Below are 72,089 nucleotides of genomic sequence, written 5' to 3'. Positions count from 1 at the left end.
TGCCTATTGCTTTATTTAAAGACTTTTACTCTGTTTATTGGGCTGAGCAAATCAATATAACAGTAGCATTTTCTGTTTCAGGATCTTAGTAAAAGACCCCCATACATCAGCAAACCATTGTGGCAATTCTGCATTATAACAAATACAGTGGTTCTCAGTGTGCTGGAACCGGGAGCAGCAAAGGAAAACAAACCGGGTGTTATCATACCCGGAAACAACGACACAATAAAACACACAAATGAAAATTCAGCGCTCCTCTTCTGAGATAATCCTGATTACAGATGGTATCAGGAAACAATTTCAGTGCTTTTTCTGATCCTCCTAAATTCTCCAGAATTTTATCTGGAAGTAGATATAAATAGGGAAACACAACATTAATGTGTGTCAGTGACAACAGTATATGGTGTAAATGTTTCTAATCACAAATACACACCTCTAAAGGTGAAATGGGTGGAAGTAATAGTTATGACTCACATGTATGCTTACTTGAGCAACATTGGGTTAAAACTAGGGATGTGCAGGCTCGGTTCTACTCGGTTCCGTTCGTTTTTTTTTACCGAATCTTATTGGCTATCCAAAACTCGTGACAGCTGAAACCCAATAAGATTCAGGAGAAAAAAACGAACGGAACCGAGTAGAACCGAGCCTGCACATCCCTAGTTAAAACCCATAAAGGTGTCTTTGATAGGATCTATAGGTGAAACCCCCTCCAATTTGGGAAACCTTCCATCTGTTATTATCCTACAAATCACTGCGTGTGTGGTTAAGCCAAAAGCAAATGCTTACATGTGAAAAGGGTGTTTGTAGACATGTCAAGGTATCTTTGTTGCTGGCAAAAATCCACACATACCCCAACAACGATATTCATATAATGGTCATAGAATAATTTATTACAAAAAAACAATAAATCAAAATTAAAAAAAAGGGACATACAGCTGTCTCAGGAAACAAGATGGTAAAGTACAGACAGCTAACTTCCACTAGTAAAAGTTCTGGATATTTTCACTCCCCAGTGATGTAACACGTCTCTAGGAGTCGAATTTAAAAAAATCCCTTCTTAGTGGGTACCTACGTCATGGAAGGAATATACTCCCCGATTTTTATGTTACTAGGTCTAGGGGTTGGACTGGGTGTTGAGTCAGTCAGTCAGGACCAGGGGCGTATCTATAATGGGTGCAGGGTGGGTGGGGCACATGGGCCCCCCGGGTCAGGGGGGCCCATACTGCACACTCTGCACCCATAGGCAATTATACTTACCTCTCCGCGGCCATTTTCCCCTGACCTGCACATGTGCTATAGGCGGATAGAAGGGGGCCCGTGACGGAGCCTGCACACGGGCCTCCTCCTCTCTAGAAATCCATATATATTATATACTACCTCAAGTACCTGGCATTGCCAGGGTTTAAATCTTCAAGTTATTATATTTTATTAGGTGATATCATCCAAATCCATCCAGTGGAAGGTCCAGAACAGGTTCCCTGGGTCAAAGTTCTGCCCAGCATACACAAAGGGAGTTCTAAACGAAACCTCAACCCTTTAGTATGTCTTCTGGGATGTTACCACTCTTGAGTTTTCATCCAAATCCATCCAGTGGATGGATCAGAACAGGCTCCCCGGGTCAAAGTTCTGCCCAGCGTATACCAATGGGAGGTCTGACCGGGACACTAACTCCCCTAACTCCTGGCTAGGATACAACTGGAGCGCCTCCCATTAGTTTCATCCCAATTGGTGCAAGGTTGTATCTTCAAGTTATTAGGTTTTATTCTGTGATATTGTCCAAATCCATCCAGTGGAAGGCCCAGAACAGGCTCCCTGGGCCACCGGGAGGTCCGACTGGGACCCCAAACACTCCATTAGGCATCCCAGACCAATTGCCACCCCTCTATGAAGTTTTCATCCAAATCCATCCAGTGGAAGGCCCAGAATATGCTCCCCAGGTCAAAATTCTGCCCAGCGTACACCAACGGGAGGTCCAACCAGGACCCTGAGCCTCCTAAAACCTGGCCACAATCCAACTGGACCATCTCTTGTTGGATTCATCCCAATTGGTGCAGGGGTGTTCGAATGCATAACCAGACAGACAAACAAAAATACAGACCAATGAATTTTATATATAAGATTTGTCACTTTGTTGCATTGTTGTGTTGTCGCTATGTGGTCTAATAGCTTTCTTTTTCAACATTAAACATTTGCACCTTTACCTGCTTTGGAAGATTTTCACCAGCAAACAAACTCTATTATATATATATACACAGTCGAGTCACATTATTATGACCACCAGCTAATATCCGGAATAACCGCTGCGTGCAGCATGGACAGCAGCTAGATGGGCTGGGAGTGACACAATAAGGTGCTGGTAGGTTGGCACAGGTATCTGGAGCCATGCTGACTGCAGTGCATCCCACAGCTACTGGAGGGTGCGTGGTGGAGTGTCCATAGAGCGAATACAACAATCGAGGTGGTCCCACAAATGCTCAATTGTGTTAAAGTTCGGGGAATTAGGGGGCCAGGGAAGTGCATGGAAGTCTTGGTCGTGCTCGCCCAGCCACTGTCAGACATTTCTAGCCATGTGACATGTCGCATTGTCTTGCTGGAAGATTCCATCCGCCTCAGGGAAGACAATCAGCATGTATGGGTGTACGTGCTCTGCAAGGATGGATTCAGTCTACGCAGGCGCCTGACCCGTCGTGTTCACAGAGTGGCAGCAGAGTGGCAGCAGACTGTTAGTGAAAAGTGTGTTGCCGCCGTTGGGTGGGAGGGAAGAGGCCAGGATCTCTGTCTGCTAACAGAGATTTCCTCTTTTTCTCATCTGCGGCGGCCAGCTTGCGTGACCCCATGGGTCACTTAGCCGTCCGATGTTCTCACAGATTATACGATGTTACGTTGTGCAATGCACCTCGGATAAGTAAGTGATGCCTCCTGCTGCATTACCATAATTGCAAGGACGGAATTGCAAAGCTGATTGCATGCAGCTATGCAATTCTGTCCTAAGCTGAATCAGGCCCTCTCTGCTTACAAAAAACCCAGTGCAGCACTCATGAAACTTTAAACAGACTCAGACAGCAGGTAAGTCCATTGGATGTTTCAATATTTATTCATATTTTCATTAGGATATAAATATATATATATATATATATATATACATACTATGTAGACAAAAGTGATTGGACAATGACAGCAAATAGATCAACAACATTTTACTGATGTCAGTACTTTGTAGGTCAACCACTTGCAGAGATTACTGCGGACATCTTTCTTGGAAAACTGTCCACAAGTTCCTGGACAACAGCAGGCGGTATGTGTTGCCATTTTGTCTTATGTACAGTGACCACCTGTGACACTGAAGAAGGTCGAGTCGGCCTAGAATGCACCCAATGCTCCAGTTCGTCCAACAGGTTCTCAATGGGGTTAAGATCTGAACTCTGAGCTGGCCAGTCCATCCGGGTTACCAAATTTCCTGTATACCAGCCCATCGTCGCCCTGGAAACATGACATTGTCATCCTGTTAAAACATTGTTTCCATAGCACTGTAAGTGCATGGACCTTCCTACATAGTGTTATTGTTGAAACCGCCACATTAGTGGCCATTTGGAACCTGTGTGCAATAGTCTGCATGGTATGCATTTCGCCTGTGTGGGGGTGTCCTATCACTTTTTTCAGACTCCGGGGTCTGGCACCGCCATGGCGGTGGGGGTCCCCAGCCTCTTGATTTGACCACCCACAGGCCACTTCAGCCAGAGGTGGAACAGCGGGACAGTACTGAAATCAGGATGTTGGGGAGGGGTGCGCCCTCTATGGGTGGTGCCCCTGTTCGACCCCACTGGTCGAACACCCCTAGAGTCGGCCCTGTCTGCTGGACACCAATGGATGCAAGGAGCAACTGCAGCTCCCTGTTGCCCATCTGCTGAATGCCAGGAAGGAAGCAGCTACAACCAATCGAGACTCTGCCAAACAGTAATTGGTCCCTGGACATGACCCCATTGCCAATCTACTGAATGTCAGGAACAGAGAGCTGAGCTCACTGTCTAATAAGCTGCCAAATTGCGGCAGCTGAACGCGGGCAGCCTGGTAATAGGGTCTATTGGCTATGGCATTACAACCCGGTCGGTATGGGTCCAGTGCTGGTTTTAAATATAGGGGGACTCCTACGCATTTTTTTTCCCCCCTATATTTAAAACCAGCACTGGGCCTGCAGCCAGGTGCTGGTTGCTAACTCCCGGTTGGCGATATGTGCAGACATATCTGTCCATCGGCAAGTGTGTACGGGCAATCAGCTGATCGCCCGTACACACACAGCAGCAGGCGCAGGGAGGGGGTGGCCCCACCCCCCAACGAACCTCCTGGCCAGCGGGACCCGTGGCTCCCGCATAGATGATGGTTGTTCAGTGTGTATGAACAACCATCATCTAAAGATATATCTGCAGATATCTTTCAGGTATGTACTCACCTTAAGTGCAATTGACTTCAGGATCACTTCTAACAAAAATACACAAGAGCCTGTTTGGACTGGATTGCAGGTGCTATAAACAAACACACAATGACTGTGACAGTAGCCTGTTTGCATTCAGATTGCATTTGCAGCTAGCTAGTGCCTGATAAACATACACAGTGACAAAAGATGCCTGCAGTCTGTTACACCCTCCCACCCACTTCATCTATATACAACTCTCTCTAATGGCATCCTTGTAGCATCTATCTGAAGAAAAACTACAGCCCACACCCTCTCCATACACTATCCTGTATGAAATGGCACCTGATCACGAGGGCAGAATTAATATGCAATCGGAAACCCCAAGTTTGAATATTTTTTTAATTTCTGCAAAAGTGAACTGCTCATTTCTATTTTTAATACAATTATTTGGACAACTCATACAAAAAAACAAGCAATGTATTTTTAAGAAAAAAAAAACTTATTTTTTACCTACACTTTTCAAGATTGCCACCAACATAGCACCCTAATGTTGGGGTCCCGATACTCTCGATGACATGCACCTGATTCAGCAAGGAACGCACGGATGCAGACGCACGCAATCGGTCGATGTTTTTGCTCTGCGTATGCATCGCAGTGTGCGTGTGCGAATTGGCCAGTGCGATGGAGTCCACAGCCCCAGGGACAAGTGATTGACAGGAAGTGCCATTTGTGGGTGGTGACGGGGGAAGTGGTTGGGGAAATGCAGGCGTGCCTGTGCGCTTGGACGGCATTTCAGGGGCGTGCATAATTAAGCCCTTGTGGCTGGAGATGCAGGCCGAGGTCTAGTTGCACACAGGAAGTCTCGCTATGTCTGCAGGAGGGTCAGGTCAACCACTATTGTGCGTATGGATCCAATGGTTATTGCCATAATGCGTCATTCTGGAAAGGAATATAGGGCCCAATTCAAACCCGGATGCTAAGCCGCGGAAGCATGCTATGGACGATTGTTGCCCATCTGCGCCTGCGTATGCATCGCAGTGTGCGTGCGTGAACCAGTCATTGTGATCGGGAATTGTGCGCTCTTAGCACAAAGACTGAGCGCTACATTGAGTGACAGAATGCGCCGTTTGTGGGTGGTAACAGGGGAAGGTGCTTGTGAACGGGGGAGTGGTGCTGCGAACGCTGGCATGTCTGGGCGTCAAAACGGCGTTTTATCGGTGTGCATAATTAGCATGGAAGCGTCATTGTACACGTCACTTGGTTGTATTTCAGCCTGCAGTGATCGCAGTGCTAGTGGTGGGGTAGGGTCTACCTCAAGGGCTGCGTGCAGCTCCGATGGCTCTCGATGGTTCTGATTAATCATATACTTCCTGGAGATGACGTGTGCTAAGAAAGAAAAGTGGGCGTCTTTAGACTGGTGTGCGCTCACGCTCTCTAAGAAATAGAGGGCGACCTTACACCAGACAGTGCGATCGTGGAACTTGCATACCCAGCTCGCTTTTGGAGCGAGATAGCGCAGCTTAGCGTCCGGGTCTGAATCGACCCCATAGTCTCCATTTAATTGACACATCCCCTTAGATTGATACAATAAGAGAAAATTAAGAAAACATCCAGATAATGTCCTATGAACAAATGTCCCATTATTCAAGTTAATATGTTCATTGTTTACAAAAACAGGAAATTTGAATCCAAGATATCAATATTTTATTGCTGGACTCAGGAAAATATAGAACAATGTGTAGAGTAATTTAAAAAATTCTATATAAAAGGCAAAAAAACCCAGTATGTGCCACCAGTGTATATAGCCGGATTCACTATGGATCGCAACGCTGCATACACGCGCAGTTCAACTGCGATAGCAAGACAGTGCACTACGATTGCAATGCAAACTCAGCACTACATAAGGATGCTCACATTACCATATGCACATCCGTAATACGTAGCACAATAGCGAAACCATTGGTACAATCGAGTACCATCGGACCCATACGCACACTTGCACAAGCCCTGACCTTACTCAGAGATTGCTAACAGCCACGCACGCTATGAGTCCCCACACTGTGTATGGCGGCACAGTCGATAATTTATGCACGCCCCTGAAACGGCGTTATGACGCACTGGCACACCTGCGTTCACCCGTCCACCCCCCATTATCACCCACAAAAGCCACTTCCTGCCAATCACTCTACGATGGGTCCGCATAGCCTCTGTGATCGCAGTCCTGATCGCAGTGGCTGGTTCTCGCTCGTGCACTGCAATGCACAGAACGCAACAATCGGTCAATTGCGTTAGTCTTAGCAACTGCGATCCTTGCTGAATCAGGCCCATAGTCCCTTACATGATTATAAATTACAGACAAGAGAATAGGTGCATAATATAAAGGAATATGTTCAGTAGTGTCTGTAAAAGTTTTCGATAGATAGATAGATAGATAGATAGATAGATAGATAGATAGATAGATAGATAGATAGATAATAGATTGCACATCAATATGGCAAAACTGTATGCAAAGTGTATTTGTAAAGTGCCCTAGCTGAACTACAAAAGCACATAAAGATAGCACCGAAAATAGTAATAAGACAGAGCTGCTTATATATAGATGCTACAGAGAGGAGTTACCAGGGTTTCGAGAAGCAGTAAGTCTACGCTACCTACTAAAGGCCTCATTCAACATAAACTGTTCATGATACAATTCATCTGCACTCTACACAGACTCTAGATTATCATAATATGTTTCTATTACACTGTAGTCTCTATACAGACATAAATAGACAATATAATAATGTAATGAAGTGTCATTTACATAAGATAAAATAGCATCTGTAGATTGCTATGAATACGTTTGAATGTCCAATTTATCATAAAAGTATAATAAATACAAAATTTGTTGTTTTCCCCTTTAAAAATCAATCTGGAATCTTATTTCATATTGCAGTCTAAATAGAGGTATACATTAAGAAATGTAAATAGACAACATCAACATAATATAACATATTAGCCAATTGAGTAAATGAAGCTCTATCAGTGGGCAACCAGCCAATCAGAAGTGGTTAGAGAGTGCTGCATACAGTCATTCTCATCATTGCACATACTTGTACCAGCCCTCCAGCACCTGCAAGAGATATGTCTCCTGACAGGCATATCTGCATAAGTGTCCCATGTAATTAAGTCATTTTAACATGGACATGGCCTTACTATACTCTGCTTATTCCTGCCTGCACCTTCCCTCCCCAGGTGTAAGGAATCACAAGCCTATGATACACAGAAAATAAAATGTATTGCCTGTTTATGTTTCACATCCATGCTACTCTAAAAGGGGTTGGGTACTGGATGCCGGCACTCAGGATTCCAGTGGTCAGAATACCGATGCCAGCATCCCGACAGGGCTAGGATATCGACACCTGTCGGCCAGTATCCTAACTCTCCCCCTCTCCCTAACCCTTCCTTCCCGCTGCCTAACTCTCTCCCTAGTGCCTAACCCCAACCCTATCCCTCTCACTAACCACAGTACTTACTGTCGAGATGCCTTCGGTTGGGATGCCTGCACCAGGATACTGACAGTTGTTGGGATTCCAGCACTGGCAATCTAAGCACCGTTATCCCGTCTGTCGGGATTATAACTACATCCCCTCTAAAAGAGCCCAACAGAGGGCCTCATTCAGAGATGTATGCAAACCTATTGGTTTGCAGTGGCTTAACTAGGGGGTGTCGAGCAGGGGTCATGCCCTGGGCACCATTGGATCGGCGGCGCAGTGGGGGGGAGCCGCTAGCCGTGGTCCAGAGCACCTGTCACTGTAGCGCACTACACAGTAACAAACAAAGCCGCCGGGTAGTACACTTGTTTGTGTTTGTTTTGGTAGCCAATGAGAGTCAGACAGACTCTCATTGACTGCTGTGCCCACTGCCGGAGCCGGGCTGGAGCTCACTCATGAGCTCCATTTTCAGGTTCCCACAGTGGTTGATGGGGGAGACGTCATGATGGGCGCAGGAGCAAGGATTAAGGTAATTTTTTTATTTTTTATTTTGTGTGTGTGTCTTTGGCACTGCTGGGGGGAGGAGGGGGGCACTGCATAGTGGGGACTACTACTAGGGACAATATTTAAGGGGCACTGCATAGGGGGGACTACTACTGGGGTCATTATATAAGGGGCAGTGCATAGAGGGGATCACTCCTGGGGGACTGCATAGGGGGATCATTACAGGGGGCACTGCATAGGGGGGACTACTACTGGAGTGGGGGCACTATATAAGGGGCACTGCATAGGGGACCACTATTGGGGGCACTGCAAAGGGTGGACCACTATTGGGGCACTGCATAGAGGGGACTATTACTGGGGCACTGTATAGGGGGCACTGCTTAGAGGGGACCACTACTGGGGGCACTGCATAAGAGGGACCACTACTGAGGGCACTGTAGAAGAGGCACTACTGGGCACACTGCATAAGAGGGACTACTGGGAGCACTGCATAGGGAGGACCATTACTGGGGGATCTGTATAAAGGTCACTGCATAGGGGGGGCCACTAATGGGGGCACTGTATAAGGGGCATTACTGAGAGCACTGCATAGGGGGAACCACTACTGGGGGCACTGCATAGGGGGACCACTACTAGCGGCACTGTATAAGGGGCATTACTGGGGGCACTGTATAAGGGGCACTGGATAAGTGGCATTACAGGGGCACTGCATAAGGGGCACTGTATAAGGGTGCATTACTGGGTTCACTGTATAAGGTGCACTACTGGGAGTACTGTATAGGGGCACTACTACAGGGGGCACTACATAAGGGGCACATGCTGTTTTCTGGGAGTGCAGTGGCCAGGGACTGCATCTGGGAGTGCAGTGGCCAGAGACTGCGTCTGGGAGTGCAGTGGCCAGGGACTGCGTGTGGGAGTCCAGAGGCCAGGGACTGCGTCTGGGAGTGCAGAGGCCAGGGACTGCTTCTGGGAGTGCAGAGGCCAGGGCCAATCTATGTACTCATATGACTGATGGTTTCACAGATGATCCAATGCTGTATCTTAGGATGCAGCACTCGGATCTGCAATTCTTTCAGAAGGCGTCTTTTCTCCTCAAACGCCTCCTGCTGCATTAGCATATTTTTACTGCTTACAGTGACTGGAATCACTGCTGCATCAAAAGGCACAATAGTGTTGTGAACTGCATCCATCTCTTCATTAGGCCCTCAGTATGATACAAAATGTCGAAATTCGGCATGTCAACATAACATTTTTCTATTGTTAGAGCCCTAACCCTAAACCTAAACCTAATCCTAAATTTACTGTAAACTTGTAATGTTGACATTGTGACTGTCAACAAAATGATCAGGTCGAAGTTATGTCCATGTTGACATTTAGGGGTAAATTTACTAAAGTGAGAATTTTTAGAAGTGAGTTTTAAAAGTGATGTTGCACATAGCACCCAATTAGATTCTACTTAACATTTAATTAGCACCTTCTAGAAGATAATAGCAAGAATTTGATTGGTTGCTACGGTCAACATCACTTTTTAAACTCACTTCTAAAAACTCTCACTTTAGTTAATTTACCCCTTAGAATCTCGACATGGTCATTGTTGACATTTCAGCCATGTCGACATTCTGGTGTCAACATTCTGAATGTCAAAATATTGACTTCATACCTTCCCAACATGGCTTGGCTAATAGATATTATCATAATATAATTCTATTAGACTCTGCACAAACATAGGTCAGGACATGCTAACAACATGACTTAGGAACTGCATCTGATCATAAGACAATTCTATTGCACTCTATTACTACTGGATACAATATAATAATATTATATTATGACATATACAGAAACATAACAATGTACATGCCCATAGGATTACTTATTATGGGAATATTCAATTGGGCACGTTCATTTTTTGCCATACGGCATGTGAAATTGTGGCCAGTCACAATGTTTTTCCTATTTAACTGACTGCAAGAATTTTAGCCGTGGCAATTTAATTTGTATTTAACACATCTTTTTTCTCACAGTCCCAGCGCAGGTGCAAGGTCAGGATTTTTTTTTATTTTAAAGTACAAATGCAGGGACTTGCTTCAAAACCCCAGAGACACTCCCCTTCCCCCTAATGATCAATTAGCCATTTAGAAGTTAAAAATTAGCTTCTTTGGGACAATAATTACTTGTCATTTTTGGGGGAGATATTCTGTAAAGTGCAGAATAATAGTTAAAGGATGTGGAACAGGAATATGAGGTGTTTTTAAGATTTCAGGTGGGAGTTACAGGTTTTTTTAAAGATTTTTTTTTTTTTTTTAAATGGCTTCAAATGACACAAAAACCAGTTTACAGGTATTCTTATGTACCTCAAATTTAACTACAGCATTGACTTTAACAGAAAAAAAATTATTTCTATCATTTTAAAAGCACCAACTACTTTTAGTCAGTAAAATATATATATAATGTGATTATTCAATATTAATTTGCTTGTTTTTTAGGGTACAGACTGATTTCCCCATTGTTTTTTATATTTCCCATTGCTTTTAGCAGGAAAAATTAATGCACCCAATTTTTTTCAATTGGATAGCGCAAGAACCAGGAGTGTGCATAGTGACGTTAATCCGAAAATGGTCACGATAGCAAAATATTGTAACAAAAATCGTAGCCAATTGATATGTCTGTAAATGTGATTATAATAATATTCTACTACACTACCCCCTATCCAACATTAGCTGACGACTAAACATGTTCATAATACAACAATTTTATTACACTGTTTACAATCGTAGGACACTACACACACAACATGACATGTCCACCAACGGTTATGCAATGCCCTTGCATTTAAAGTACCCATTCAATAATTGTTTCCCTACCTGACATAAAGACAGATAATACCGTAGTGTTAGTTGCAAGCAAAAATATATCTTATCTTTAAATACTGTATAATTCTATTTTCCATTATTGTTGCTGATAAAATCTCTAAACTTGGCACGAACTTACTGCAAGCTGTCAAATGTACCCATTCATTGGTGACATTTTCATTTAATGTAATCTTTTATTTCTTATAATAAAGCTCAATGCATGACCTAGGTGTTAAAGATTGAAATTTAAATCTAGTTATCTAGTTTTAAAGGCATTCAATGGAAATTCATGTTTTAAACACAATCTAATCCTCTTAATTTCATCAAAATGCCCCCTTCTTCCCTGCTTTCCTTCAAAAACCACTTGCAGTGCAAAGACAACAAACTGATGAGGCTGATTGAGGTGCTACATCAAATACAAAATTACAGAGGTCTGTGTCGTGTTTCAAAAGGAGAGGAGCAAAGAATGGGATGAGCTGTATCAAAAGCTGACATCCCATTAACAGATGCTTAGAATCAGCAGGCGGATAAGCTTAAACTGGAGTGATAAGAAAACTGGGAACTACTGACAAAGAAATTACTAAGAACTTCAGTTAACATCACATTAACACAAGCGACACAAAGGGACGATTTGTTGTTCCAACCTTAAGCAAATACAGTTTCTCAAAGATTCATTAGAAAATGAATGATAATGATCACCTAATCTGAGCCAGGTGTAGCTCTGTAACAAACTCATCAGCACAAATCAAAGGCTGACCATGTTCTGAGGCTCTTGTTCCATAAAAATGTAATTAGATGTGTTCTTGGTGTGGAAAGGTCAAGACCTGTGGTTTTCTTAATGGCTGTGTCACCTTGCAGTGGGTGTCTTAAGGGGCCTATCCATTACTCGACTTTTTGAACGGTCGCATCGTACAGAAAGTCGTGTAATGGATAGCCGGAAAGGACCAGCGATGCGCGTGCATGCTGGGTCTTTGCTGACCCCGACTATATATTAAACATGCCCATCAACCTGACGACGATCATTCGGCATGTTCAGAGATAGGAGGTTTGTCTCCTGCACTGATTGGCGTTCAGTGAACGCCGTTCAGTGCTTGGTGACCTGAAGGTCTGAATGCTAGTCGTTCAGTCTTTCAGGTTGCCTAGCGGATAGGCCCCTTAACTGTATGTGTGTGCAAACGTACCACAGGGACTAAATAGACATAGAAACATAGAATTTGATTGCAGATAAGAACCTACTGGTCCATCTAGTCTGCCCTAGTGCAGAGGTTCCTGACTGCCGATATTTCAGACCACATTTTAAGGATAGCCATTCTTGAGCATAGGTGACTTAATTAGTACCTCAGTCAATTTGATTTAATCATCTGGGCTCAAGCATGGATATCCCTAAAAGCTGGACTGTAATGGCGGATTTGGGAACCTCTACCCTAGTGTGCGTGCATGCATGTGTGTGGTAGGGAATTTAGATTGTAAGCTCCAATGATGCAGAGACTGATTTGAAGGAATACCTATTCTCTGTATAGCGCTGCACAATATGATTGACGCTATAACAATAAACAATTATGGTGATAATTAGTATGTACTAATACAGTACATAAAACAAACCACACCCTTTAACATCATCCCAGTGACTGTGGGTCTCTTTTGTGTTATTTTGATGCAATTGTTGATGAGGTTTCAATGACAAGATGGCTAATTATTTAGGAAGCCAACACTCCCTCCCATTCTAATTGAAAGTCTGTTGACGCCTTTTTCGCCCAAGGGAACAATGCTAATGTGAGAACCAGACAACACTTTTAAGGATTGCAATGTCAAAACAGGAAATTGACATTTAATTAGTTATATACACCAAATTTGCCTACTCTTTTGGAAGACCAGAAAAAAATAGATATATACTGTACTTTACATGACGATTATCATTTGTTTTTACAATGCATAGGTTCTTAACGATTAAGGTTCCTTGGCACTGAATCTTTGCCCCATAAAAATATCAGTATCAGTAAATATAGGACTTGTAGCTGGTACACCAATTAGAGATGGGCTACACTTCAGAGCAAAACTGCAGCCAGGTTATTTATCTGTTCTATTAAATAGGTACAATATAAACTGTTTGTAGGGAACTGATCCCATAGAAAACTGCTGTCACTATTTGCCTGCAGTGTGATTGACAGTAAGGGAGCGTTTGGGGGAGGTAAGGGGGGAGTGGCAGCTCAAACGCAAGCGTGTCACAACTGTTTCCAGGTCATGTCTCAGCCGGCGACTGCGATAATGTATGCAGTAAAATGGCTCTGGCGTCTCTGTTTCCGCTGTCAGTTTGCGCAACCAGAGGGTTACTCAGAACTAGAGCTGTGCTCTGACCCCCCGTGTTTTGGTTTTGGATTAATATTCGCGTTTTCTTTTTAGTTTTGCAATACCACCCTCATGTGTTTTAGTTTTGAATCTGAGTTGTTTTTTTGTTTTTTTATTGATAAACAGTTTTTAAAACAGCTATAATCATGTAATTTTTGCCATCCAAAACCAGAAATTCGGATTTAAAATCCGAATTCCAAACCGCGGGAAGATCAGAAACGTGACCCGGATCTGTCTGGATTCACGAAATTCAGGTGGATTCAGATTTCTGGAGAACTGAACCGCGCAACTAAGAACTGATAATGGACTGATCTGCGACCAATGCTGGGTCTTTGTAAGCAGTGGTTTGGATCTGTGAAGCTGCCAGTGGGCGTCTCAATACAAATCCGGGCAGCTGTGACATTTACAGATTGCACAGCCTCTGCGTACCAATTCACAACAGCGGTGGCATTAGCGTAATCTCTGAATCAGATCCATTGAAATGAATTTGGTCACAGGTTCATGTGTCAATTTCTATTAATATACTGCTGCAGGTGAAATGCTTTCTATAAATTATATTTCCCTATTTGCAAATTGTCTCCACAGTCTTTAATAACACATAGCTGTATGGGCAGAAATTGTGGTCTTTAAACTACTATGGGGTCTATTTACTAAGTAGTGTTAGGAGACAGAGTGAAAAGTGATAAGGTGCCAGCCAATCAGCTCGCCACTGCCATTTTTCAAACACAGCCTGTGAGATGGCAGTTGGGAGCTGATTGGCTGGCACCTTATCACATTTCACTCTGTCTCCTAACACTGCTTAGTAAATAGACGCCTATGTGTCCTATTTAATTTACAGTATATATCCCATACTACCTGCAACCATGTCACTTATCAACCAGGATTTTTGTGTGAATGTAAACGATCTGGGTCGAAGTCCCAGGTCCATGACCATGCTCTGTAGGAGGGTCGGGGACTGAGACCCGGGAACTATATGGATATTTCCCAATTCGACGATCTGAAAGGGGTATTATAGAAAGTTGTATATAATAGGATAGAAGATGAAAGTTGCAGCAGTGGAACCGCAGTATACTCACACCTGTCCTAACAATTTACAGCTCTGTTTTAACCACAGAATTATAAAGTGTGAACTAAACACAGAGGCCCTGGGTTATGTGCTAAACACAGAATACAGATGAGGTATAAAAACTGACTCCAGTTTGCTCACCCAGTTTATAACCATCACATGAAATTTCACAGTTTAACAATAATATCAAAAGTCTTGTGTGAGTTTTATACTGCACACGATTGGTTTAGCATTGGTTGTCTTTGTTTTGATTTTATTATTTAATTGCCACAAATGTTATCTTTCTGAAAGCTGAATCACATTGGATCCAAAGGCTCAGGGATTTTCTATAAATGTTCTTTTGGCAATGAGCTTATACATATACGCAGACCTTTTTCTTATGGTACTTAGAATTACGCAATATAGGCACCTTTTTTGTGTGTCATTTTTGTTCCTTATATATAGTTCCAGAAACAGGGAGAAATCAGTGAAATAATTTCAGAAATTATTAAAATACACGTCTGAAGACTTGTCTGAAGTATGAAAGCTACTACAGATCGTATATATCAATATCATCTCAATTCTTACAGCCGTTCCACGGGACTATAGGCTCACTCCGGAATGCAATAATCGATTGATCTGCCACTGATGCTGTGTCTTACTAAACAGATGCTGCAACATTGTACGCAGGTGCTTGGATTTGCAAAGCCGCAGGTAGGCATCTCAGCACATCTCCCGGCGGCTGCAACATTTGAATATTTTCGCATCGCAACTAATACAGCTTTAGTAGCCTTCTTTATAATTGTGTTTACGATTTTGTTGGCTAATTTGACCTCTCTGTAAATTTGGCTTTTTAAAATAAGTTATAATAAATAACAGTGACTGTACCTGATTGTGTATCTGCACACTCAGGTCACATGAGGAATGGATGACCAATAGGGAAAGCAATACATGAATGGATGTGACGATCACCTTATCAGCTATGTAGTTAAGGGGTTTATCAGACTTTATTATCAGTCCTGACATCAGAGTTCACTGATTATTACGTTATATTGCCCATAAGATGATATTTATGTTACTGTGTAATATATATTATTAAGGCTATTAAACACCGAGAGGTTCTATAACCATATAAAGGAACAAGGTTCTCACATACTGTAGACAACATCTCATATCCTTACATGGTACAGCAGGACATAGGGATTAGTTTACTTTTTACTTTTAAAGTGCAGGTTTTCTTTAGTCCTCAGGTAGATTCACAGTAGCACTAGCTGAAGAATGACATTTGGATGGAGAGTAAAACTGACCATACATACATACATACATACATACATACATACATACATACATACATATTACTCCAAGTAGTGCCAGGAATACTGTATTACTGTGCTCTTCTGATCTCAATGATACAATGTAATGCAAAGAGATATTAACTAAACTTAACTTACAAATATAAATATATTCTGTATTTGTGTATTATGTAAACCCCAGGGATTGTTAGACATTGTGCACTTCCAGTGTGGGATGTTTACACTGTTACTGTTACACTTTATGCTTCTTTTTTGTAGCATTTACATTAGTCCCTTTATAACAATGAATTTATTAAAGTGCCAACAGACACAGCAACAATAGTAAACATCGTCTTGTGTAGTTTGAGTCCAATGAAGTAAACAATGTTTACATGAAAATTCAAGCGATGTGGTGCAATCAATGAACTATGCATGTGTTATCATTACCCACAACATACTGCACCTGTTTTAGTATGAGAATTCTAAGTTACATTGTTGGTATGCTAAATACATAATGCATGTTTTAGCAACACCCAGCTGTGCACTACATATTAGAATGATGAACTTACCAGCTTCAATTTGTCACCTGAAATGAGAAATCCAGCTTCAGAAGGTTCTGCTCTCAATATAGATCTGTTTATTTTAATTGCGCTTGGATGTTCAACAGATAATTTCAAATGTTTGCATTGGATACAGTTGTAATAATAATATTTTTCTTTACAGGTGGACTACTAGTCCCAGGAAAGGCTGCTAGGGCCTTCTGGCACTTGGAGAATCACAGGTCCAAGCATGCTCAGGCATCAAGGGCCTGCTGGCACCTGTAAAAAAAAAATGAAACAAAAGACAGTACATCCAAACTGAAAAATGTAACATTTTATTTTAAAATGATGGTACTGGTTCTGCAGGAGCCCCATCCTGAATGAGAGGTCACTCAGGGACACTCTCCATAGGAATTAATGGGACCCTGATGATTGGTGAGAGTGAGCTCCCAAAAAAGCAGTAGTGTCATTTATTTTGTTTTGCCAAGATTGTGGATACTACACGCACCGAAAAGGGCTGTGGGGTGTCATTTTTTTAATTAAATTTTAATATTTTGTGTGTGTACTGTCTTTTGTTCATTTTTGTTTTTTACATCTGCCAGTGGGTATAGTGGCACTTGTGATTCTCCATGGGTACCCTTAGGGAGAGGGTCCACAATTCCCTAAGGATTCCAGCCCATGGCTGGTTGCAATTATGGCAGTGGGACCCCACACTGTGTGTCTCCCTGCTACAGTGCCTTGGGTGGCTCAGCCTAGTGCTGGTTTTTGAAAAATAGCGGGAACCCCATGCCAGTCTTCCCACTTATTTTTGAATACCAGCCCAGGCTAAAAGGCCTAGGGATGGTTATCATTTTAAGGGGCAACATACATAGTTTTTTTTATTTAATTTCTTCATTTTAGTTTATTTTTTTTACATCAAAGCTTGCTGTTGATATAAACTTGGCTCTCAGTAGTTAGCCTATTATTTGGTTGAGTTTGCCTTCAGTTTTGCTCTAGGTCTGAAAGCCATCTCTTACTTGGCTTGAATGAAAATGTCCCTTTCTCATCCTGTTCTGATCATCCAGGTTCAGGCAAGCATAAGTGGCAGAATCATGCACTACTGCACTACTGTTCTTGGCATGCACAGTGCGATACACTATGCCAGCTGTAATCCCATGGAAAACATAAGATGAGACCTCAAATGTGATTGATGAAGCAAGTTCTCTCCTGGAGCGAAAAGGCTGTATGCCACCATGCAAAGCAGGGATTGCCACTATTATTGTGTTTTCTCCATTAATTTATCTAATTTAAGTGTCCTTGTCCAGCAAAAAGGTTTTTTACTTGATTATTGGTGACTTGCAAGTACAGATAAGTTAACACACTCGACAGGAACACAAAACTGCTTTTATTGGCTGTGAACACATTCTCACCCACACGTACAGTGCCATGTGGCCCTTACATCTATAAGTATTCCTGCAAACTCTGGTAAAAAAAAAGTGCATTATCAAAAAGCTCATAAAGGCCCTTTTCTCTTTAGGGCAGACATGGCTAGGTGTCTTATTATGAAAGTCCACAAGAGGGAGTCAAAAGTTTATATTTCACAGTTGTAAAAATGAAAATGCTGTCAGCAGTATTCCCACCAGAACATAATATTTTCCTGAAAGTCAAACTATACAATAGTCAATCGCCCACCCCCATGATTTCTCCAACTCAACTTAATTACGTTAGAAGTGTTCTAATTTGCTCATTAAATTACATTTCAAGAAAACATCAGCCATTGTACTATGAATGGATTTAGGACCGGCAGTAGTCACAGTGTGGATTACCTGACATTTAACCAGATGAATTTGCTGAGCACAATGTCTGAACGAAAAACCTGCAGAAAACCCAAGCAAACTAGCGTAGATTGCATTTTCACAAACAGATAAAGTCTGATTAGGACTTGGGGTCCACAGACTGTTTGATCTTAGCTCATCAAAGAGAATTCTTAAACAAGCTTCATTTTAAACTGCAGTGTGCTGGGATGTACTGTGAAAACAAAGGCTGGGCAGCACAGGAGAAGAATGGCTTCACAGTTTAGTTCAATGGAGTGCAAGAGGCACTGGCTTATTAGAATTGTCAGCTAAAGACATCTCTATTCTAAGACTACTCTATGTTAGTTTTAACAAAGTGGAGTGTTAGTTTCACTCTTTGGAAGCGTCAGCTAATTAGGAAAAAATAGCAAAAACAAATATACAGGGTTCCTTCTATTAAGAGGAAATGATTTAAGTAAGCACCATCATATTCTACACTGGAGGTAAACAAATATTTGCAGCTATGGTTTATTATATAAGAAATTATAGAATAGTTTGTGTGTGCGTCTCACTGTTTATTATACTCTAATTAAAAAATAGTACTCACAGAATGTAAACAGAAATCAGTTGAAGCACCATTATCTTCAGTATTATTGTGACCATGTACCCCAATTAGATCATTAATGCACAGAAAATAAGAGAATATAATTGATCATGGAAACTGCTATACTAGAGAGGGTCTTAATAAATATTTTTTAGATTAGAGATCGCCAATATTTAGGGCAGTTAGAGGCATTCACTGGCTGAGACTCTTTGTGACGATTCAGTTCTGCTCACGGCTCCATCAGTATCTCGTGTGATCTGCAGCAGCGCAGATTCCAGCCCATTACAGTAGGGAAATCTCTATTGTTTTTACTTGCACCTCTTTGGGGTACAAGATAACTACCGCCACTGATCGCATGCATAGCAGCGTTTAGTTACGCCGTGTGCATGAAGATTTAAGCAAAGGACAGCTCTTCCCACAAGACCTAAATTCCGGGGTGAGGACGTCCTGTTGGATCCCTCTTGGGAAAGTCTATGGTAAGAAGCCAATAGACTATAGATGGCGTTGCCTATCAGGAACAAGCTCCAGAAAGTTACGGTTTCCGGAGCTTGATGCATAAGGGGATGCAGTCAATCCTCCGAAAATATAATTTTTAGGAGGTTTCACTGCATTTTTTAAGATAATGCATTCCATTCAAAATGAGTGAGATTTCTCTGTTTGGATATCCCACAATATAATAGCCTGCCCTAACTGTATTGCCACCCACTTTTGCAAATAGCAGTCAGTAACTATTGCAGCGAAAAAATTAATTTTTGGCTTAATTACTTAATTAGTGGCTCTGACTCAAAACTACCTTGTTACTAACATCCCCTCTATTCCTGAAAATGGCATGGAACCCTCCAGCACTGACCAACTAACCTGGCAGCTTCTTCTCCCCATAAACAAAATGCATTTAGCCTCTGCTGGCCTAAAATACTACATTATCGCACATTAGGCGTGATTATCATTGTACTGTATGTGCAGTCCCAAAATTTATTCAATGTTTGATAATAACCCTAATGATATTGAAAACATTGTATTAGACATGTTGGTAAATGTGGTCAGAAGATGAAGATAATTTCCAAATACACCAACGGTCCCAGAGAAGCTGGACGTGATCAGGATGCGTGACTTTAGCGTACAATGGCCAGCTCTTGTCTACTTACAAGTGTGGCCAAATTGAACACTATCCAGCTGTTATTCTCTCATACTGAATGCCAGGATCACAGCATGGAGAATCTGACACAGCGTTGTAGGGATTTGTTCTTGGTTATCGACTCAAGACAGAAGCCGTTACAGCACTGGCCGGGGATCATTCTCTTATACTGGGAAGGTTCCTGAAATGGACAACTGCATATCTGCCAGTATATAGAAGGAAAATGTAAGACGAAACTTTATGTGTTGAAGTCTTTATCAGCAGACTATGAAGATCCTTTTTGCTGCAGTTTCTGCATGATTTTAAGTATCAGGTATATTTAACAAGAGCCTAACACAGCAGATATCACAGATATCTCCTGCAGAAGATTCATTAGCACTGCAGACCACAGTGGCCATTATTCTCAATAGGCATTATAGTCTGTCATCTATTTACTAATCTCCAAAAATATGAGCTTTTTGGAACTTGGGGCCTGATTCAGAGCCTGACGCTATTTGCGGTCGTTCGTCCAGAAAATAGGGGTGGCTATTCAAATAAACCGTTCGCTCTTTGCGGTCTGTTCACGCCTCTATGTATGTCTGAACGAGCGAGCAAAACTTGCGGTCGATTTTTGAAAAAATATGCCCCCTGGCCGCTCGCATCCTACGTCATGTCCGCTATTTATTAGATTAATTGAGTACATCGACCAGCGTATGAACTGCTCGCTATTCTTGTGGTTGGTTTTTGCTACCACAATCTTGCGAGCAGTTCTGGCTATAAAATAACCCAGTGACGTGGTCAATGACGCTGCTGTATTAATTATGCACACCCATAAAACGCCCGTTTTGACCTTTAAGCACGCCTGCGTTCTGATCTCCACTCCTCGTTTTCAAGCACCTTCCCCTGTTACCACCCACATACGCCTCCTCCTGTCACTCAAAATAGCAGGCATACGAACAAACGATTTTCGGCCGCAGTGACTGGTTCGCGCATGCGTATTACGATCCGTACGCATGCGCAGTTGGGCAAACATCGCTCGGAGCGAACCAGAGGCCGCTTACGAGCGGCTCTGAATCAGGCCCTTGGTCCCATTGGATTATGCCATCTTCAGATAGCATTATGAGCTTTGGGCTGATTCTGAATCGCACACATCAGCATCTATTGGCAGTCACCCAAATGCCACTACACACTCCTTCCTTAGTGTTCACCCATTTGGCCGAATGTGCAAGGCATGAGACGCCCACTTTTAGCTTCCATGCATGCTGTAATATCGATTGATGTATCCTTATATGCCACCATCAGTCACACCATTGAAACTTGCTATGGCCTCTTATGTCTGTGACTTTACGTCTTGAAATACAGCCTCTTGCATTGACAGACCCACAACACTCCCATAATACGCCCTGTCAATAGACTATTTCTGCGTGCTCTACTAGCCAACTCCCAGTCACCGCCCAGGAACTTCCATCACTTTTCCTCCACTGATGCTGGCTGAACTGATCACAACAGCATCTTTGCATAACACATGCACCGTAGGGGTTTTCAGAAATGTTTACACATGCGCAGTTGCAAAAAAATCGCTTGTGGATTCCCTGCAAATCAGAATCAGGCCCTTTGTGCCTATGGTGACATTCTTCCTGTAGAAGCATCATCTGTTCCCTCTCCCACAGCCTCTGGCCTCCTTATATTACTGCCAAGATCTTCCCTCGGACAGCCTTTTATCAGCAAGAGATCTTTGTTGCATAGCCCATAAAAAAAAACTTTGGTTATAGCTGTGATATGTTAATTTCTGGGGCTGAATCTCTGTGTTTGTTACATTGGGCCCATATGTACAAGTAAATAATAGCTCTAATTATAAATATGACAGTCCTCACACTTTTACACTGACAATCCAATATTTGTTATGCCAAGACGTCTTCTCTTCCTAATCTACAATGCAATATGCAAATAAGAATCTCCACTGCAGTTTACTGATTTGCACGTTGGTTACTGAAAACGTGACATACAGCACAATGGGCCTGATTCAGCACGGATCCCAATTGCAAATACATACACAGATCGGCTGATTATTGCATACTGCGTAAGCACTGCACGGCGCCTGCGTGACGATCGCACTGCTATTACGCACGCAGACAGGAATCCATCGCAGGGTGAGTGATAGGCCATGAGCATTTTGGGGGTGAAATGAGGGAGTGGTTTCAGAAATGCAGGCATGCCTGTCCGTTGGAACGCCCTTGATTGGCGATTGCTTGCAGCTTGAGTATTCACTGCGTGCGATGTGACTTGCAATTTCTGCAATGCATCAGACCTACTGTAATTGTGAGTGAAAGGCTGATGTACTTCGATGTTACTGATGTATACACAGGACTGCGCGGTATTACAGATGTGAGAAAGTGGCAGTGGGCGTCTCTATACTGGCTGAGTTATGGCAGGCATTAGCAAATTATCGCAGCTGCATTGCGTGCGATTATGCAGCTGCAATCGCAATTGCTATCCTTGCTGAATCAGACCCATTGTTCAGTTACACAGTCTTGTCATACCCCTTTTACACCAGAACTAAAACCCGGGTTATTGCAGGGTTAACCCGGAGAGCTCTTTGGTGTAAAAGGGGACAGGGTTGGATTCTTGGGTCGAGTGACCCAGCAATCCAACCCAGGTAACTTGCAGGGTTTAACTTGGGAATGACCCATGAAACCCTGCAGTGTAAACGGTGCGATCCAGGTCACGATGACCTGGAGCGCGCCGCATGCTGGCTGATTGGCCGGCTTCAGTGGCGCTTGGAGATGATTGGAGATGATGTCATTTCCAAGCATCCACTTCCACGCCGGAAGTACCGGGTCACTGCAGACCCGGCTCTGGTGTGAACAGCGCTGACTCGGGAATATCCTGGGTCAGCGCCAGCTAAATTCTGCGTCTGATCCGTTTGGAACCCTGTTCCAACCGCCAGTCAGACCCGGAATTTAGGTATAAAAGCAGTATCAGAAAGCCAAGCAGGAGTTGATTTAACAGATTAATTTTGGTGTAAAAATTATTTGCATTATTATTATTACAAAAAAAAAATTTTATGCCACATTTCCATAAGGTTTGTGTCCTTTCTTTTCAATGTCAGCAGAAGCACCTAGCATATAAAGTACTATTATTATTATTATTTATTTATTTATTTATTTATTTATTTATTTACAAGATACCACATAAGTCCACAGCACCATGCAAAGCATATGAATGAATAATTACTTACATAAGACAGAGAAGAAAAGGGCTAGTAACAGGCAGGCGTGCTGCCCCTTACCCTGACGCCTTTGGTGGAGACACCGGTTGCACCCCCTTAACTATACCTGCTGCTTACCACCAACTTCATAAGCCATAAGCATTTGAGTTGGGATGGGAGAAGAACCTCAATTAAATATATTAAGCATGCTCAAATAAAGCATAAATTTATTCTACACAAGTAAATTAAACTTTGAATGTCCCTTTAAATAACTGCAGATATTTTTTGCATGACAAGGGATTTTTAATTCTATTATATTTTCTTTGTTTTTTTTTTAAGTTCAGCAATGTTATACTAATTCCCTTTAAGAGAGCTTCATAATTGGTGCAGACGAAAATCTTCCTCATTATAACTAATAATAAATGCCAGTAATGTATTTTGCTTTGACACAAACAGTGCACACTTACATGTCTCAGGGAGTCTTTCAATTAGTTTCCACATACACGCTATGGTCTTGTATTACATATTCTGTAACATTAAAGAATGAAACAGCTACTGGAATTCAATAGCTTTTGATGTGTAGCATCCTGCACTTTGGAACGCAGGTAACACTTTACTCTATTGTTTGAAAAAAAGACTAATAGTTAAAAGACTGCAACAGTTATCTGGGGCTAAGATCATGAAACTTGGTGCCTGGGTAATGACTCAAATTTGAGGTTATAGACCGAGAATGCAAAAAATTCATCGGGACAGCTTTTTGAAGTGTTGAAATAAATGCTGTCTTGTTCCAAAAGTAATAATCTGTGAGGCATCCTCTGAATCTATCCAAGCATCTGATACACAGAAGCTGTTTTGTGTGTGTTTGTTTGTATGTTACTCACATTAAATGGAGACATGTGTCTTTACCAATTTCTTTTCAAGCCAAATGAACAATTACTGGTGATGTCCTAGAGCCACCTTGATGTGAAAGGACTTAGCACTACACAAGACATGTTATTCCAACTTCAATTAAACATGATGTACTATCCTGTGAGCAAAAAAAGTCATGTAGCTGTATCACACATTTCCTCAATTTATAACTATCAACAAAGTTTTAATATAAAATTATCTATTTTCTCCACCTGGCTTTCAGCCTCTAGCTGTCAGGGAATGCTGGGACTTGCAGTTCTAATACAAGAACCACAAGTCACTTGCCTATCTAGTGCTACAAAAACAAATATACCTTTTCCATCAAAATTTCGAGTGTGCATATTTTTTATTTTCTTATCCCGATAGATGATGCAGATTATGAGTGCATATGGGTGTTTGTATTTATGTTGTTATTAAGATTAAAAATAGGAGAATAAACAGCCAAAGGAAGAGTTTAGCATCAAGGATCATTACTACAAATACACCACTAGTCAGCGATAGATCCCTAGTTATAGAATGCAACATTGAAACTCTCACAGGTAACTGGGTTGTACGAGTGTTTTTTCTACTTCGATGCATCTCATAGTTGTGTGTTCTAATAGTCTGCAATGCATGTGATATGTGGTTTCTTGCTAGAATAACTAAAAGTCCCAGCTGGCACAATACTACAAATGGAATATAAGTAATTCAAACAAGCTAAAATAAGTAAATAAATAAATATAGATAAAAAACGGGTTTTGATTGGAAATCTCAAAAGCACAAAAGAAAGTTTTCTGATCTCCAGCTTTATGTTAACAGTGGCATTAACCCTCACACTCATCCCAACAATGATAGAGAATAGAAAAATTGGCAAGTCACAGCTCACTTATTATTACAAATTCCTCAGAAGCATAAAATACACTCCGATACCTGTGGGATGTTTGTAATCTATTTTTATTGCTTGTGAATTGCGTGTATTATCTCCAATTTCATTTGGAAATGACTGCTATATATTCCAGTTATCTCAAGTAACAGTAATGTACAGTAAGTAGAAGCTCACTGCAATATATGACAAGACATATACACTGTTTAGAAGAGCTTACAGTCTACGGTGAGAAGAGATGTCTGCACTCTGCTGAAGGAGGCAAAAGAGCATTAACAGCATTATTCAACTTTCTTGCATTAATTCCATACATAGTACTTACTGAGATAGATAGATAGATAGATAGATAGATAGATAGATAGATAGATAGATAGATAGATAGATAGATGTAAGAGAGAGAAAGAGAAATAAATTAAGGGATATATAAGGGAGATAGATAGATAGATAGATAGATAGATAGATAGATAGATAGATAGATAGATAGATAGATGTAAGAAAGAGAAAGAAATTAAGGGATAGATAGATAGATAGATAGATAGATAGATAGATAGATAGATAGATAGATGTAAGAGAGAGAATGAAATAAATTAATGGATATATAAGGGAGATAGATAGATAGATAGATAGATAGATAGATAGATAGATAGATAGATAGATAGATAGATAGATAGATAGATGTAAGAGAGAGAAAGAGAAATAAATTAAGGGATATATAAGGGAGATAGATAGATAGATAGATAGATAGATAGATAGATAGATAGATAGATAGATAGATAGATAGATAGATGTAAGAAAGAGAAAGAAATTAAGGGATAGATAGATAGATAGATAGATAGATAGATAGATAGATAGATAGATAGATGTAAGAGAGAGAATGAAATAAATTAATGGATATATAAGGGAGATAGATAGATAGATAGATAGATAGATAGATAGATAGATAGATAGATAGATAGATAGATAGATAGATAGATAAACATATAGTTAAAATCAATTATGTCAGCCATTTCCTCTTGTCTTGTTTTGCAATTCCTCCTGCAGGCTGACCTGTGTGATCTTCAAAAAAAAAAAAAATTAATTGCTAATTACAATGATTGTGAAATCCCTGGCTGGCAGTCTCCTCTGTGATTTAGACATGGCTGGAGCGTCATAAATCCCAGGGCTTTGAAATCCCATCCCTTGCCTTTGTTGTCCTGTGTTAGGGGCGGGTGTACAAACAGGCTGAGCAGTATAAATAGGGCACCAGCTTCCGAGCATCTTCACAAAGTAGCACTGACTGAGGATCATCTGCGGGCTACATCCCCCCTAGGAATTATCACCACTCTCCCTGTGAGACACTGCCGTGACTCCTAAGCTGCTCGTCTGACCATGTACCGTACAGCGCTGAGGATGCTGATGTCCCTTCTCGCCCTGTGTGCTTACACTCTAATACCAGGAGCATCTGCCTATGTCATGATGACTAACTCCAATTCCAACTCCATCAAGAATGTACCTGCAGCACCAGCTGGGCAACCTGTGGGCTTCTACCCAGTCAGTGTCAGTCCGGACTCTTTCTATGAAATGGCCAACAAATATCAGCCCTTTGACACCTACCCGGTAAGTAGACAGATTTTACATTCAATGACTGTGTTACTGTAAATCCAATGTTCTTATATAGTAGATTTAAACCTATGGAAGACATATAAGAATAATAACTCATATTGCAAAATGCAGCACACAAAAAGGCATTATTATTTTTTATTTGGGGGGGGTTAAAAATATTTATTGTAGGTAATTATGTATTCATTATATTTGAGTCAGGTACAATTGAGTGATGCACGGTACATGGCTGCAGAATAAGCTGCTCTGATTGGCTGTTTGCAATAGTTTTCAGTTTGCAATATATCCAATAGTTTTCATTTATCTGGAGAGTGTTAGAACATACATGACATAGGTGATATGGTCACAGCTATACTGACATTACATGTATATATCTATCTATCAGATGTACACTTGCACAGAGGACGATGACTGTGCCCTGGATGAATTCTGCCATAGCTCTAGGAATGGAAACAATATGGTCTGCCTGGCATGCAGGAAACGTAGGAAGCGCTGTCTCCGGGATGCTATGTGCTGCATTGGAAACTACTGTAGCAACGGTAAGCAATGGGCCAATCATCTTGCATGCATGCTACTTAGTAGAGTCAGAGCTGCATAGACTATACAGGTTGTTATATGACATGAAGTGCAGCAGAATCCCAATGTCTCCTTATAATAACAGGTAAAGTCATATAACCACCTGTGTCAGATGCCTGTACATAACAATCTTCTGCTGTAAGATGCATAGAGGTGTTTGCAAAATACATACAGCCCCCCTCCCAAATTGTGATGTTACACTCAGGGACTGGAAGAGACACAGCTCACTTATTTGGGATGAAAGTGGCCCGTTTGAAATGTAGACAAGCTCCTTAGGGCCAGTGGATGCTTCATTGTCTGCAGCTGTAAAACTAAGTGGATACTTTGCCTGACAATAACATATTGTTCTGAGGATTTGTACAAACTCTCTAATAGTAAAAGTCACACGAAAGCTGGAATAGGGGGAGTTCCTAACTTTTAGCATAAGCAGTAAAGGGTCACTTACCATGACAATTGCTAATGGTCCTGCCCAGCACACAACTTGAAGCCAGCTTTGCTTCTCCTGGTGACCATGTGGCCCCCCTGTGGTGACTGTGCTCCTTAGTGCACCATTATGTGCGCACATAAAACGCATTGTTTTGCATAGTATAAAGTCTACAGGTGATTGCTTTGTGATGCCCAAGCGCTGTTTACAGGTGTCCTGTGTAATAATCTCCTTATTGATTGCTTTGTCTGTCTGCTAATGGGCACACTTCCCTGCCTGTGCTAATTTGTGCGTTGTCCCATTACAGGAATCTGTGTGCCAGTGGAGCAAGATCGTTTCCCATATCATGGGTACATGGAAGATTCCGTATTGTCCACCTACAATACGGACCAGGCCACAGCGGATACAAACACCAAATTCACAACATCACCCTCTGGGGTGCAGCCATTTAAAGGTAAATCCTTGCACCTTCCAAAAAATTAAATTGTCATATGCTGCCTATGTGTTCTTTTTGTACAGCTCACAAAATAACTGGCAGTGTGCGAAAGGGGCAAATTATGGCACACCTGTACCCATAGCAGCCGGCACCCCCAATATTTGCGCTGCCTGTCTCTTCAGAACATTGTCAGTAATGTGGTGGATTTCTTGTGAGCATTACCAATAATATTAAAATGTTAGCTCCCATGTCTGTACCCAAGGTTGCCACATTTTTAAAATGATTGGGAGTGCACAAATACCCCATCATAGGACTGAAAAATGGACATGAATAGTGGCAGCATGAATATTGAGGCTACTCAAACCCCAGATCTGGCTCATATTCTCATCCCATACAGTAATTTGACTATAAGTACCGATGAGGGGGTATTTGGGGTACAACGTTTACTCTAGTGAGATTTGGGTCAATTCTGTCATATTAAATGTGGACTCTCTCTCTCTCTCCCCAGGCCGTGATGGTGATGTGTGTCTCAGGTCCTCAGACTGTGGACCAGGTCTTTGCTGTGCTCGCCACTTCTGGTCAAAGATCTGCAAGCCTGTCCTTGAGGAAGGTCAAGTATGCACCAAGCACAGGAGGAAGGGCACCCATGGGCTGGAGATCTTCCAGCGCTGCCACTGTGGAGCAGGACTGTCTTGCAAGTTACAGAAAGGAGAGTTCACCACTGTGCCTAAAACCTCCAGACTTCACACTTGCCAAAGGCACTGATAGACCCCCATGGACTTTGCGCTGCGTTAAGCTCGGACTATGCTTGCAGCTGGTGCGCCCAGTGGATGTACCCACCTGTACCCAGCGCAATGATGCGTACTCTGGCAGTATCTCCCATCCAGGGTCACAAGAATTGTTTCTTTTTACGGAACTGCACTTTATTCAGTGTTTGCAGTAAATTACTGTGTTGTAAATAGATTGCAACTCTCGGTTGTACATATTTATGAAAGGAGCTACTAAACTTGTTTCCCACCCTGTACATTTGTACACCCCACCCATCTCCCCCACTCCAAGCATTTTCTATGGTACCTATGATGTATGTTTTAGGATCTCTGCATTTTTATTTTAAATAAAATATGATGAAAAATGAAGTTTTCTCTTGTTGTAATTATTTATAACTAGTTTAACATCCTTGATGGAACAATAACGACTTTATTACCGACAACCTAAACCAGCCAAATCGTCCTCGGTAAAGTTATTGTACTCCATAAGTCTACCAGATTTAAAAAAAAAAATACAATTATTTGATGTTAATGTCAATGTACTAATCCTTCCATAACCCAAAAATAATAATATGCCAAAACAACAAATAATATAAATCACATATTTTGGTCATGTATGTTTTTATTATTGAGTTATATTTTTTATTCTATATTAATTATACCAGTTTATTCCAATTGAGTAGATAGCTTTTCAAGAACAAGCTTTAAATTCAATTACCTCTATTCCTCATAAGTACATGCATTAGTCTATGGAGAAGACATGGTGAATTATTTGATACAATAGGAAAATTACATAGCAACTAACACTTTTGTTGCAGTTTTAGAATGACCAGACCTCCCTTTGCAGGGTATGCTGAGATTTTTAGTTCCACAAATTAGGAGTGACGTAGGTTATGACAGATCAGAGACTCTCCACCAAACAAATATTGCTGGGATTTGTAGTTCCACAAAAGCTGGAGCCATATATTAGCTGGGATACAGAGTCTAAACGCCCCAAAGGCACAAAGCAAAACGTGGCCACAATTCAAAGCAGTGTGACTTTCAAAGGACAGGATGTAAATTGATGTGCCACTCTGTATTCTTATACAGGCCATATACACCCCCCCCCCCTTCCCCTCCTTTTGTCATTGTCAGGAATGGCCTTTGCACTTGCTGCAGTCCCTCAGATTATCTCAGGCTCCTGCAGTCCCGGGGAATACAATGGGGAAAGGAGAAACAGAAAACTAGCTCTTGCACTAAGACTAAGAAGATACTTCCGCTGGAAGGATAGATAGGATGCAGATCATTTGATCTAAGGGGAAGGCTGACATGCTAGACCCCGGTGAGTGCTCTATACCTGCAGGACTGGGAAGAGGGTTTCCTAAACACATAGACGTCCTCAGTACCCCAAGGCCAACAAGTTGATCAAAAGCTACAAATTACAGGAAGTGACAAGGCACAAATAGGCAGTGTTGTGACCTGTAGCTAATATGGCACTACAATTCCCAGCATGACTCGTACTGTTAATCTAGCCTTATTAAACTCATGTTTCAGCTGCTCAATCAACTTTACAGCTATAGAAACGGCCATGAGATGCACATGGACTAAATGGAGCTAAATAACTGGCTACATTTCATCACTTGTATAAACGCTGCGATTTATGGGCTACTTTGTTGCATTTTGAGTGTTCGATTTGTTACTATTTGTATGTATCTTCAGTGGCTGTAACACTACTGAACATTGCATGTGCTGGAAAACAGTGTATTTACCACATGTAGTCAAGGTTTCTTGCTCTGTAGAAGTCTGATATAATTGTTTAGGTATAGTAGGTGCTTTTATATCCAAATGAATAGGGTTCTTTATAGTATAGGCACATAAACATTGGTTTTGCAGTAGATGAACAACTACAAGTTCCAGCATGCCTTCTTGATCTGTAACATGCTACCTAAGCTTATTATAGAACAAAAAGGTCACGATATATTAAACACTATCTTGGGCTCACACTGCTGGGACTTATAATATCACTCTGTATGCTTGTTATTGCTGACACAACAAATTATTAACTAAGACCAAAAAATATTTACTTATTCTGCATTGTTATTAACCTGCTTATACAACCTGCTAGCTGGCTGCTTTATACTAACAGTATGAACATGGATTTTCTTGGTGTGATGTAACACTAATCCAGACAGAAGGAGTTTAGTCTCAGTTCTCTAACTACATTTATATAATAGAGTTTTTGTTTGTTTATTAATTAGTGTTATATTTTGAAACGGAATCAGTTAATTTGTTATACAGTAACAACATGTATTCCAGTCTATTTAATATACAAATAACTGCATTGCACCCTCTTTTTTCCCTTCATGCTTAATGCAATAGAAAAAAATTATAGTTGCCAAAAATTGCTGGTTTTACCTTCTGCATATAACAAGCCTGCATATGTTCATTTCTGCTAGCTGTGACAAATGTATTTCAGTGAATACAATGAATTCTGACTTCTTTTTCTTAGTACAGTAAACATGTCTTCTCTACTACTATACAGTACCTAAACAAATAAGTCAGGCAGACACTAAGTGGGAGATGTATCAATGGAGAGAAATAAAGTGGAGAGAGAATAAAAACAACCAATCAGCTACAAACTGTTATTTTTCAAACACATCCTGTAACATCCTGTAACATGACAGTTTAGTAGCTGATTGGTTGGTACTTTATCTCTCTCCAAGCCTTGATACATCTAGCTCTGTATGTTGCAGCTTTATGTAATCAAAGAAACTGGTATGTTGTGAAGGAAATTGATCCTAATGGCCACACTTTCTTTAAATCATTAAGTGGAGATGTAGTTCCCAAAACAAATATACTTTAATACAGGGTTTCCCAAACTTGGTCCTCAAGGCACCCTTACAGTCCAGGTTTTAAGGATATCCATTGTTGTGCACAGATTGTATAATCATACTGACTGAGGTACTAATTAAGTCACCTGCGCTTAAGCATGGATATCCTTACAACCTGGACAGTTAAGGTGCGTACACACGGTACGATTTAAATGGATGATATGAATGATAACGATATAGATCATATCATTATCGTTCATATGGTGCATTTTTAGCTGGCTCAATATTGAACATCCAGCACACCCGGGAGATCATAAAACGATATCGTTATCTTTGTCGATGGTTCCGTGTGTATGCACCATTGGGATGCCTTGAGGGACGAGTTTGAGAACCTCTGCCTTAATATACTGCAAATTCATACTGCAAAGTGGAAGAAAGTATGTGGATATTATGCTATAGAAATTCTTGCATGTACACCTGGATTTTTACATGGGAATAACAGTGCCATATGCTGAATGATAGTATGTCCCTGGCTAGCCATACCACTGTTCTGTCTAGTCTAGGGTATCACATGCTATGGTTAGTATAAAACTGCTCAGGAATTTACAGTAGGTAACCATGGGTTATGCATTCAGCTGTACCAGTACTGTGAAACAAGAAAGATGTGTCCACATAGTAATGTTGTGCTCTAAGTGAAGTTTTAATGAAGAATCCTCACATATCACAAGCAGGTACTCATCTCAGCCTCTATGATACATAAGGAGATCAGGACAAAGAAAAATAGTGAAATAGTTTCATCCCCATTGTTTTGTATATAACACTCGAACACTATGGCCCATATTCAACTAGAGGCGAAAAGTCAAAAAAGTTTCGCCTGTCCGACTTTCCGCCTTTTTCGCAAGTTTCAGAGGCGGAAACTTTACGTGCGCATCCCTGCTTTTCTCCATATTCAATTCCTAAACAGGCGAAAATGGAAAGCGGCGAATGTGGAACAGGCGGAAAGTACTGTCAGAATTGGGGAAATCAGTCTGTACCCCAAAAAAAGATGCACTAACATAGGCAATCAATGTAGATGTGTACTAATAGCCCTAATAAAAGTGTTTGGAGTACTTAATTAGTTTAAATTGCTTCTTATTAGAATCTTTGCAAAAGTGGTGAAGAATGGCATCAAGCATGACTTTTTGTTGAAAATAAATAGTTCAGTCAAATTTGGGGTACTTGAAAATGGGTGGTAGTATATTTTTACGTCTTTAAGATGTGGAAAACCACCCTCATACATGCACCTGCAATCTCAAAAACACTTGGCCCCTCCTTACAGCAGACCAAGAAGTCTATATTGCTAGTTTTTATAGTTGTCCCCCCACTTTTTACTTTTTTGCCCCCAAAATGAAAGTACTTTTTTGGGATGTTCTGAGGTAATTTTTTTTTTTTGGTTGATTTGTCCTTTAGGGGGTTGTCCCAACGGTTCTGAGTTGTTTCCCCATGTTTGCACCCCAAAATAATAATTTTTCACTTTTTTTCACCTGCTATTCATAGGAGATACTTTTCCACCTATTACAATGCATTGACTTTCCGCTTAGGCGAAATCATCCTGGAATTGAATATGGAGATACTTTGAAAACAGGCAGAAAGTCCGAATCCACGGAAACTTATCTCCAAATGGCACTTTTCACCTCTAATTGAATCTGGCCCCATATGTCAAACCCTGAAACTAAGTTAATTTTGCTTGTCCAATGTCCACACAACAAAAGTCTGCAGTGCTGGATATATGAAAGAGCACACTGACAGCCTCTGATGTTTTGCATTAATTCTGATTAGACTCCCTCTAATATGGGGTAAGTGTGACAAAAAGTTTGGATATTTAGTGTAAAAGTTGGGCTGGTAGCAATTCAAATTGGATTTATGTGCTTTACTTGTCTATTTAAATATCATTAGGAAAATGAGTAGTCTGTTTTTTAATAATGTCTTTATAGATGTGATGACATGGGCTTACTCTGCCAACCCACTCTACAAGGCTTTATGGCAGGGGTCTTCAAACTTGGCCCTCCAGATGCTGTGGAACTACATATCCCAGCATGCACTGCACATAGTTTTAGCATGCTGTTATATCAAAAAGGTGGCAGTGCATGCAGGGATGTGTAGTTCCACAGCAGCTGGAGGGCCAAGTTTGAAGACCCCTGCTTTATGGGGCTTCAAGAGCCATCTTTGGCTACTCCTACAAGTACAGCAGCAGCAAGCCAGCAACTCACTGATGGTGTCAGCAGCACATCAACAGGGTGGCCCTAGTTATAGAAGGGTATTGCTGATACAACTAGGTTCCATCCTTGGCACCTGGAACTGCTTACACTTCTTGGGCAATGTGTGATTCAACACTTATTTGCTGGTTAGCTGTTGGTCTAGTGGCAGAGTGATGACACCACAGGAAATAATACGTTCAACACAGGACAATCAGGATGGTTTAAAGTGCGAGCTTTAACTTGATGGTCACAGAAAAAAGCAGAATCATAGTAGTCATTATTTGTATTTGTTCATATGACTCCTATAGGGCTGTTCTTTTAAGTGCATACACATATCACTAGCAGATAGTCATAATAGACAACTTATGTAGGTTGTAGGCTTCCAGTTCTTGCTTTAACCTTTTTTAAGACATACTCTAGGTCTGAGGATGGGAAAACTAGACCTAGCCCCTTTATGCAATCCAGGCTGATCACTTCATTTGAATGAGGATTAGCCTGGCCAGTGACATCACCTGAAATTGTGAGTGACTCCCTGTAAATGTACTGACAAGTTTGGCCATCTCTTTGCACTGCAATAGAGGAACCTGTGCTGATTAAAATCATGTTTTTGAGCTGAGAGAACACCTGTCCCTGAAATCCCTGGAACAAAAGGTGATGCAGTTTAATACCATCTGGTATCATTTCTGTCAGGGGCTTGGCCACTTAGCTAAAGTTAGGTTAAACTATCTGTACTACCCTGCAGTTTCTAGAAATGTTTGTACTTGTGTCTCAGTGATGGGTAGGTGCCTCTATCTTTTCTGTTTCTGGCCTAACTGTCTTTCATGGCACAATGACCTATGTACTATGGTTCTGTCACTCCTATCTGACCTTTGTCTGATTTGAACCCCTCTAATAGGTGATTCACGTGGCACTGGAAGGTGGCCAGTGCATTCTTCCTTCAAAATTACAGGATTTTACACTTATACAGGAAAAATGGAGAGATGGGCACTGACTGTTCTTAAGTCTTCACTATTTACTCAAGTCAAAGGACTTTAAGTTCAAAAGCTGTTGGTATATATTGAGCATATTTATATTGTAGGAGCATTGTCATCTACCATTTCTATCAAATTATGCCATATAGATGTGTCACTCAGGCAACATCCTGGAGCTTGTACATACTCATGGGAATCACAACCAACACCTTCTGCCCTTCCTTAAAGACTCTAGATTAGATGTACTGGTCCTCGGCTTGTGTTGCGTTCATTAAGAGTTTAGCCTGTGATCCAGTCTAGGCCTCACTAAAGATTACACAACAAAAGTATCCTGCTTAATAGCTCTCCCTGCCAAAACTTCTGGATCAGGTCGAGGTGTACTTGGACTGCAGCCAAATAGAATCTCAAACAGCAAGAAACCAGCGGACTCATGTGATACTTTGCTATGAGTAAACAGGAGGTATAGTACGTAGTGCTACCAATCTTGGTTGGCTTCAAAGTTCCACTGCCTGCACATTGTGTTCATTAGTGATGGCAGTGTTCTGTCAAGCATGCTGAAATAGCTTGGTTATGTGAGAGTGATAGATTGAAAATCTAAAGGGTTTCAGTATGTTTTGATAAGTGTTCTGTCCAGAGCTACCTCATTCAACACTTTGCGTAGAGGCAATGAGTTATTAGTATCTCAAATTAGGAAATAAAGAGAAAAAGGCTACCTTTTTTGGGGCACTTAAACCTACTGAATTATAAAACCTAACGTTCTTTGGTAATAATTAAAATTTTGCGTGTGTCCAAAGGAGACCTAACACAGTAAATCACACAAAAAACAAACAGCAAAATGGAAATTGCTTGTGAAAATGGTAATTGGTCACACATGGATGAACCCGGAAACATTTACAAATCTGTGGTGAAATAACACCAAAATCATGTATGTTATGGTGGCACCAATTAGTGGTAATTATCCAAAGATTACGTTTAAAAGGTAATATACCAAGGGTGAACATCTGTTATAATCCAGATATCAATAATTTAAACTACCGTGCCCTAGTACAAATGCTCACCATAACTCCACACAATTTTTGCTGTTTGTTTGTTTTTTTGTGTGATTTACTGTGTTAGGTCTCCTTTGGACACATACAGTATAAATTTTAGTTATTACCAATAAATGTTAAGTTTTATAATTTAGTAGGTTTAAGTGCCCCCAAAAAAGAAAGTCCTTCTCTCTTTTCCTAATTTGACTAGTTCCCTACTCTCCTGGGTACAACTCCACTTTACTACATTAACTCCTTTTGGGATCATATTAAATAAATATATGTGGAGAAAACCTACTCAACCTGAGAACCAGTACCAGCACCAGTGCTTAGGGCCTCCCCTTCCCTCACCCCAGTGTATTTGTTCTTGTTAGTATTTCACTTACATCACTTTCACACAGAAAAAAGCTGAAAACCCATGCACTGGTTTTTTTTTTCTGGTCCCATCCTGTACCCCCCTTCACACAGAAAAGCAAATTCCCGGGTCAAGCATTTGGACCCGGTATTTTGCGAATCAACCCGGGTATTTCTTCTATGTCAAAAGGTCAACCCAGGTTGCAATTTCCGAGACTTCAACATTGGTAAAAACCAGAGTCGAAGTCCCTGACATTGAACCTTGTGTTCTGCCGTAGACCTTTCTCTGTACCAGTGGCGTAACTATAAATTTTGCTCCCCCATGCCAAAAAAGTTTCAGGCGCCCCCTACCCCCCCCTTCCCCGCCCAAAGATCAAACACACCCAAAGACGACATTTAAGGTGTGTGGTTACATGATACAATAATGTGCCTTACACATTATGACACACTAAGTAATGCCACTTATAACACAGTATGCCACACCGGAATGCCCCTTACAACACATTATGCCACACAGCAATGCCCCTTACACATGCCACACAATAATGCCACGTATAACACATAATGACATACAGTAATGCCCTTATAACAAATTTATGCCACGCTGTAATGCCCCTATTTCACATTATGCCACACTGTAATGCCACATACAACACATTATGCCACACAGTAATGCCCCTAATAGCACATTGTGCACACAGTAATGCCAAATACACATTATGCCAAACAGTAATGCCCATTACATCCCACCCTGACAGATCTACTTCACCAACCCTCCTCTCTGCTCCTGCCAGTCTGTCACCTCAGCTCAAGACAGGTTGCACAGATTTTATGTCCATGTAGAACCAGATTATTGGGAACATAGTTTATAACCTGTAAACTGCGTGTATCAAGTTAGTGCCACTTATACAGTGCCCCCTATACTAGTGCCCCTTATGCAATGCCCCCTGTAATAGTGCCTCTTATGCAATGCTCACTGTAATAGTGCCCATTATGCAGGGCCCCCTGTAGTTGTGCCCATTAAAGTAGTGCCCCCTGTAGTTGTGCCCCATATGCAATGCCTCCTATACTAGTGCCCTTATGCAATGTCCCCTGTAATAGTGCCCCTTATGCAATGCCCCCTGTAGTAGTTCCCATTATGCAGGGTCCCCTGTAGTTGTGCCCATTATGCAGGGCCCCCTCTAGTTGTGCCCAGTAAAGTAGTCCCCCCTGTAGTTGTGCCCCATATGCAATGCCCCCTGTAGCAAGTGCCCCTTATGCAATGCCCCCTGTAATAGTGCCCATTATGAAATGCCCCCTGTAGTAGTGCCAATTATGCAGGGCCCCCTGTAGTTGTGCCCATTAAAGTAGTGCCCCCTGTAGTTGGGCCCCTTTTAGTAATGCCCCCTGTAATTGTGCCCTTCTAGTATTGACTCTTTTAGTAGTGCCCCCTGTAGTTGGGCCCCTTTTAGTAATGCCCCCTGTAGTTGTGCCCTTCTAGTAGTGCCTCTTTTAGTAGTGCCCCCTGTAGTTGTGCCTCTTCTAGTAGTGCCCTCAGTAGTTGTACCCCTTCTAGAAGTGCCCTCTGTAGTTGTGCCCCTTTTAGTAGTGCCCACTGTAGTTGTGGCCTCTCCTGTAGTTGTGGCCGCCCCAAACCTCTCTCCCTCCCCTCCCCCCCCCTCCCTCACTTACCTGACTTTGCGCGCTGTCATCCGCGTTGTCTCTCCCGCTGCCGCGCTGACTGGATCTAAATAGATCCAGCAGATGCGGCTGCGCAGGTTCCCCAGGTCGCGGGTGACGTCATGACGTCACCCGCGCACTGCATTACTGATAATGCTGGCCTCTGAAGTGATCGGAGGCTTCCTTAGCCTCCGATCATTTCAGAGGCCAGCGCTAACAGTTGCAGTGGCGTAACCACAGCCCCCGTCACCCCCAAGCTACCTGGCACCTCCAAGCCACCGCGGGGGCTGCGGGGGCAGTAGTTACGCCACTGCTCTGTACTTCCTGTGTTTATCTTGTGCAACTCCAGTACTGCAGTTACTCCCCTCCTCAGTAATTTAGCAGGGATTGGGTTAATCTAACACACAACTCAATCAGGCTTTGTAATGGTGGGTACACACTGACAGATACATTGGCCGATCAATTGATCGGCCAATATATCTGTTGCACGTCAGCCAGTGTGTACCCGCGATATGTCGGTGAACATCGTCGTTCACCGACATATCGCATTGGCTGTGCTGCACAGCCGATAGACAGATATGTCTGCAGACATATCTGTCCATCGGCAGGTGTGTACGGGTAGTCGGCAGACCGCCCATACACACACAGTGGCAGCCGCGAGGAGAGGGGTGGGACACACCCCGACCCATCCACCGGCCTCCGAGTCCAGCTCCCTGGCCACCGGGACCCGAGGGCACAAGCAGATGATGGTTGTTCAGTGTGTATAAAAGACCATCATCTGCAGATATATCTGAAGATCACTCGATCTGCTGATATAACTGTCAGGTGTATACTCACAAAAAGGTTTAGCTGCTTGTCATCAATACATCCTAACTTATTCTTCTGGCTGTCATCTTTGGCAAGCCAACCATTCACCAACTGGGAGTGTCAACCAGGGCCGTAGCTAGGGTAGTGCGGTTGGTGCCATCGCACAGGGCACCACAGGTCAGGGGGCGCTGTTTGGGCCTGTCAAATTTCTGTTTATTATCATTCTTGCTTGTAGCTTCCTCTTATTTCATCCCCAGCATCTCCTGGCCTCTCCTATCTCTTCCCTGGCCCTTCCCCATGTAGCCATGGCCCTTTTTTGGGTGCATTATGTCCCTTTGAAAAATGATGGGGGCGCCAATGCTCTTTCTGGCACAGGGCACCAAAAAGTCTAGTTACAGCTCTGGTGTCAACTGCACATCCAAGAGAATCAGAGTCACTACTGCGCTCCCTCATTGGCACCTGGAACTGTTTACTCTCCTTGAGTAATGTTTAGCTGTTTCTATACAGTACTTCTGTTATGGTTATTCAAGATGAGCCCTCTACCAGTGTTGTACCTAGAACTTTGTGGGCCCCATAGAAACATAAATTTTTTGTAGAAAGACACTCTGCACCCCTCCCTGTATGCTGCACACCAGTCCTGTTACATTCACGTTCCCTCTGCCAATGCAGCCTCCACCATTTGACTCACTTACATGTGAAAGACATTGCTGTGGGGCAGACGAAATCCTGATTTCTCGAGGATAGCATGGGTGGAGTCTTTTGTTTTCTGCTCTGCCGCCCACTCTACACATGCACTATAAATTGAAGCCAACAAACACACACACACACACACACAAAATTACACATACACATTCATATTCACTAGGTGCCAAAATAGATTTAAAATCTATTTACCACCATGAGTGGAGTGAAAAGGGAACCCAGGCACAAGGGTATTGCTCCAATTCTATATCTATCAGGTCATTGTCATTTTGTTCCCTCTCTGTTCCATCATTTTACCTATCTAGTAAAGGAATGTGTGGCTTATTTGCAAGTAAAAGACCTTTTTCTTCGTCTATAACACTTAAATCTTCAAAAGAGATATAAAATAAACGATAGGATACTAAATACAGAAAGATAAACATGAAAAACAAAACACTGGAAAGCCTGTCAAGGACTGAGGAAGTTATTATTTGGAGACATTGTACTCTAGTATTATCTAACAGAGATAATATTCAGCTCACATTGAAATGTTAGTGCTGATAAAGAGAGTGAAGAGAGCATCCCTAAGGCAACACTTAAAGTTGTGTAGCATATATCATTGAGAAAATGTTGGCTCCCGTGTTCTAAGGGAAAAAAATAAATTATATGTAATTCTAAGTAATTATGACAATATTAGGATGTAGTCAAAATACAAAATAAAACATTCCATTTAAGGTAAAGCTATATAGGAACAAAAAGTGAACCTACCCAAGAATGAGAAGCTTAATAATGCTATTTCTTGTAAACATATTTATATAATTAGCTGATGGTGCACGTTAGGAGGAAAACATGTGAACAGAGGGCCTGATTCAGCAAGGAACACAGTTGCTAATACGCACACAATCAGCCGATTGTTATGTACTGCGCATGTGTATGCATCGCAGTTCACGTGCATGAACCAACTATGTTTGGGACTGTGATCGCAGAGACTACTCAGACCCATCACAGAGTGATTGACAGGGAGTGCTGTTTGTGGGTGGTGACAGGGGGGTTGACGGGCGAACACAGGCGTGCCAGTGAGTTTCAACACCGTTGCAGTGGCGTGCATATATTATCCACTGTGATGTCCTATGCAGCCTGAGGCCTGATAGCGTGCGCTGAAGTTAGCAATTTCTGAGTAAGGTAAGAGCTTGTGCAAGTGTGCGTGAGGCTGCGATGGTACTCGATTGTACCGATGGTTTCGCAGTCTTGCTAAACATTACAGATGTGTGTAAGGTAAAGTGGGCGTCCTTATGTTGTGCTGAGATTGCATAGCGATCGCAATGGATTAGCATACTATCGCAGTGAGACTGCGTGCATAATCGCTATTGCAATTGCGTTCCTTGCTGAATCAGTCCCAGAGTACCTAACAAAAACTATTTAAACACACTGATTCAGAGGTGGACGTTATTGCTGCCACGGTTGCAACTTTTTACTGAGTTGCAGCTGTGGTATTATGCAAGTACTGGTTTCTAGATAGCACTGATTAATTAACGGTTTGGCAAATAAGGTGTTGTAAATGCCCAAATAGTAATAACTTAATGCACAATGGAAAATGCTGCTTCGCTGTAATACTAGAGCACTACAGCTCTGAAAATGCATAAGCATAAGCACCAGAGTAGAGTCTCCAGGAACAGACTGGCCTATATCTTCAATGGGAAAGGGTGTATGGTCATATATCCCAGGGGCTTGGCCATGCCTTACGAGGTTTGCCGTGAGTCACAGGAGGCGTACCATGAGACACAGGGGCATTGCCCACATCTCAGCATGTTGGCTGAGTAGAGCGCTGGGAAGCATAACTGCTTGGCCAGGCATTCATTTGGCCATCAGCCCTCAATTGCCAGATGGCCCGTCTGGATGTGATTACCTCTAATGTACGAGATTAAGCACCTGAGCTGAAACCACTCCTACGACACGCACGTGACAGTCCAATAATACGCCCATCAGATGGAATATCTCTGTACATCTTCATAGCCACCTTCAGTCACTGCTGAGAAATGCCCAATACATTCAAGAGTCAATGTGGCCCAATCTGTCCTGTGACTCACTCACAGAAACCGTTGATTGCATGCGCTGTGCAACTTTCTAGGGGTTTAGACGCAAGCGAAGTTGCAAAAGCTTGCAAACTCATGTGAACATAGGCAATGCGATTATTCAAATTAACCAAACATACATTTTCATGGTTCAGTCATCATGCTTATAAATGATACATGAACAAAAAGGAAAACTTAGTATATGGAGGTCCAGACACACACATAAATATCTGCCACAATAAAAAAAGGTGAATCTGATACAACCACAAAATACTGTAAATTAAAAAGAAGAAACAAAGTACAGCAATAAATCTATATAATAATTTGCTAAGGTCTGTCCCGTCTCCAACATGCATGTGCAGTGGGAGCCAGGGCGCATGCCACCCGTCTAACAGCTCCCAGGGAGATGGGCAGACCCTAGCAGGAGAGAAGGACCAACCGTGAGGTAAGTGTCTATGCAGCCATGGGAAGGAGGTGACTGGACGGAGTGGAGGGATGGTGAGGTGGAGCAGGATGGGGGGGGAAGGGGCAGGGGGCAAATGATGTGGCAAGGTCCTGGCGTTACAGAGTAGGGGGTGGTACAAGTAATTAATACATTACCTGCTATATATTAGGCTGGCTATTGCCTTCTGTTAGTTTATAGGGGTTTCAGGAGGCAGTTGGTGCAGGGAGAGGAGAGATAAGTGAAGTTTTGTAAATGGCATATTGATTACTGACTGTGTCTTGTCCATTTTTTAACTCTTTAAGGTTAAATGATAAAAATAATATCAGGGAACAGCAAAGCCTTTTGGGGCTGACACGTCTGTGGCAGGTTTTCCATCTGGCCGCAGCAGCCTTTCTCCATCTGGCCTGCGACAGGTTTTCCATCTGCTTACTGCCTTATGCTAATGCTAGTATCCACCCGTGTATGCATCTGCATATGGAAGGTAGGGCAACCTGACCACTTTTTTTCTGTCCACAACCATCATCATCACCCACCTGCATGGTTGCAGCCCAGAAATGCCCATGTCACAGAAAGAAATGTCTCTCAACAGACGGAACAATCCCCATACATGTTTGTATGCATGTATGTTTTCTATGGCGCATGTGCAGTTTGCTGATATCGGAGTCAGTATCAGGCCCTTTATGGGTAGATGAACTATTATCATTCTTTTTAAAATCAATAAAAACACATTTTAATTTTTTTTATTTAAACTTAAGGGGTTGAGTGTCTGTAGTCAATAGAGCCATTGTGTTTCTGTATTTTTAGGAGTTTGGTATTTAAATCACCCCTAGAGGTAAGCTACTTTCTCACCTGACTAAAGCTCATCTTGTGGATGCAGATGTGTACAGTGTTGACAAAGCAGGTCCCAGGAGACTTCTGCATTGGGGTTCTGCTGTGCAAATTGTAATTAGTTATGGCCTCTGTTCATTGCGCACACAAAGATAATTAGCATTTGAGTTGAAGTGAACAAGCCACACCATTCACGACCTGTACAGGTGAGTATGTAAATATTAAACCAGGATGGTGACAAATATTGCTGCTGATGCTGAACAGAGATCTGTAATTGGCCAGCTCTTCACATCTGTATGTCTTCTGCTCAAGCACAGGGGCATATCCATAATGGGTGCAAGGTATGCGATGCACACGGGCCTCGGGGTCCAGGGGGACCCACAACGCACACCCTGCACCCATATAGTGTCATACTTACCCGTCGGTAGTCACAAGCATGTGCTCCGCCAGGCTGGTGCTGCAGAGCAGCAAAAATCACTGAGAAAATGTCGGCGCCCGTTTCCCCAGTGACTGTGTGCATGCGCAGTACTGCTGTTACCGGGAAAATGGCACAGGCACCATTTTCTAGGAGACCCGCGCAGTAGATTCTGGCACTAAGCCAGAATCTACTCCTGCACCACCCACCGCGGCACCACACGAGAGAGGAGGGGGCCCACATTAAGTCTGCACACGGGCCGCCTCTTCTCTTAAAACGCCCCTGCTTGTACACAATATGACACATATAAGTAGAGAAGCTCTGATTTGTGATATGCTTGAAAGTCAATTGAACCAGCCTTGAACATTTGATTAAACCAACCTAAAAAATATTTCAATATTTTTTTATTTTTGACACTAGGTGTGTATCTTAGAACTGTTAAGATGTCATTTTGAAGTTCAAGCTTGCATATAAAAGATGAACCATAGATTTTTCTGTATACTCAAGATTAAATGGCTACATTTTATATTATTTGGCTTATTCTGGGTACACACTGGCCGGCATACTGGCCATTCAATATATTGTGTGTGTGTATCGGACAGTGTGTACTAGCGATATGTCTGTGAACGACGTCATTCACAGACATATTGTGTTGGCTGAGCTGCACAGCCAATGACCAATATATCTGCAGATATATTGGTGCATCTTGCTGCCAGTACGTGCGGTCAGCCAACCAGTCTTAAACTTGCTGCAGAGGCTGCCAGTGATTGACAGCTGAACCTGGCGGGCACATATAAATGCCCGCAAAGTTGTGATGTCAATCACAACGCATCGGGCAAACAATTGGTAAGTGTAAATTTCCAATCATTAGATAGGTTGGCGGATCGACCGGCTGATTCAGAGGTGGATGCAGTGTCAATGTCAAACGCAAGAAGACAATATTTTCAGTCTGCGCGTGCATCCGAGCCGAACTGCGAATGCATCCCGAAGATTACTGGCGAAAGATGGTAAAAAAACGAGGCTGCAGGGGGTGTACACACCCACATGGCATTGGCCATGCCAACACTGCAATGTTCATAGTTCCTCCGCTTCTCTTGATCACTTTCAGCCCCAATCAGGTGTGCTAATCTGGAAATACTCTGTAAAAAAATTCGGGTTGGTAGATCTGCTACAGTAACGGAAACATGTAAATATATATTATTATATATTTCAATCCATAGAATTGCTCCAACCATAGTAAAAAAGGCTTTAAATAAAATATATTGTGTAATATAGTAGAATGTGATTAGCATGTACAGTAGTGTTTTTTAAATCTGGGTTGGAACTCACCCTACAGATTAAATCAGTTTACATATAAATAGACCTATCATTTTTCAAAACTTTTAACCCAACCTTGCACAGACAACATGCTTTTTGTTTAGAAAACATATTATTTCTCTCTATTAATATAATAGTTCTCTTACTTCAGGATATCCTCCAAACTATACCCTCTATTCTACAGTCACATTGACATTTATGGTTACCATTTGCTATTTATTAAATCAGTAAAACATAAGAATGAATATCTACATTGCAATATTCCTCTGTCTCATATATATAATTATACCACCTGCCTAATATTGTGTGGATCCCCCTTGTGCTGCTAAAACAGCTCTGACCCATCAAGGTATGGATGCCACAAGACCTATGAAGGTGTCCTGTGGTATCTGGACCAAGACGTTAATTTAGCAGCTGATCCATGGAGAAAAACTTGATTTTCAAAGACATCCCACAGGTGCTCAATCTGATTAAGATCTGGGGAATTTAGAGGCCAAATCAACACCATGAAATCTTTGTCATGTTCCTCAAACCATGCCTGTACAATTTTTACAGTGTAGCAGGGCACATTATCCTTCTGCCATTAGGGAATGGCATTGCCATGAAGGGGTACACTTGGTCTACTACAATGTTTAGGTAGGTGGTACGTGTCAAAGTAATATCCACATGTATGCCAGGGTCCAAAGTTTCCCAGCAGAACCTTTAGAAGAGCATTACACTTCCTCCTCACCCAAGCGTCCACATGATGTAACAAAAAACATGATTCCTCAGACCAGGCCATCTTTTCTATTGGTCCATGGTCCAATTCTGATGCTCATGTGCCCATTGTAGGCATTTACAGAGGTGTGCATGGTTCAGCTATTGCACTCTGACCAGTCTGTGGCTACGCAGCATAACCAGTATTAACTTTTTCAGCACTTTGTGCTACAGTATGTCTTCTGTGGGACAGGACCAAATGGGTCCACCTTCACTCCCCATGGGCATCAATGAGCCTTGGGTGCCCATGATCCTGTCACCAGTTTACTGGTTGTTTTTCATTGGACCACTTTTGGTATGTACTAACCAGGAACACCCCTCAAGACCAGCTGGTTTAGAGATGCTCTGACCCATCTCGCCATCAGAATTTGGCTCTTGTCAAAGGCACTTAGATTCCTAAGCTTGCTTATTTTTCCTGCTTCCAACACATCAACTTCAAGAACTGAGAGTTCGCTTGCTGCCTAATATATCCCACCCCTTGACAGTTGCCACTGTAGCGAGATAATCAATGTTATTCACTTCACCTTCAAGTTGTTTTAATATTAGGGCTGATTGGTGTCTGTATATCCATATACTCTACTCAGAAACATTGTACAGGGTAATGTTGGGAGATGTATTGAGTGAGTGAAGACATCTACAGTATATTGGTGCAGTTTTGTAAGTGGTCCTCATATGTTAGTATACATTTTTATAATGGATTTAGCAACGTTTCTTGTGTGGGGTAAATGAGCATTCTGGAGATGTTTCTTAGCTGCATGTAACACGATTTGGAAACACTGGATTATGGGGAAAAAATTACAGCTGTAAGTCAAGGACAACACTTAAGCAGTGAGTGTGAGGGGTAGAATTTATTGTGGATTTGACAACACTAATACAGATGACAAGTAAATAAGTTATTTTGACTAATTGAAAGATTAACGGCCTTTTGAGTTGTTGAGAGGATTCTAAGATGATATGGAGAACTTTCCAGAGAGTACAGGGGAAAAAATGTGGTGTCAAGAAGAAAGCCTAGATATGAGACTTGCAGTACTCCAACTGATAGAGGAAGCAGGGTAGTGGTGGAACACGAGAGACATACACTAAAAGAGCAGTTTTATACAAAAGCTCTTCAGAATATAACACAGTCCTGGAGACCTAGGGAAATTACCATTTGAGTGGTCTACATTGTCAAATGCAACAGAAAGGTCCACGAGAACTGAAAGTGAGTAGGGATCTTTAGATTTAGCAGTGATCACATCATTGACCATCATAGTCAGCATAGTCTTTGTGGAGACTTAGGAACAAAAGACTGACTGAAGGGAGACCAATAGATTGTGTGAAGAGAAGCATGTCAGTCAAGTATAAACACGCCTCTCAAGAAGCTTGGAGGGGCAAGGGAGTTGATGGGACAATATACAGTGAACATTTTGCTCAGAATTATTATTTCTGTTCAGAATATGAGAAATAAACCCTCCACCGGCTAATTATGCGGTGTGTAGCCCATAGGCTACAGCAGCTTACGCCATCTGCAGATGGCGTTAGCTGCGGGGTCCAATATCTGGAATGCATCACATTCCGGATATTGGTAAATCTGGCAGCATCGTATCCCCCATAGAAACCTATGGGGAATGCAGCTGCCAGGGGGAATGGAGGGATCGCAGCAGGTATCGGAGATACTTGCTGTGGTCCCTCCTTAATATATCTGGGCATACTAAATATTTGCAGTTAACCCCCGAAAACAGGTGTTTTTGGAGACATAGTCACAAATATAGAATGATAAATGGCCCCCCATATCATTTGAACACAAACTAACAATTACCCATAACATAAAACAACATAAACACATATTGTACACGTTCCAGTGTCGATCAGTGCAAATTTCCCAAACTGGTCAATCACTTCTCTGAGCAATTAGACTGCCCAAATGGTGGGTTTTATTTTTGTTTTCTTTTGGTAACCTAAGCACATGGGTGTTTTGTTTTTGTTTTATGAATCAGAAAAAAAGATCTTATCAGACAACCAAACTGATCAATGTGTGGCTAGTTTAAAACTTTTTGTAGTCATAAACAGGAACAAATACTTTTGTTGGCCAGGAGGAAATGTTACATATTATGCTTAATTCATAAATATTAAAGCAAACCATTATTTTGAAAAATTTAGGCAAAAGACCGTAGATGGCAGTATGTAATAACAGCTACTTCATTGTGAATGTCGGTGCTTGGATATAATTGAAGGCAATTAGAATCTATGCTGAGCCCAACTTTTAATTGACAATGTTATTTATTCTTAATTATTGTCATTATTTCATTAAGGACTCTAGCTATAAAGCCAGCGAGGTACCTAAATTGGAATTTAACTTTGTCCTTTTATATTCAGCAATGTTCTTGCTATCTAGAAACAACCTTTCCTTAATGTGTTGTCCTGGGGCAAAACTCCATATCATTTTGCATACTGTGCCTTTTGATATGATAGTCCATGAAATTGTAAAGTGTTTGCCGAAAGGGAGTGTTCCATTCAATATGTCTGAAAGAGTTTGCTTTGAAAGCTTGTACACAAACTGTTAATGAAACATGAGCAGGCAAAAACTCTAATGACATTCTATAAAATTGGTGAAATGTTTTTCTAAATGTATTTTAATGGAAAGAAATGCAGTTTTACAGTATACACTTTTGAAGACTAATATATAGGAATGTTATTTCTTGCCTCATTTTAGTCATTAAAAAAGTATTTATTTTGTTTGAATTTTTATATTTCTAAAGCTGCATACATACACAACGATGTTAGTAACCAACGATTTTAGTGAACGATTTTCGTTCAGATTTTCCCTTGAAAAAGTGAATGAAAATCGTTCACTAAAAATCGTTGGCTACTAAAATAATTAATGTTTTTCAAAAACGATGAATGATTTTTTAATCATGCATACAGTGAATGGAAATCGTTGATCGTTTATCGTTCATTCTGCACAACATGAATGATTTTCTGAATGAAAATCGTTTGTTGGACAGTCAGAATGGACGATGAACTACAAACTACAAATGTGAACGCGCATGAACGATTATCGTTCATCGTTCAGCTTCAAAAGATGAACGATTTTACAAACGATTTAACGATAACGTCGTTATAGTTAAAAAAATCGTTGTGTGTACGCAACTTTATAGTTGAATAATTTCTTCTCTACCAACATAAAGTGCTGATTTAGTTAAAAACATTTAAAAAAACTACCACATCACATAATTTAAAATTAAAGGGAATTTATATTATGGTGCTCACTAGACTATGAGCCCCATTTATCAAGGATCGCTTTTGCAATGCGATCAGGGCATGCCAGTAACACCCCTGATCGCATAGCAAAATACGATCCTATCAGCTGGATGTATTATCCGGGACATGCAGGGAGACGGGCTCCGAAAGGAGCCCATCCCTGCGCTGTCTCCGGAGGGCAGTCGGGACTGCTGCACATGAGCGGCTCTCATTGCCGGCGGAGGGTTCCATGAGATCCCTCCGCCGGCTGATATGCGGAAAGTTGCCATAGACTACAGCGGCTAACGCTATCTTCAGATGGCCTTAGCTGCTGGTGCATTTGGCAGCATCGTATCCCCCATAGAAACCTATGAGGGAGGCGGCTGCCAGCGGGCAATGGAGGGATTGCAGCAGATATCGGAGATACCTGCTGCTGTCCCTCCTTCATACATCCGGAAGATACTTAGTATTTGAGGTAAACCACCGATTTTACCTCAAATATTGAATGATAAATGGGACCCTATATATCCACTTTTTACTTATTAGCATTAGAAGAGGTAGCAGAGTGTACATGGGGGCTTGGTGATATAAAATTAAAATAAATTATACAACATTATATATTTCCATATGTGTGTGTCTGTGTGTGTGTGAAGGACAAATAAGTAAAATCTAAAACCAACTCATGTAATTTATTTTAGATTTTCCTTTTTTTCCCGCTATATACAGTATATGTCTATTTTTTAAATTGATATTTATTTTATATGTGTGTGTGCATTTTATTTTCCATTTATATGTCGTTTAGTGACACTCATTGATTATAAGTTACAAACATTGTGATGTGATATTTAGAGACTGTCCAGACCCGGGATCTGGACAGTCCAACCAGAGTTGTACCAATGTCTGGGAAGTCCCTGGGAAGTCCCTGAGGAAGTTTGGTTCAAACGAAACGCATTGGAGGTTCCTGCCAGCTGTCTCTCAAGACTACACTCACCGAGGGAACGTTACGGTTGCCGGAAGTTCCCAGACATTGGTACCACTCTGGTTGGACTGTCCAGATCCCGGGCTGGGTGAATTGTACTTGATTGATATGCACTTTGTCAAGTTACTTTATGTACAAGTTTTTATTCCTAATTCTTCATATAGCAAAGTCATATTGAGATAAGCATGAGCATTTTCTATTAAATGTACGTACATTACTTACTTTTATCCCAATTGGGTCTTAAATACTACACAATCAGCACCTTTTTGTCTTGTTGTTATATATATAGCTGCAGCTGCTACTGTTTTCTGTTTCTTTTGACCATATGAATAAATCTTTGTTCATCTAAACGTGAGTGCTGGTTCTTTTTTAACATTTCCTTGGCCTTGGTGTTTACATGACCATTTTTTCATGATCTTGCATCCCCTTGCTGAAAGTTTTTTGAGTGCTGCTTCATACTCCCTCCAATATATATATATATATATATATATATATATATATAAAGGAGAAGTCCAAGGATGAAACATGTTGAGGCATGGCCTGGCGTGACCCTCTGTTACTGCTAGACTGGCTGGATTAGATCCTGGAGACATTCGGGTGAAACACCAGCCTTATTGTTATTTAAATCACTGTTTATGCTTACGGTGGTTTTAAACCGCCTACTTTGGTACGCATGCTGACCTGGAGTCTCTGTTTTTCATGTAATAAAACTTTTGTCTATATTTGATGCACGATGTGGCGTCCCCTTTTTGTGCTCTAATATTTCAGATTTCTACCCATTCGGATCTGGGTCTGTGTGAGTGGAATACGCCAGCTGGTTGCTGTGGCTGTTGGCCTGTGCACTATTAAGATTTCAAATGAGACCAAAAAGGCACAGTTTAGTGTGTCTCCGTGAAATCACTTCAGGACTGTGGTATCCTGTCCTCTTTCATTGATTATTTTGCACTAGCGCACTGACTTTCTTGGTTTATATATTCCATTTTTTTTTTATTTACGTGTTTTTAGGGAATTTTCACTTAGGGGCTTTTTCACTGACTGTAAGCTATAAGCAATGGGATTAGATGTTTAGATATTGGAAAATAGATATTGGAAAACAAAGATGACTAAAGCTATTATCTATTATAAAGAAAATAGGTGTCAGCCTGATTGGATCATGCTTTTATAACTGTGACATTTGTTTTAAGATTCATACAAAAAGGTCTCAATATCTTTATTCTCTTTTTATATTTATGTAAAACTAGCGACCCGCCCCAACTTCGCATGGGAGCAATTTAATCTTGCAACAGCTCCCTGCATCTCATAAACCTACGCCATGTCACCATAGTCCCCTGCGTCTCACAACAGCTTCTCATATTTCACCACAGCCCCCTGCATCTCATAACAAACCTACGCCATGTCACCATAGTCCCCTGCGTCTCACCACAGCTTCTCATATTTCACCACAGCCCCCTGCATCTCATAACAAACCTACGCCATGTCACCATAGTCCCCTGCGTCTCACCACAGCTTCTCATATTTCACCATAGCCCCCTGCATCTCATAACAAACCTACACCATGTCACCATAGTCCCCTGCATCTCACCACAGCCTCCTACTTTTTACTCCTGCCCACTGCATTGCACAGCAGCCTCCTTCTTCTCACTGATAGCTTCCTATATTTCACCACAGCTCCCTGCATCTCACAACAGCCCCCTACATCTCACCACAGCCCCCTGCATCTCACCAGAGCCTCCTACTTCTTACTCCTGCATCGTACAGCAGCCTCCTGCATTTCACCACAGCATCCCATATTTCACCACAGCCCCTTAAATCTCACCACAGCCCCCTGCATCTCACCACAACCCCCTGCATCTCACCACAGCCCTCTGTATCTCACCACAGCCCTCTGTATCTCACAACAGCCTCCTACTTCTTACTCCTGCATCGCACAGCAGCCTCCTGCTTCTCATTACTTCTCCCTGCATTTCACCACAGCATCCCATATTTCACCACAGCCCCTTACATCTCACCACAGCCCCCTGCATCTCACCACAACCCCCTGCATCTCACTACAGCCCTCTGTATCTCACAACAGCCTCCTACTTCTTACTCCTGCATCGCACAGCAGCCTCCTGCTTCTCATTACTTCTCCCTGCATTTCACCACAGCATCCCATATTTCACAACAGCCCCCTGCATCTCACCACAGCCCCCTGCATCTCACCACAACATCCCATATTTCACAACAGCCCCCTGCATCTCACCACAGCCCCTGCATCTCACCACAAGCCTCTGTATTGAATAGCTCCGGGAGCTGATTCCCGGGGCTATTCACTTTGCGCAGAATAGAATCAAGCCCAGTGTTTTTGCTCCAATGGTGCTGTTTGTACCATTTGTTGGTGGCAGTCCGATGTTTGCCACCATCTAATGGAAATCATTCGATGGTGTACGGATGGTCGTTTTTATTACATTCCTGATAGCTATGCCTCCCCTGGCTCCTTCCTGGCTATTGTGACTGCATCAGGGCATCATCATGGGTTCGTTGGAGGCTGTCTCTCACTCTCTGTCTGCCTCAGATGTGATACTGTTCAGTCCCTGACTCCCTCCCATCTCTAGGTTGCTGCTAAGCAACAGTGCACATTGCGCTAGTTATGATTGGCTCTAAAGGCCCCTTCACACTAGACAATATCATGAGCAATGTGGCCGATTCCAATTCATCAGAACGACAAATCGTTCATATTGTCCAGTGTGTACACTTGGTCATGATCACAATGCACGCTCCCGCCAGTCGTTGGTCGTATCTTCAGATCTTTTGTAAATGCAGTAAGATCTCTCAATCTCAGTGTGTACGCACTACCGAACAACGAACGATATGTCGTTCTGACCAGAATGATGCGGACGTCACTTGACAGGCATTTCCCTTGACACAGGGCTTGATTCAGCAAGGAACGCAGCTGCGAATTCGCACGCACCGGGCCAATGTTTGCGTTCTGTGCATGCGTATGCATTGCAGTGTACGTGCGCGAACTGAGCTCTAGATGCATACAGAAAATGGACCAAATCCTGAGTGAGGTCAGATCAACCACTATTATACTAATGGGTTTGATGTTACCGATGTTTTCACTGTATAGCGAGGTATTGCGGATGTGAGTAAAGGGAAGTTGGCGGCTTTATGTAGTGGTGGGCGTTTGGTTCTTGTGCTGCGGTGTTATTGCAGTTGGGTTCATTAGCATATTTTTGCAGCGGCCGTGTGCGTGCGTATGCTGACTTGCGTTCCGTGCTGAATCAGGCCCACAGATGTATGTACAGATCAATGAAATCCGTGCATGCATCTGTGTTAAAAAAAATGCTTGTCAAGTTAAAAAGAAAACAATTACGTGGGATCCCTTCTAAAAGTACAACCAGCCCCGGACTTTTTTTTTTTTATCAGACTCCGTGGTTGGCACACCCTGCACATTAGGTCCAATGTGTATGCCAACATGATGACTTAATTTTTGTCAGCTCTTGATATTATTATATTATAAGTTGCCAGGGCTGTAGAGAGGGGTGTGCACTCGGAGCTGTTGACCAGGGTGTAGAGCCTTGGGGGTGACCTGTCACTGCACCATGGCTCCTGCTTCTGGCTAGCAGTGTGCCAATAGCACTGCCTCAGTGCTGCCCAGTCATCCAAAGACTCTCCAGGCAGGCAGTCTGCAGGCTGTAGAGCTGCTCAGAGCGCCCAGGCAGCTCTATACTTTCTCTTGCTGGCATGACATCATGTACTTTCTCTTGCTGGCATGACATCACGTACTTTCTCTTGCTGGCATGACATCACGTGTTCATCAGGGATGGGATAGAGCGCTATAATGACTTTTTTCTTTTGTTTTTTACTGTTGTACTTTTGGAGTGTCCTCTATCTTTCTACATTGTATGTGGCATATGCGTTGGTTGATTGAGGTGGTATTTTTATTACAGATCAGACAGCTACATATTCTCTTCCCTGAGTTGTTTGCTGGGCACCTCATTATGACAGAGGAAAAACTTAGCACATGATTGGTCTGTTCTTCTGCTTCCAAAACTAGTCCTTCCCCTTCCCTCTGGTACAGCACCCAGCACTTGTCAGCACCCAGACAAGTTGTAAAGGGGGTTTCTAAGCACCAGGCAACCCCACTTAGGGGTGCTCCTGGTTTGTCTCTCTCTGACAACACTAGTCCCTCCCCTTCCCTCTGCTACAGTAAAGCTGTACACTCATTTTCAGCAACCAGTGACATACAATTTGTAAAGGGGAATTCTGAGCACCAGACAACCCCCCTTAAGGACACTCCTGCTTTGTCACTCTCTGACAACACTAGTTAAAGGTAAGGTCATAGTTTGCATATTTATTCATGTATTCACACCATAAATATAGTATATTAAGAAGTATGTTTGGGGGCCCATAATTGTAAGAGGGCTCAGACCTTCCCTATAAAAATTCAATTGTGCTAGTATGACTAATGGTAAAGTGAACTTGTCGCTAAGAGGTTGCTGTATATTCCAGTTAAATTTATTTGATGTTATTGCTGCATATTGCAAAATACTTAGAGCATGAGGTTTTGGGTGAGTGGCATGCTGTGCGTTCTAATGAAATCTTAAAATGAGTAGAGAGAGGATTTGTAAGAATTCTGATATATTTCAGTGTGTGATCCGAAAGGGTACTGTAGATGGAAGTCCATAACAGGCACAGGGCCTGATTCAGACCCGGACGCAAGTGTCCGTTCGCTCGTCCGCCGTACGAGCGAAAAAATTTAAATTTAAGCGCTCGCTCGTATGTTCGCTCGTAGCTAACCTTCCGCCCCATATTCTTCCAACCCCTCCTCTAGCTTGCGACCGTTCAAAATAGCGACCGTTCGTCTCCTCTTTGGTTGCTTTGGACGCTCGCACAAGTTAATTCCGGAAGTGGGCCTGTCAGATTTCGATTACCTGCTCTTTCATTCTGCAAACATACTTGAATCGTTTCATGCCAATCAATATATTAATTAGCTTAATTGCTCTTCACATGTTTTCAAACTTTTGTTTTTTTCAATTTCAATAAACTTTATTCTTGTCAGTGTGTGTCATTTTTCCCGCAGAATACGTACGGTTTCACCAATGGTTTACTTTATCAAAAATACTTCTTTTTAGGATGGATACTATTGTTTTCCTCTGTTTGTGATAGGCATATTTTAGTGTTTAATTTGTTTATTTAAATTAGCTTACGCATGTCACTGCATGAAGCCTATCATAACTCACATTATATTTTTGAGCCTGTAGGACACATGACTCATACAATAACCAATAGAATGGTTCCTGTTAATTTACAAAGTACATTAGCCAATCAAATTTTTTCTATGGCTTTTATTAAAACAGTTTTTTGTTAAAAAAATCATTGCCATCATGAGAGCCTCCGCATTTACTAGGCGGGAGCTATTGGTCCTCACCGAGGTGATGGACCGGCGGGTTACAAGCCAGCCTCCCCCCATCACCAACCGCCTGAAGCGTATGGCCTACGCGAAGGTTCGCCACCGCCTACGCTCCTTCGGCTGTCACCGAAATATCGGGCAGTTAGAGCACAGGTGGTCGGATCTGCGCTGCCGCACGCCACACCTGCTGGCATGTTTGCGGATGCAGATAGAAGCAAGTAAGTGTTTTTTTTTATTTTGTGGTCTTTTTTTGCGTACCTACCTGCGTGTGCATGTTTCCAGTTGTTGTACTGTTTTTTTCATTTTTGGTGTGGTACATTTGTTCCCAACCCCCCCCCAAAAAAAACCTAAACATTTTTCATCCATCATTTAGGGGCTGAGCGCAGACTCCGGCATAGACAGCGAAGGAGACGATGGGCTCGTCCCCTATCACCCACTCCCAGCCAAAACACCTCTCCTCAACCTTCCCCCAATTCCCCCTCCACCCCAGACCGGCCAGTACCTGAGGCCCCTCCCTCTCCCAATTTACCAAACCCGCAAACTTCACCCTCCCCTCCCCCCCTCTCTTTTCTTCACCCTCCCGTCCCCCCCTCTCTTTTCTTCACCCTCCCCTCCCCCCCTCTCTTTTTTTCACCCTCCTCCATGTGCCATATCTCCCCTCCTTCTTTGGACCAGCACTGGCCCACCTCAGAGGAGGAGGATGTAGGGGCTCCAAGAGCCGGAATACAGAAGACCGGTATGTTTCCCTTTTAAACTATGCTTGTTTTTTTTGGGGGGGGGCTTTTTGGGTGATGTTGTCCTTTTGCCTGTGCATTTCTAAATGTTTCATTATTTTCAATTTTTAAAAAAAATTTTTTTTATAGACAATGTCTTGGATGTTTACCACTGACACATATCAAAACACTCATACTTGTGTATTTCTTGTTTACCGTACCAACAAATTTATTTTTTTGGCGTACTTCGCCCTTTTTTGGGTTGGCTTTTTGTGTGTAAATTTTTAAGTTTGTATTTCTCCCATCTTTGCATTTGCCAGTACTTTGTTTTTGTCAAATAAACTGTATCTTTGTTTAAACTATAGTCTTTTTTTGTTTGGTTTTTAAAACATCTAATATAAGGTGTCATTTTATTAATCCACACATTTTTTAATTCCCACAGAGGACCAGAGGCGGCTGCAATCAATGCAGGCAGGATTGCAAGCCTTGGGGGCACATCTAATTGCCATGCTTGTGGTCCTTGACCACATGTCGGCGGACCTTCGTCGTTAATTGTTTTTTTTGTTTTCACCCACAAATAATGTGTGTTCAATTAAAATTGCGTTGTATTTTAACAAGTCTCATTCCTTGTCTGTAAATAATACATTGTTTAACCTTCCCTAAGTCGACTATTTGAGCATGTTTTTTAAAGCAAGGTAAATTAGATTTGACAAAGCGCTAGTAAGTATGAAAGCTGGCACATAAAACACCTAACAATACCAATAGGTTTTTAGAAATACCAGCATTTTTTTTGCTACCTTTGGGTGGGTAATGTAAATATAAATTCAAACCAGCTTAGGCCTAGTTTAGAAGACATACTGTTTCACCATAATACCTTTGGTGTTTGTTTTTAGCCACAAAGCCTGTTAAAATACTTAACAATTTAAACCATTACAGTATTAGCCATTACGAAAATGTGTTTGTTTTGGCCCACGTTACACGTGCTTGTAATTTACCAAGGAAAAGTCTTTTTAACGTCAAGCAAAAATTTATTACACACAAATAATAAACCAAAAGTGAATTGTGACAACCAATTCACACAGTGAAAACACACTACCAAAAAAACCTACACCCAAATCAAAAAAAAAATAAACAATCAAGAACTGGTGGAAGAAGTAGCAGGCCAACATGAATCCACAAATGAGGCGAGGAATTAATTGTTCCCGAAGTTATATCCAATGTGGCAACATGAAGACAATTTTGTGGATCAGGTAGTAGGCATCGTTTTTCCGTGGAATTTAAGGGAATACAAGAAAAAACTATGAAAAAAAAATTACAATTGCACATTACAATCTTACATGTCTACATTGTGCCAATTAACTAAATTTGCAACAATAATTACCTAAAATATCTGCCCACCACATCATCGTGTATGGCCCCCCCACATACTGACCTCCGACCAACCTCGGGGGGGGCATCCTCAGGCAAGGCATCCTCTGGCTGCATTGGGACACCACTCCTTATGGCGATGTTGTGAAATATCCCACACAGGACCACAATTTTCGAAACCATATCCGGCAAATACATGAGCTCGCCACCAGAGCGGCGGAGGCATAAGAATCGGCCTTTTAAAAGGCCGATACAGCGCTCCACCACCTGCCTGGTGGCTGTAAGTGCGGAATTAAACTCACTTTGTGGCCCTGGTGTGGGAGCCAAATGAGGAGTTAGCAGCCAGGGTGTGCAAGGGTAACCACTGTCTCCTGTGAAAAAACAAAAACAACATCAGGACCATTGTGTAACAAGCTTTGCATTGGTTGCCATGGAAGGTGTCAACTTACCCAGAAGCCACGCATCACCAGCTGGTAGGTTGTCTAATTTGTGCCAAATCCCTGATTGCCGGATGATGAAGGAATCATGTGCACTCCCGGGGAATTTGGCATTCAGGGACAGGATCTGGAGGGAGGCATCACATACCACCATTACATTCAGTGAATGAAAGTGTTTGCGGTTCCTAAAAATAGTCTCCAGCCTTGCTGGAGGCTGAAGTGGTATGTGAGTGCCATCCACAACCCCTATGATGTGTGGGAAGCCAGCTATTTGGTAAAAATTGGCCTTCGCCACACTAAGGGAACCCATGTCCACTGGCATTTGAATAAAATGATGGAGGTGTTTAAAAATGGCCTCCATCACTGCCCTCAGGATCCTTGAAAAGGAGGATTGGGAGATTCCGGCAACTATTCCCACCGTGGTTTGAAAGGATCCTGAGGCATAGAAATGTAACACCGACATTAATTGCGTAAGTGGTGGTATTGCTGTAGGACTGGCAATTTGCCATTCAAGATCACTCTCTATTAATGAGAGAGTGTCTAGGATGATTTGTGGAGGAAGACGTTATCGTCTTAAGACCTCATCATCTGGCATTCCAAATAGGGTGACACGTGTTCTATATATCTGGGGCCTTGCACGCCTACGAGGCCTACGCCTGGGACAAAGTTGAGTTTGGTCGGGTTCTGGAAACATGGCCAAGATAATACGACCAACATCAACCTGAAATGGTAAGCCAGGTAGTTATTGTTTGAGACAAAATTGAACCAGAAAAACTACCTATCTTTTCAATAAATCCAAAGATGCTTACAGGCCGGGGTATTGTCATGAGTAGAAAAACCTACATTTCAAAATTTATAAATACATTTAGTTTTTTTTTTTTAAAAACTTGTATTCTAAACACATTTTTTTTGTCCAAAAAATATAGAAGGAGCACACATTAGTTAGGAAATGCATGCTACATTTAGTGGAAAAACATGACTTAACATTTTTTACACCAAAAAAACATTATTGCGCTAAATAGTTCACATTTTTTACTGGTTAATAAGGAAACATTAGTGCGCTAAATAGTTTGCATTTTTTACTGGTTAATAAAAAAACATTATTGCGCTAAATAGTTCACATTTTTTACTGGTTAATAAGGAAACATTAGTGCGCTAAATAGTTCGCATTTTTTACTGGTTAATAAGGAAACATTAGTGCGCTAAATAGTTCACATTTTAAATTAAATACAACTCTAACTATATTTCGCTAAAGAGTACGTTATATTTCTTGTTAAGACATGATTGGTTAAATTCAAAATAAAAAATTACTATGCAAAACATATGCGAAGACCAACACATCAAAATTGTAACTTCATGAACCAAAAAAAACTTACCAAAAACCGACAAATAAGTCACAATCCAAAAACGTCAATGGGGCAATGCCTAAATAACTAAAAAAAAAAAAAAAAAATAAGTACTAACATTTGGTTATTAGATCCATAATTTTTTTATGGAGGTTTTTAAAAAGACTTACTCAAAAAAGAACCCAAAAAGGAAATAACCAATTAAAAAAAAGCGAACGGAAATTAAAAAAGTAAAAAAACCAAAACCAATAACAAACTCCAAAAAACCGCCTCAAACCACAAACCACGCCAACAATCCACTCCTCCAAGCTAAACCTCCAACATTCATCACCCGCCACCTCGACTCGAGTCGCACCAAGCCATAAATAGTCTTTATTTTCCCGCTCAAATTAAGGACGGATAATAGGAGCGCACAATCAATGATGCGGATGAATAATGCTGACGCATGTATAAATACGTCACTGAAATTCACAAACGGTCTGCTGTAGTGAAACTTTACTCTCTAAAATGGCTACAGAGCAGCAAAACACTGGCCAAGAGGCGCCCGGTAAGTATTTGTCTCTTTTGTATTAAAGGATTATTTATACCAATAATTTTGGGAATGTTTGACATAAAAATTTGAAAAATGTTTTTTACAAAAGGAGTGGAGGATGCCATGTCAGAGGCTGCTGGGCCTAGTCGGCCTAAGAAACAAGTGAAAAAAAAAGGCAGCCACAATTCACAAGAAAGGAGATGGAGGTTTTGGTCCAAATGTGCCATGACAACCTGCCACAGACAGAAAGGAATATGGGTGCAAGCCAGAAGTGGAAAATGTGGGATGACATAGCCAGTGCTGTCAATAGGGTGGGTGAGTTTGACCGTGCAACCCGTGATGTCAAACGTCGGTACGTAAAAACTACATTTTAATAAAAAGTGGTTACAGGGCCAAATACTGCAGGAATAATGCCAACTTGCTGAGGATGGACGCCAGTCTGCTATGGGTGGTGGAGGCCATGGAGAAAAATGCTGCGGCCAACGTGAACATTGCTCAGGCCCTGGCCGCAAATACTGGGGCCAACATCAGGATTGCAAATGCCCTGGAGCAGCTCGTTCGCCAGCACATGGTGGAGCCAGCCTCCCTTCCTGCCGGAACATCAGGACCTCCACCTCTGGCACAACAACAGCCATCCCTCCAAATGTTGCCTAGCCCTATGCCTAGTCCAGAGGCAGCGCCGAAACTAGGATATCTGTCACCCGGGGCAAGGCAGTAATTTTGCGCCCCCTCCCTTCCCGTACCTGGATTTTGTCCTTGCTCCTTTATAAGGCAGTGCACTTGTGAAACGTCCCTGGTATAGTGACTTACATTATTCCACACACAATAATGCCCATTACACATTATGCCACACACTGTAATGCCTATTACCAAAGTGCCACTTACATATTTGCCTGACACCATTTTATGCCCCACAGTAAGGCTTCTAATTACTTTAAAATTACCTGCTCATTGTCGGGTTTTATGCTCATTGCCAGGGGGTTCCATGCTCATTTGCCAGGGGGTTTCATGCTCGTTGCCAGGGGGATTCATGCTCATTGCTATGGGGTTTATGCTCATTGCCAGGGGGTTTCACGGGAGAAGATGCAGCTTTCAGCATCTCCTGGCACTTGTGCTGGCCTAACAGACACTAGAGGTCCAGTAGGACCTCTAGTGTCTGTCTCCTCCTTGGCGGCGGCCATTTTTGGATGGCCGTTTTCCACAGAGTCCATGCGGACGGCTAGTACGCATGGAATCTGATGAAAATGACCATCCAAAAATGGCTGCCACCAAGGAGGAGTGGACCTCTAGTGTCTGTCTCCTCCTTGGCGGCGGCCATTTTTGGATGGCCGTTTTCTGACTCTGCGGCCCCCAAGCCACCGTGAGTCATCCCTTTTTCACCCCCTGCATTCTGGCACCCGGTGCACGTGCACCTCTAGAACCCCCCCTAGTTGCGGCCCTGCCAGAGGCCCCAACATCTGCCTCTGGACAGGCCAGCCGAAGGACCTCCCGGACCCGGTCAGGCTCCCACCCTACCCCGGCCAAACGGGCCAAAAGGCGATGACAGCACTGGCTAATTTTCCCACATTCCTTCTGTGCTTGCCCCATATTCCTTAAGGGCCAAAACTTCCCTCTCCTTTCTTGTGAATTGTTTTAAAATTGTGTTATTTTGTGTTGGGCAACTGCCACTATTTGTGTTTGTGTGTTTTGTTATTATTTTTTACATTTATTTACGTTATCCAGATGTGATTTATGACAATTACACATAAAAAAAAAATGTGTTTAAAAAATAAAACATCTGGAAAATCTGCTCAATTGTATTGTGAAATTATTCAAAAACTGGTTCATAGGTAAGCCCGCAAATAACAAACAAAAAAAATGAACGGAAATCAACACATTATTTTGGATTCCGAAACCAAAGGGTTAAAAACCATTTAGTAGTTTTAATGAACACTTTGCCAAAAAAAAAGGACGAGTTTTTTCTTGACCCCTTAAAAATGAAGAAAAAACACGGGGACGCGCATCGCATCGTGATCGTGAGTGGGGACTCACGATTTGGCCATATTTTACACGATCTGTTGTTCCAATGTGTCGGAATCGGCCAGATCGTGTACAATATAGCTATGTGTGTGGGCACCTTTAGGCTGCAAGGGGATGTTATTGTTAGGTTGCTGGGGGGAAGGGATGTTATGGTTAGGCACTAGAGGGGGGGTTAGGGATAGCAGATAAATGCTTACCAGAACACTGGAGGATCAGAGCTCTAACCCGGAATTGATGGTCACATGACGGCCGGAACCCAGAAGACGCCGCTGGAGCTGCTGCAGCTACCAGGAGAAGTTAAGTCACTGTTGGGCCATTAGGACAAATGTTGACATTCTAACATGTCAACTTTTCATCACTGTCTACGTGATGAATATTGACATATCGACATGGCGAATGTCGGCATTTTGATGTTGACATTTCGTAGCCAACCCTTGCCTAAACTGATAAACACATTGGATGGACAGCATATCCATCTGCCAGAATATTTTTTTTTATAAGGAATAACTTCTGTGACGAAACGAGAGGCCCATTATCGAGCATCCATGCTGTTTCTCGTTTTGCATAAGGATGAGTGACTTATTATCCCTGGTCCCCATAACCGACTTTAATATAAATTAGAGGTTTATTATATTGGCAAAAAAAAATTACATTTAGTAAATTGCTGAGGGGACCAGTTGGAGACATAGGGCACAAGGAGGAGAAGAGGTCTGTCTGTAGGAAACAAGACTACTAACAGCAAGCTACTAACAGCAAGCACTATTATTGGATTCAATATGATTTAAATCCTGACAGCGGCATCCCGGCAGCAGTGAAAATCCCGATCGTCGAAAGGTAAGTACTCACTAACCTATTCTACCCCCTAACCCTAACCCACCCTTATGAGTGCCTAACCCTAACCTCCCCCGCAAGTACCTAACCCTAATTCCCCCTCTAAGTGCCTAAACCTAACCCCCCCTTCCCCGCCGCCTAAACCTAAGTCCCCCGGGGGGGTGCCTAAGCCTAACGTCCCCCCGGGGGTCCCTAATCCTAATCCTCCCTTCCCCTAGCCCAAACCTAACCTCCCAAGGGGGTGCCTAACCCTAACCTCCCCCCGGGGTGCCTGACTTTACCCCCCTTCCCCTAGCCTAAACCTAACCTCCCAGGGGGGGTGCCTAACCCTAAGTCCCCCCTGGAAACCCTAAGCCTAACCCTCTCCTCCCCCCCCCGCAGCTGTCTGCGCCCATCGCCCGGCTTACCTTTGATCGGTAAGCCTGGTGTCGGGCTCCCTGCGTAGGGAAAATGACAGGCGTCGGGATTTTGATGCCTGTCATTTAACTCTTGCCGAGATTATACAGTCGGGAAGCCGGCGGTCGGGATTCCGTACATCGGCTTCCCGACTGCTTCCCCTATTATTGGCTAATAGAGCTTCACTTCCTGTACTGCACTGAACTCGCCAGTTGGAGCTCACTGCAGAACAAGACATGGAGGCCAATTTATCATCATTTCATGTCAGCACCAAGACACACCTTGAATCGCTCCTTATTGCAGTATTGCAGGATGTCTCTGCCCTGATATACATAAAAACTACAGTCACCGGAGAAGTGTTGGGAAAACTCGCGCCTCCCGAAATCTGTTGTCCCATAGTATCAGCTTAGCACTGATGCAATGGCATATGTCTTAGTGAGCGCCTGCTCTGCGCAAGCACTGCTTGGCCCGTTTCATGCTACCCCATACTGCCCCAATGCGTATGCTGGGCTTCTCTCTTACCTCTATTGCTGCTCTGAAGTACCAGTTACTAATGGAATGAACTATAATGCCAGAACCTGAAGACAGGCAGGAGGGGCAGCTCCTCAAAGCAATCATTTTGCTGGTAATATTAAAGAGTAAGTTAGGTGCCGCTGGAGAAATCTCTGATACCATCTCTTTCATTCATAGAGAGTAGCAGCAAAAACCCCTTTTTTGGCAAACCCCCCAAAAAAGGATTTATCACCCTTTGATAAATGTACCCGACAGTTGTATTAATTATTGATAGCATTTGCTGATAGAAGCTGCACCTTCCCAACTCCAGTAACAAAGTATGGAGAGTGGTAGGGTTCAGCCCAAAAAATGCAGAAGTGACGTCTGATCCATTCGTTGCACCACTGCAGGCCCATTTCTCAAACTACAATAGCAAAAACAGGAGTGTTGCACCAGTATGTGTATGGTTATGGCTAAACCGCTTAAGCCCTGAGCCCTATTTTCCTGTACAGATGTTGTTTTACTTTCAGTTCTGAACAAATTATTAAGTACTAAACTAATATGTCAGCAAACAAAAGTGACAGAAGTCAGGTATTTCTTTATTGTCCATTAAAACGCATTTTCAAGGGTGGGTCACGCTTTTTGAAAGTATACTTTTACATATCAACTCAATGACATTTTGTAGGAGGGGTGTTCCTCACTATAAGCATACACCTGGTGCCTCTCAAACTTTTGTGCTGGACTTAAAACTATTCTCATGTTCCAGCCACTTCTAGACTGACAACAATAGGCCAGATGTATGGGAATAAGCCCCAATTCACTGCTGGCTTTAGCTTTAGGAAAAAAACATGTTCTCTATTTAAACAAAACCTGCCAACCTACTAATCTTAGGTGTTGTTTGTGGATCTTATCCGCGTGCTCTTTGCAATGCTACTTCCTTTGCTTTTATCTTATTTGCATCCATAATTAAAGCTTTTAACAGGAGTGCTAGAGGGAGTAATATTGAAACATTTGAAAATGCACCTTTTCAGAACTTTGATGTTCATATTCCAGAGGGATTGTGGTTGCTGTTTTGTTTGGGATTCTGATACAGGTAAATGTAGCATTTAGCTAAGTTTGTTCACTGTGAGGACACCTGTACTGTGAAATGCCAACGGCTATTATGCTTTGAAAAGCTTTACTGGGACACAATTTGGTGTTAATCCTGATGAAAGGAGTGTCAGCAAGAAAGGTTGATTCTTGTCGCCAGGGTTTGCCACGTTGAACTTCTCTGCGCTGCTGAGTAATGAATCTGGCTTCTAAGTACGTGTCTGTGTTAATGTACAATTTGGAGAGCTTTCTACTTACAATGTAGACTTTGTAATGACACACGTACGAGACATGTAAGTAGGACGTTTGTAGATTAAACATAATATTTCAGAGCAATATAGCAGATCAAGGCACTGAGATATTAATACCTCCAGGGTAAGTTAAAACTAGAGAGGAAATTGCTATAATACGTTTTGATCATTCCTTTTGTAAATGTTCTGTAGTTTTAATGCTTGAAGTACATCTTAAAGTCATTGTATGGCTACTGCAGGAAATTCAAATACTCTTTGGTTAGTATGAAAGATGAGAATAAGAGCAACGTGTTCGCCCAGAAAACAAGTCATCCAGGTCATAGCGCAAACAGCCTTAAGTCCTATGGCAGATTTGGTTGCTAGTTTATGAGACCATTAGTAGTCAAATGGGCAAAACATGTCCCCCACATTTTTTATTTATTTATATAGCCCCAACAGTTATTTATATGGCACCAGCATATTCTGTTTCGCTTTACAGTTGGATTAAAACAGTAATAGGACAAAGAGGCTTACAATCTATAGGTAAGTAGGCATTTGATACATAAGCATAAGTGCTACAAGCAGTATTGCAAATGGTCCAGATTGCAGAGGTTGGTGGGCTGTAAGATACAGTCACACAGCAATGTTGGTCTGGAGTCAGCGAAATGTGAGTGTAGAAAAAGAATGCTCCTGGGGGTAAACTTACTAAAGTGAGAGTTTTTAGAAGTGAGTTTTAAAAATGATGTTACCCATAGCAACCAATCAGATTCTAGCTATTATCTTCTAGAAGGTGCTAGTTAAATGTTAACTAGAATCTGATTGGTTGCTATGGGCAACATCACTTCTAAAACTCACTTCTAAAAACTCTCACGTTAGTAAATTTACCCCCTGGTGTTGGGACACGTATTTTTCCATCTTCGCTCCCCTCCTGGCTATGCTACTGGGTGGAACTGGGAGATATTTTCAGATAAGTGAAGAGATGTTGGTGTAGTGTTGTTTATGGCCTTGTATGTTAGCATAAGAATTTTATATTGGACTCAGTAAAATATAGCAACAAATTTAAGGACTGACAGAGAGGATTAGCAGAAGCAGAGTGTTTCGCATGGGAAATCAGTCCAACCACTGCATTTAAAATAGTGTGGCTAGGGGAAGACCTCACTTTCAGCTAATGCTCCATATGCTCCTTTAGATTAACACTTGCCACAGAATTGTTCACACTAATCCCAAAAATCCTCATTCCCTCAGATATGACATGCACTTCATACCTACACCCACACTGAGACCACTCACATGTCCCCACTCAGTCTTCACTGAGAGTACTCCCACATATCACTCAGATGCCCCAACAACTCTTCGCTGAAAATTCCTGTGGTCGCCAACTATTATGCTAATAGCAGCCTGACTAAACATTACTACCTGGCCAATGAGGTCATCATGAATTGGCCATAGCTCTTTTTGTGAAAGAAGGAGGGAGACCATGGGGTGCAGACTGCACTCTTTCCTCCTCCGCAGCTTAACATCCATGCGTTTTGCAGAAGAGGTTATATGATGAGTAAATTATGTGGAAGATGGCTATTTCAATTACAGTCATTCTTATTATGCTGCCAGCTCTTATTCATTAATGAGTAAAGTTGGCTGGTCAATGACGTAGAGAGCAGCACGCAGGCATAAAGCTAAAAGGACCTGTGAGCTACAAGTGAAGGCTCTATGGCTACCTGCTGCACATCAGTAATGTATATAAATACTATCATCTAGTGCAACACCAGTTCCAGAACTGTAATCTCAAACTACTGTTCCATATTCACATTAACCTAAATAAAGCAATACTGAGAGTGAGCATGCTCTCTAACTGTCCATAGTGTCTTTGTTTTCAATGAGCAACAAGCTAAATAGTAAAACATCTTTGTAAAATGGATGCAATTTGCAGTACCCCTTCTTACTCTTTAAGATATAAGATTATGCTTGGTGGTCACATCATTATGGGTATATGTTGCACTAAATGTCTGTGTATAGAATTTTATTATGAGCATGTCCAGGAGTCATATTGGGAAATATAGTGTGTAATGTATGTACAAGGCTTAATGAAATTGCTAGATGATCGTGCCCAGTGGTTATGCTAGGCTTAGGAGTTGTAAAGTTCTATGGAGCCAGCCTAGTGACTAGCATTGCTGGCTTACAGCGCTGAGGTCATGAGTTCAGTTCCTTACCAGGGCATATTTGCTAACTCTCCTGAACGGTCTGGGAGAGTCCCAATTTTGTGGGGGCTCTCCGGGCCTCCCGACAGAGTTGGCCAGCCTCCAGTGCTGCCCACTTCCTGACTCCAGTGGGCGGTCAGGAGGTTGGATGACATGATGTACATAATAGCTATGCCTAATGCTGCAAAATACAGCGAGTTGCAGGGGGTGGTGCCATGATGACGTGTAGCAATGCCCCCTCTTAAAACACAGCAAACCACAGCTTTAAACAGTGAAGAGTAGAGCTAAAATGAGGAGAATGCAGCACTATGCCCCCCCCCCTTCATCAGAGAGAGTTGTCCCCTCTAGGACTCTCCAAGAGTAGCTTATAAGAAAGTAGGTAAGTATGGACCAGAGCCCTACCGGTGTGGAGTTAACATGTTCTCTCTGTGTTTGCATGTGTTTCCTATGGAAGCTCCGGGGTCCTCCCACATTACAAATGTGTACTGGTATACCTCCAACCCCCACCCCCCACACACACACTTAAGCTGGCCACACATCTAAAGATTATCTGTCCAACCAGCCAACTAGTTGATTGGTTGGAATGAAAATCTGGTAAGGAATACAATCAGCAATTTGCTCCCAAATGCTGGAAAATGGACCAAAACTGTTGTTTGAACAAATAGTTTAGATCAAACATTTAACAAACTTGTCTGAACGACCATTTTCATCTGTTTTCTGTCATTTAGGAGCAAATTGCTGATCATCATTTGCTCCCATACCTTACCAGATTTTCATTCCAACCAATCAACAAGTTGGCTGGTTGGATGTAAGTTGGTCCAGTGTGTGGCCAGCTTTATCCTGCAAATCTCATGATTGTAGGGCTGTGGGATAGTCAGAAGAGATGAAATATGTGTGCAGTCTTTAATAGGGAAGGATTTAGATGGGGAAGTATTGAGAATGTTTCCAGAGTGTCTGTGTTTGTCCTACAAGAAGATCGTCTCTGCTGTGTAAGCTAGAAATGTTTCTTCTATTTTCTTCCTCAATATGGTGCAGAGTATCTGTTACAATCCTATTACTGGCAGGGGATAAAACTACTGGAAATAGTATTTCTGATAATAAGCTGTGGTACGTTTTATGACATCCCAATGAATTTTGTTTAAAGAAAAAACAGGATTATTTAATAGGCAATCCTTGGAGAAAATGCCAATCAGCCGTGGTTTCTCTAACCATAACAAGACAGACAGATTATGATTTGTTATTGAAAGTTAGTATATTCTCAGACTAGAATCTTGTTGATGATATCTTAATTGATCAGTTGGCAGCATCAAATCTAATTAGAAAGTCATTTTTGAAAGGGACCTTAATTCATGTTTTCACGAAACAAACTAAGGGGCTTATGCACAGAGAGGCAAATAAACAAAAATGGCTAAATTGGAGCAACAATTGCTCCTAGACAAAGTATGTTGCAAAGGGGTTCAAAATGCATTTATTTGATTTTGTTTTTGCATGAAGAGAAAATACTGGCTGCTCTTGCATGTTGTGCACAAATACAGCACACCCTCATGGTGCATACACACGGTAAGATTTGTCAGTTCATTGATTTCGTTGAACGATAACGATGAACGATTTAACAATTTCATCAACGATTTGAATGATTTCATCAACGATGAACGAATGAATGATTTCTGGCAGAAATCGTCCAAATCTGTCTGCAAACACAGTCGATGTCAGATCTAGTTATCTGACATGCGGGCACACGCATCGTTGGTCGATGCATGCCCTACATGTCAACGATATGAACGATTGAATGATTTTTACAATCGTTATCGTACATATCTTTAAGAAAATCTGACCATGTGTTTGCAGCATAACCTTAAACATAATAAGAGATGTTACCATGATGATACTTCTAGTGCCATGCAGAAAAAATATGCAGGTGCACACTCTAAGCACTAAGACTACTGATAGTCAAAACAGTTATGATAAACTGTACAATCAAAAAGAAGTATAAATGAGGTTCTTAGCATGTTTGGCCTAATGTGCGCACATCCACCACGTCAAGGTGAACCCCATCAGATGGGTCCCTAACATCTCTAAAACTAACACATTATACCAATTTTTCAAGGACTTACCATAATAATACCCATTGTAATATATAGGCAGCAGTGCAGGAACCTGTACTGATTAAGATCACCTAAGGACAGATAGGTGGGATGCCATTACCAACTAGAAGGTGTCTCAACCTTCAAGTGTACTCTATATATACAAACACAGCAGAGGAAAAGAAGGTGTGGCGGGTGGGGGGGGGGCGCTTGGACTACACACCCCAACCTATAAGAGGTGCTATTATGCTGAGACTTGTAGCTTCATGCAGGCACAACGAATGTGCTGGTATAAAAGCTAAGCACTAAGAACACAGATAGTCAAAACAATTTTGATACAATCTATAATCTATTTGTTGTTTCTAGAGTTTATCATAACTGTTCTGACAGAAGGAACACCCTTGCTCTGCCCGACTCCTCTCATTGGCTAGTCCAAATGTCTGTTCCTCCGCAAACACTGTCTTGCTGTGTGAAACACGGACTTTCTCAGAAATCTGCATGTACTAGCATAAACTAAGGCATGTGACATCACCAAAGAGGAATTGTACTACATACTGGCTTTTCTGCAGGTTGTATATAGGACCTATAGTCCTAATAACCGCTACAAAGTATAAAATTTCTTATGTATGGTTCACTGTTTTTCCCTAACGAGGTGCTAATGTGTCATGGACTGTCTCCCACCCTCCGCACATGTCACCTCATGGCATCTGTCACAAACTCACAGGCGGATTGTGGATGCAACCTGTATTCAGGGAATTGGCTAGACTTATTCCTGAGGCGCGGAGTCTAATATGCCGGCGGTATTCACTAGGGACCCTCGCAAGAAGGTATGGACTTGGTTGCGTCCGACACACAGGTCGCGGCCCTCAGGTTAGGTTCCCCTATACAGGTGCTGGGAGACTTGGTTGGAGTGCAGGAAGCTTTGTGTAGTAGACTAGCCAGGTCAGAACCAACAGACGAAACGGTACCAGGGCGCAGGCGTAAACGGGTCACAGGGAGAAGCGGAGGTCAGAACCAGATATCAATGCAGAACCAGGGATCAGGCAGAATGAGAGTCACGAACAAGCCATGGTCAGAACCAATAATCAGGATATGCAGAGGAACACTGGAGTAAGGTAATGGAAGGCAGCTGATTACAGATACCTGTGTGAGGCTGGTTTAAGAACTGCAGAGACACTGGGGAAACTGAGCCTGACGGTGAAATAGTCGCCCACATTATAGACCCGGGGGTGACTAGTGTGAGGGTCCTGGACCTGCGAGTCCACTGAAGAAAGTATTGCTGTTTTGAAGACTTTGTGTAATATCTTGCCTGTGAAACTGCCGTATCCTGTATACCTGCCTGTGGTGAGAAACAAAGATGCTGAAGGATTTAGCTACGGCCCTGCCAGTGGTTTATAATCTCAATAATAAAACATAACTTTTAATAATAATTCCTAAAATCGATAAGCATGTGAAATATAATCAAGGGTGAAATTAGCGAAAAGATTGTGTAATAAAATCTATATATATATTTTTTTTAAATATATTTTTTTCTCCAAACAACTCCTCTCAGTGCAAAAAGATCATATGTACAATAAAATATAGTACTTCTGTCATTAAAATAATGACTTATTTTAAAATGGTGTCCTCCAATGTTAATGGTTCCTCAAAGATAAGATCACAGTATAATTAAACACCAGATTTTCATTCCGGCATCACACCAATATAAATGGGCATAAGGGGTATCAGCAAATATTATTGTGTGTTAGGCTGTTATCCAACCAGATACATCATATCCACAACCGTCCTATAGCTATCGAATAATTCCTAGAACTATCTATTGCTATTATCTTCTCCTTCAGTACAGCAATATTAACAATACTGTAATCCACACAGAGGACCTCATTCAGAGTCGGTCGTTGCGGCCGCACGGTCATAAGGGAAAAGGGGCCGGATATGCAAATGATGCACTCGCAAGTTGCGTTGTTAAGATGGGATAGTTAGCTGGACGACCAAGGGGAGGATGCGGCCGTAAGCTTAAAAATACGCCCCCTTCTCGTTCCCATTACACGTCATCTCCGGGCATATAAGTATTAATCGAGACCATCGGGAACCATCGGAGCTGGTCGTAGAGCTTAAGGTTGACCATACCCTCTCTTAAGCACTACGATCATGTCAGTGTAAAATCCTCCCATGTCACATGTGCTATGACACTACTTAGTTAATTATGCACTCCCATAAAACGCCGTTTGCATAGTCAGGCACGCCTGTGTTCGGACCTCCACTCCCCCGTTCACAAGCACCTTCCCATGTTACCACCCACAAACGCCTCATCCTGTCACTCAAACTAATGACCTGGCCAAGTTCAAGGAGAGAGATATTTCCGATCGTAACAGCTAGTTTGCGCACGCGCATTGCGAATTTTATGCATGCGCAGTTTAGCGAACATCGGTGGCGTACGACCGACTCTGAATGAGGTCCAGAGACTTGCTATAGTTTAATTGTCAGATCACTAATAATATTATAATGTGATTAGTACTACGATCTGTACAAAAAGCTATTCTATACTGTGACATCAAGACCATTAATAATGTTAATATGTAATTAATACTGTGGTCTCCACAGAGAGCTGTTGTGGCTGTAACATGAAATCAGTAACAGTGTTACCACTGTATATTATTGATACTATGATGCACATAGGGAACTGCTGTTATTATTATATCAGATCAGTGAGTGTTGCAGCATTGTTAATACAGTGATCAGCTCAGAGATCTACTATTATTAGAGCCTCAGAAAGATGACAATATTGCTGTTATTGAAACTGTGAACTGCACAGAGAGCCGCTGTTGTTAATGTATTCGACCATAACAATGTTGCAATTCAATCATGTATAGGTAGAGGCTCATGTATAATATGTCCTCCTAATACATTGTATTCCATGCCCACATTTTTCAAACGTGTTGAATTAATTGACAGCATTATTAGATTATGTCTTTAGGCCCTCATTCAGAGCCGTACGCTCTGAGCAGAGCGCACGCTCTGAATGAGGACCGGGCTCCATTTTCATGGAGCGTCCTCCTGGACGCTCGTATAGCTGTGGGTCACCACCCACAGGCTATACGAGCGTGCTTTGTGATGGCCGCGATGGTCGAGACCATCGTGACCATCGAAATTGCGAGCCGGAGCCTGCGGTTGAGGTTTTCAACCGCAAGCTCCGGAGTGATTTTGGCTCTATCAGAGCCAAAATCACTCCCACTGACATCACTAGTGATGTCAGTGGGCCGGCTTCTGACGGGAGGCGTTCCCGTGGGAACGCCCCCGTCAGGGAGGCACGCCCCCGGCACGCCCACCAAAGGGGGCGTGCTGTCAATCAACATTGACAGCACGCCCCCTTTGATCGGACACAACGAGCGAAGGACTTTCCTTCGCTCGTCGCGTCTGGCGCATGCGCACGACGGAGCTCCCTCCGTCGTGCGCATGCTCAGTGCATAACATCGACCCACTTGCGAGCAGACAGCCGCTCGCGAGTGGGTCTGAATCAGGCCCTTAATCACTAGATAATTTCAGCAGTATCTGTTTATTGAATAAACTTTTCCCTAAAATATGAAAAAAAAATACATAGTTGTATAATGGTTACTTATTTTACCAGTGATGAGGCAGAATATAAAATCA

General features: G+C 42.1%; 1 protein-coding gene across 1 annotated transcript; it reads left to right on the top strand.

The window, feature by feature from the left end:
- The first annotated feature begins 26,207 nt into the window (after positions 1 to 26,207).
- DKK1 (dickkopf Wnt signaling pathway inhibitor 1) lies at positions 26,208 to 29,102 on the top strand. Its single transcript, XM_088459633.1, has 4 exons — positions 26,208 to 26,527; positions 26,916 to 27,069; positions 27,838 to 27,984; positions 28,475 to 29,102. Exons 1-4 carry the CDS (start codon positions 26,300 to 26,302, stop codon positions 28,729 to 28,731), a joined length of 786 nt encoding a protein of 261 aa, XP_088315759.1. The 5' UTR covers positions 26,208 to 26,299; the 3' UTR covers positions 28,732 to 29,102.
- The last annotated feature ends 42,987 nt before the right edge of the window (positions 29,103 to 72,089 follow it).

The sequence above is a fragment of the Taudactylus pleione genome, unplaced genomic scaffold (genome assembly GCF_031769625.1).
Source record: "Taudactylus pleione unplaced genomic scaffold, aTauple2 ptg000918l, whole genome shotgun sequence".
NCBI lineage: Eukaryota > Metazoa > Chordata > Amphibia > Anura > Myobatrachidae > Taudactylus > Taudactylus pleione.
This window is presented reverse-complemented; position numbering and strand designations above follow the sequence as displayed.

Excerpts from the sequence above, each read along its gene's own strand:
- DKK1 (XM_088459633.1), top strand. The coding sequence starts at position 26,300 with ATGTACCGTACAGCGCTGAGGATGCTGATGTCCCTTCTCGCCCTGTGT. Across the intron at positions 26,528-26,915 it reads AGCCCTTTGACACCTACCCG|ATGTACACTTGCACAGAGGA; the intron begins GTAAGTAGACAG and ends TCTATCTATCAG. Across the intron at positions 27,985-28,474 it reads TGGGGTGCAGCCATTTAAAG|GCCGTGATGGTGATGTGTGT; the intron begins GTAAATCCTTGC and ends CTCTCTCCCCAG.